Source organism: Gavia stellata, chromosome Z (assembly GCF_030936135.1).
Source record: "Gavia stellata isolate bGavSte3 chromosome Z, bGavSte3.hap2, whole genome shotgun sequence".
Classification (NCBI taxonomy): domain Eukaryota; kingdom Metazoa; phylum Chordata; class Aves; order Gaviiformes; family Gaviidae; genus Gavia; species Gavia stellata.
Window position 1 is genome coordinate 33860024 of NC_082637.1, and position 72089 is coordinate 33932112.

Below are 72089 nucleotides of genomic sequence, written 5' to 3' on the forward strand. Positions count from 1 at the left end.
TGTCTTTTTTTAAAATATGGTTCATTCTTGTAACAAGAAATAATGAAACACAGAACCTAAATTCTTTTGCTTACTAAAGCTAGACAGCTGGACTGACCAGACTTGCAAAGAAGTGACTTTCTGGATAACACAAAAATTAGTCCTGACATGAGCAGTAATATTAGGGTGAATAATAACAATCCCATAGCAAAAGAGTAACATATTTATTAAGTACTTATACAACATCTGCTTCTCCTTATAGAGTGTGACAAAGAAAGTTACCTAAAATAAGAAAGAGTAACCTTTTTGTAGTCAGATTTGTGTCAGTTTTTACAGCTGAGAGTTCTCATTCACTGACTCTAGAGGTGCTATAAGAACAGTCCTCAGAAAAATGAAAAGTCCTTTCCTAAACCAAAAAAGCTTTTCAGAGAGTGACAAGTACAAGAACTATTTAGCATGTCAGTGAATTTTAATAATACTTAACCATAATTACAGAAATGTGGTATTTAATTTTTAAAAAGACTGTATGTAAGTATGACTAATGCTAAATATTTTTCAAAGTTAATGTATAACTGTTCCAGAGAGGACTGTGCCAATGAAAAGTGTTATGCAAGAGCAGATGCTGAACTTCGAAAATTTCTAGCCAGCATCTGGTTGTGATCACTAACAGTTGTGCAGATTTGTGTGAAACAGTCAGCAGAGCAACCATAGAATCAGGTACTTGACATTTTATTTAAATTCCACAAAACTCTGAAACATCACCAGTCCCTACCTTATATCCATCATTATTAGTCTGCAAGTTTCACTTCTTGCTAATGAAGTCTCCTCATGCTAATGGAGACTTTCTTTCCTGGCACAGGGACTTTGAAGTATTTTTAATGGTGATTTTTTGATTGAATTTGCAACTTGTGCCACTGTGTCTTCATGTTTTTACTCTGCTCTGTGTGTGACAATTTCATCCCCATTGAGATGACCCACAATCACTAATTCAATACCTTAAAAGAGGTTAATTGAATAGGGAAGTCATTATAGTAATTATTCCAGAAGACACCAGCACTAAAGGGTTTTTCAGGTGAATTTAATTTCAGACATTGTATTATCACTCCATTCATAAAGCATTAAGGCTTCCTACCACCATGGTCAGAAATGTTTCAATTCTGCCTTTAGGCACATTTCTTAAACATGCATATAGATTATAACCGTAATATAGCAAGGGAAGCTAAGTAAAGTAGTGTACATTGTCACTGGAAGATAGCCGTTCAACACACTGTACCCAGTTAGATTTCGGGTTGTAAAAAAATACAGATCAAACAGACATATCTGGATCAAGACCTTCATTAGATTAGGATCATCCAGGATGACAGCACACCCCAGGAATGCTAGCAAGCACAGGAGACAGAAGTTCGAGTACTTTTTTCCTCTATTACAGTGAAAGTTGTTTTCAGAATGGAAGCTGGACACTTCCTTTTCAGTATCCTGCATAATTTCAGGCCTTGCTGGCTTCACACTGTGTGTGCTGTGTTCAGTTCCATCAACTGCCCACCAAGGAAGGAGGATTAAAGTCAGGGAAAAGAAGATACTCTGAGGTTAGGAGGCTTTTTTTACCTAACTCAAAAATCACATTATAGGGATGAGTCTTGGCCTTGTGGTCTATTTAGAATCATAGAATCATTTAGGTTGGAAAAGACCTTTAAGATCATCAAGTCCAACCATAAACCTGACGCTGCTAAGTCCACCACTAAACCATGTCCCTAAGCGCCTCATCCACACGTCTTTTAAATACCTTCAGGGATGGTGACTCAACCACCTCCCTCTATAGTTTGTTCCAGTGTCTGACAACCCTTTCACTGAACAAATTTTGCCTAATATCCAGTCTAAACCTCCCCTGGTGCAACTTGCAAGAATTTCCTCCTGTCCTACTGCTTGTCACTTGGGAGAAGAGATCAGCACCCACCTCTCTACAACCCCCTTTCAGGTTGAGAGTCATAAGCTCTCCCCTCAGCCTCCTCTTCTCCAGGCTAAATAACCCCAGTTCTCTCAACCGCTCCTCATAAGACTTGTGCTCTAGACCCCTCACCAGCTCCATTGCCCTTTGTTGGACATGCTTCAGCACCTCAATGTCTTTCTTGTAGCGAGGGGCCCAAAACCGAACACAGTATTCAAGGTGCGGCCTCACCAGTGCCAAGTACAAGGGGACAATCACTTCCCTAGTCCTGCTGGACACAGTGTTTCTCATACAAGACGGGATGCTTTTGGCCTTCTTGGCCACCTGGGCACACTGCTGGCTCATCTTCAGCCAACTGTCAACCAGCACCCCCAGGTCCTTTTCTGCCAGGCAGCTTTCCAGCCACTCTTCCCCAAGCCTGTAGTGTTGCATGGGGTTGTTGTGACTTAAGTGCAGCATTCGGCACTTGGCCTTGTTGGACCACATACAGTTGGCCTTGGCCCATCGATCCAGCCTGTCCAGATGCCTCTGAAAAGCCTGGCTACCTTCAAGCAGATCAACACACCCGCTCAGCTTAGCTTCATCTCCAAACTTACTGAGGGTGCACTTGATCCCTTCATCTAGATCATAGATAAAGATATTAAAGAAAACTGGCCCAGTACTGAGCTCTGGGGGACACAGTTTGTGACCGGACACCAACTGGATTTAACTCCATTCACCACAACCCTTTGGGCCTAGCCATCCAGCCAGTTTTTTACCCAGTGAAGAGTGCACCCATCCAAGCCAGGAGCAGTCAGTTTCTCCAGGAGAATACTGTGGGAAATAATGTCAAAGGCTTTACTAAAGTCCAGGTAGACTATATCCACAGCCTTTCCGTCATCCACTAAGCAGGTCACCTTGTCACAGAGGTAGATCAGGTTAGTCAGGCAGGACCTGCCTTTCCTAAACTCATGCTGACTGGGCCAGATCACCTGGTTATCCTAAATGTGCCACATGATGGCACTCAAGATTATCTGCTCCATAATATTCCTTGGCACTGAGGTCAGGCTGACCGGCTTGTAGTTTCCCGGATCCTCCTTCCAGCCCTTCTTGAAGATGGGCGTCACATTTGCTAACCTCCAGTCCACTGGGACCTCCCTGGTTAGCCAGGACTGTTAGTAGATGATGGCAAGTAGCCTGGTGAGCACTGCTGCCAGGTCCCTCAGGACCGTTGGATGGATCCCATCAGGTCCCCTAGACTTGTGGGTGTCTAAGTGGTATAGAAGGTTGCTAACCATTTCCCCTTGGATTGTGGGGGCTTCATTCTGCTTCCCATTCCTATCTTTCAGGTCAGGGGGCTGGGTACCCAGACAACAACTGATCTTACTATTAAAGACTGGGGCAAAGAAGGCATTAACTACCTCAGCCTTTTCCTCAGCCTTTGTCACTATGTTTCCCCCTACGTCCAGTAAAGGAGGAAGATTCTCTCCTTTTTTTGCTAACATATTTACAGAAACATTTTTTGTTGTCTTTTACTGCCATCACCAGGTTAAGTTCTAGTTGGACTTTGGCCCTTCTAATTTTCTCCCTGCAAAACCTCACAACATCCTTGTAGTCCTCCTGAGTTGCCTGCCCCTTCTTCCAAAGGTCAGGAACTCTCCTTTTTCCGGAGTTCCATCCAAAGCTCTCTTCAGCCAGGCCGGTCTTCTTCCCTGCTGGCTCGTCTTCTGGCACATGGGGACAGACTCCTCCTGTGCCTTTAAGATTACGTTCTTGAAGAATGTCCTGCACTTCTTCGCCCTTCAGGACTGCCTTCCAAGGAACTCTGTCCACCAGGCTCCTAAAGAGGCTGAAGTCAGCCCTCCAGAAGTCCAAGGTAGCAGTTCTGCTGACCCCCCCTCTTTACTTCTCTGAGAATTGAAAACTATCATTTCATTATCACTGTGCCTAAAATGGCCTCCCACCGTTGCATCCCTCACAAGGCCTTCTCTGTTCACAAATATAAGATCCAGCGGGGCGCCTTCCCTAGTTGGCTCACTCAGCATCTGTGTGAGGAAGTTATCTTCCACACACTCCAGGAACGTCCTGGACTGTTTCCTCTCTGCTGTATTGTACTTCCAGCAGACATGTGGTAAGTTGAAGTCCCTCACGAGAGCAAGGGCTAGCAATTGTGAGACTTCTCCCAAATGCTTGTAGAATATTTCATCTGTCTCCTCACCTATTTTTTTCATTTTCATAAGGAAGTCCCATAAAATACTCTGGATACTCTGGTTTTCTTTTCAGCTGCCATGTACTTCAAGCCCCGGAACCTAGGAGCAATACGTTACCATTAACGGTGGTTCAACATTACTTAAAAGTAACATCCAAAGAGTGCAGTAAGCAAAGAGAAGTGTTTGTGCAGCAGACTCTGGGCTCTGCTTCTGCATTATCCTAGGAACTCCTCCAGGCACCTTGGGCTGCTCGTGGCTGCCTGGAAAGGCTCACTACAGGAGGCCTTTGCTCTGGGCACGATCTAGCACTCATTTCTGACAACTTCTGTCTGCTGCTCCCCAAAAAAGCGTGTTTGAGGCTTAGTCTGCAGCCAGCTCCTGCCAAAGGAGGAACCCAATGTCTTTTGGCTGGTGCCAGGGAGGGATCTACGCATTGGCAAGGTCTGGTGTCACAAGCAGAATTGGGTTTGTGCTGCTGGGCATGAAGAAGGGGCTGCTGACTTCTGGACACAGCAGGCCCACGCTAAGCAGCAGTAGGGATGTGCCCCAGGGCATGACCATGGGACCCATACTGAGGATCAAGGACTGCAGAGGGGAGATGGGATCCACCTGCTGAAATAGGACAAGAGCACCTTTACAAAAAGACTGGCCAATGTGGTGAGGAGAGATTTAAACTGGTGAGACAAGGGAGGGGTTTTATGACTCAAAGTCAAATGAGAAAAGAGCAGATGGGTTGGTTGGTGAAGAGTGCAGGATGGTGGGAACAAGGGAGACCGCAGGGCAAAGGGACATCTGCCTCAACTGCACATACACAAATGCTTGCAGCCTGGGAAAAAACCCAGGAGGTACTAGAACTACATATGCAGCCAGAAAATAATGGCAAATTTGCATGGCAGATGTGGTGCGTCAGCTTGCACAACCAGAGTGAGCAATAGGTGGATACAAGCTCTTCAGGAAAGATGGGCTGTGAAGACAAAGGTAGGAGCTGCCCATGATATGAAGGGCCAGCTCAGATGTGTGCAGCTTATCTGTGGGAGAGACAGCAGACTGGCAGACAGCTTGTAAGTCAGGGCTGGAGGACAGGCCACTAGAAGTGTGATGCTGTGTCAGAAGGGTGCTATAGGCCATTCATCAGGGTGGCAAAGTGGACAAAGCTTTCCTTAAATGATTGTGTCACAAACACTTGCTCTCATGGGGGCTTTACCCTCCCTGGCATCTGGTTGGAGGGCAAAATAACAGGACACAAGCAGTCAAGATCTCTGGAGGGTATGGGGCATAACCTTGTGCACAGACACTGCATGCGTCAACCAGGGCTGATAAATGTTTGGATCTGTTATTCCCTCACAGGGAGGAACAGGCTGGAGATGTGACAATGAATGGTATCTTGGCTGTAGTGATCAGAGAGTTCAAGATCTTGAGTGGAGTGAGGAAAGAAAGTAGCAGAGCGCAGGGCTTCAGATGAGCAGATTTTGGCTTATTCAGAGATTTGGTGGACAGTAGATGGGCATCCATGGTAGACAACACTGAAAGGCAGTTGCTCAGGAAAGCTGGCAGACCTTTAAGGACAGCATCTCCAAGTGCCAGAACAGTCCACCATGGTACCCAGGGAGACAAGCAGACATACTGGAAGCTAGCTTGGCTGAGCAGGGAACTCATGACAGCACTCCAGTGCAAAAAGACAGCATACAGGAGCTGGAAGCAGGGACAGGCTAGAAAGAAGGAGTTTAGAAACACTACACTGGCATGCAGGATTGGTGCTAGGAAAACCAAAGTCCAACTAGGTTCAGAAATGGCATGGGAACATCAAGGGCACCAAGAGCTTCATTAGCAGTAAAGGACTGAACAGGAAATGCTGAGTGGGACAGGTGATTTAGTGACGGGAGACACAGATGAGGCTGATGTACTCTGTGCCTTCTTTCGTTCTTTTGCTCAGTCTTCACCAGCAAGGTCTCCCAAGCCTCCATGCTTAATTAGAAGTGTTCAAGGAGGGGAACGGCCAGCAGTGAAGGAGGTTGAGTTGGGGATTGATTGAGACAATTTGAAAACTCTGTTCAATGTGTTGAGCTGCAACTGAGGTCGTGCCTCTGTCATCTTAGAAAAGTCGAGACTCTGGACGATCTCCAACCACTGCAGGAAGGCAAATGTTACATGCACCTTCTACGAAGTTCAAAAGGAACAAATGCAGAAACTACAGACAGGAGTTGGCTTCACTTTGGTGCCAAGGAAAATCACAAAGTGATTTCTTTTGGAACATATTTCTGGACTCAGGAAGGAGAAGGTGATTGGAAACAGTCAACATGGATTTTTCTGACTTTTAATCTGACTGCCCCTGGTAATAAAATGACCGGATTTGTGGACACAGATGACATTTGCCTTGACTGTAGCAATGTCCTTGTATGCAGGTTAGGAGATCACAGTCTGGATGTGAGGATAAGCAGTAAACAACTAGTTGGAGGGTCAGGCTCAGAGGGCCACAGTTAACTGAATTGTACTCTGCCTGGAGGCTGGCAACAAGTGGTGTAGTGCAGGGTCTATCCTGTGACTTGTCTTACTCAATATCTCTATCAGTGACCTGGAGGAGAGGATGGACAGCAGACTCATTAAGTTTGCTGATGACACCAAGGGAGGAACCAGTCGTCACGCTTGAGTGCCAGGCTGCCTTCTGGGGACCTGGAGAGAGAGAAGGAAAGGGCCGCAGGTGACCCTGTGAAATTCAGCTAAGACAGAGGCTGAGCCCTGAAACCAGAGCCCTGCAGCAATGGCACTCTGGGTGTGATGGGGCCGGGGAGCAGTTCTGTGAAGATGGCCCTGGGCCTTGCTGGGCAGCAAGCTGAGCAGGAACCAACTGTTCCACAGCCAGCAGGGCCAGCAGCATCCAAGGTGGTGTGAGCTGAGGTACAGCATCAAGGGATCACCCTTTATCCAGTGCTTGCTATATCACATATAGGTAGGCTGTCCAGTTTTGGGCTTCTGATACAAGAAAAGTGTAGATAAACTGGTATGAAATCAGGAGAAGCCACCAAGAGGGTACTGAAGCCCTTGCCCTGTGAAGAGAGGCTGCAGTGCTGGGGCTGATTCCACTAGGAAAAGGGATGGCTTTGGGCGCACACAACAGCGTCCCCATCATTAAGGGGAGAGGATGGAAGACGTGCAGCTGGGCTCCTCATAATGGTGCATGATGGGAGGGTGAGAGGCAGTGACATAAGCTGGAACACGAGAGGCCCAGGCTGGAGGTAAGGAGAAGCTTTTTGCCCCAGCAGTGGGATAGAAGCCCAAGGAGGTTGGGCTGTCTCTGGCTTTGGAGGGTTTCATGCCCCAACTGGGTGAAGGCCTGAGCAGCCTGGTCTGAGTCCAGAACTATCTCTTCTCTGGGTTGGACCAGAGACCTTCTGAGTCTCTTCTAGCCTGAATTATGCTAAGATCTGAAGAGATCAGGCTATGACAACTGGTCAAATTTCTTTAACTGAAGTTGAAACTTCAATAGATATAAAATAGGAGAATAATTTTACAGCCTCAAAGATGTGTTTTTTCCAGGAGAACATGTCCGATAATCATCTAACAGAAAACAGCAATATTTGCTTATGAGCTTTCTAGTTGAGATTGTATTATCGATAGAAAAAAATCTGGAAATGTAATGCTGCAGGGATTTATTTTTTCTTTATCCTAATGCTTGAGCATGGATATATAGTGGATTTGTCCCGTTTCTATTTATCTCCTTATCAATAGGAAGTGACAGAACACATACTTTCCTCAGACAGGCTGTATTGCAGAGGCCAGAAGTGTATAAAATCTGATTAAACATGCACAATGACAGTATTCAGTCTTTTAGGGTACAACATGGTTGACTTGTTTTTCCAAATCTGAGGATGTTTTCGAGGCTATGAGGTCCCAGCTGCTGGATGACAAAGATAATGACAAAAGCTTTTCCCAAATGAGAGCCAGGAGCAGTGAGCAGTTACTGTACATGCATTTAATAACCTGACTCAAGGCTTTTAGCATTCTTATAAGAATTCCTAGGACTGTTATTGATATATCCTCTCTTTCACATCATTTGGAAGTAGTATTAGCAGACAGTCACAGCCTAACAGTTGTACAGTTCCGGAGGTCATATTTACAAAAGGTGTTTAGGTACCTAAACAAGCAGATAAATATCTAATGCGATTTTTCAACACGCTGCCATTTTAGGCACAGTCAAAGCACAGAAGTTAAGCACCTTAGCAGGTAAAATGTTCAAATAGCTTAGGAGTTAAACCTGGGAGGGAACATAAATACTGTTACACTGTGCTTTCTGTTGGCAAATTTCAGATACCCAAACACAAGAATGAAATCAAGTATCTGTGGGTAGATATAGTCTTATGAGATCCAAACGGAGTTTGGTGCCTCTCAGTGACTTCCCAGATAGCCAGTGCTCCAGATGACTTAATGCCTAACTACAAGTCTTGTGTATAATGTCTCTCAACGTTTTGTTCTAACATCTTTGCAATTGCCAACGTAATTCTTCCTGAGTCTGCTGTATTTGTGGTAGCTGCTTATAATTGGTTGCATACTTAGTGGCTAAGGAGAAAATCAGGCCCATCACCAATTTCACAGAGGCTGTTGCAATGTGAAAGACGATCCATGACAAGACTGAACATGGGTTTTTAAGCAATAGATTTAGACATAAATATTTAAATCCCATTTTGTTCAGGCTTTGAAACAGTTTAATTCTAAATGAATATATTCATATATATAAATATTTTTGTTAATTTTTAATTGTGGCTGCCAGTGCTAAAAAGAAAACAATAATAATAACTATATTAATTGATACTTTAGATTTGAATTTATAGTGTACATATAGGTGTCCTTTGCTCATTATGGCTGTGTCAGAAAAAACATAATGAAAGCAGGATTTCCTGAAACAATACTGATACCCCCAAGTTCATGGTCTGCTTCTGTGTTGCTGCCATTTCATAAAGTACTGTGTGAAGAAGTCATTTGTGGAATGGTGACACTCAGAATAGAGGACAGGTCTCTTCCCAGAGACCTTCCCACTCTGTTCTCCACTGGGATGCAAATTCCTCCAGGCGGCCACGGGCATGTACTATACACGTGGAGAATTGAGGTTTGTATATCTGCTCATCTTTCATTTTTAGTGCTTGTATCTCTGCAAGAGATAAATTGTTATGATTTTGCAGACTGGAGGAAGTTCAACCCTCAATTTATCTCATTCATACATGGTAGCTAAAGAGATTATACAGTGATTAAAAAGTGCTATAGTTCAATAGCACCCTATTTTTCAATATGGAGTGCCATGTATCCTACTTCTTATACCATATGCAAACTGATGTCAGATATTTGGAAAGTTAAAAGTTTTAGAAATAGCAGCAGTTCGTTAGAGAAAGGGAGCAAAACCACATAATGAACAGAGGATGGTCTTATCATTGAAATAGTTTATCCTGGAAACACCACTGACAAAATCAAAGGATCATTGCTGTGAGTAAATATGTCTTCCCATCATGCTGCCATGCATATAGCAGTAAACAAAAGATGGAACCTTTTTGCTTACTGTAGAAAATAGGCAAATATCAAAGACCAAATGTGGCCAAGAGAGATAGAAAATAGAAATAAGTTTATAAAGAGCATGATGGCTGTGTCTAAGACAGTTTTTATTTTGAAATGCCTTAGACTGGACCCAGAAATAAAATCCATTTGTTAACTAAGTGCCAAGATAAAAGAGCAGTATCAGCAGTGTTGTTATGTCCATTAAAAGTTATGTAAGAAGAAGCAAATGTATGTGTTCTGAGTGTAGAAAAGGGAACACAGATGAGAGGGTGGTGGACCAACTTGTCATTTACAAAATCATAAGGCAAGTTAAGAGAAAAATTGTCTTGGAGATATGTGTCCTTTACTACCTAAGCTACACAAAGATCCTGATTCAGAAAAACATTTAAGTTAGTGTTTCTTAAGTCAGCAAGTGCAACCCACAGAACATATTAATTATGACATATGCATACATTTAGAAACATGAAAATGGAACAAACTGTTTGCTGAGGATTAGTACACTAGTAAGTAGAGCACAGAGACTAAGGACATTAGGCAACTGGTGGATTTGCAGTGCCTTTTTTTCTTCACTTGTTTTGGCTTATGATTTATCTTCAGCAAAGCTCTTCTTAAGAAGGCCTTCAAATTTAATTAGTGTTCTACAAAATCATGGTGATAATCTATAGAAAACCAGTACCATTTAAGAGAATAATACTGTTGTATTCCTTAGGTTTGTTGAGTTAACCAATGTAATTAGACAGTTAAGACAATTTGGCACTACATTCTATAGGATTATTCAAACTACAGAGGGTTATATGTTAATGCTGGTCTTTCTCTCATCCACCAAGATATCTTAAATACATCTCAGCACTTGTTGAGAAATGAGAATAAAATAGAGCTAAACAAAAGTATGGTCTTTACTCCTTCCTTTAAACAAAAATATGATACTTGTAAGTCTTCATTGTTAGCACGATGTTGCTAGCTTTGAGAAATAGAAGCAAATTTTTAACTTATGTATTTTGCTTTAGATGTAACAAAGGTACATAATGATACATTAAAAAAAAGTATGGTACTGGAAAAGGTACATCACACATTACATATAAGGATTTTAAAATTTGTGTGGTTTAAATGCAAAAATAGGCTTCAATAGATGTCACCAGCATCTTAGAGCAATAGGTCTTTAAGAAACACATTGTACCATAAATGAAGAAATACTCAGTTGACAATGACCTTGACTAAATAGGGTGCTAGTGAGCTAACTGCATAAAATTTTCAGCACACACATACACATACATACACTTAGACATGTGTATATACAGCCAGCAGTAGGTCAATTTATAATTCCTGCACTGTAGCAACTCTGTGTTTTAATGTTCCCTGTGAATATCAATCTCTAGTATATGGTGTCTCCCTACATTTTTAAAATGTTGGAGAGCAGTTGCTGTAGAACAGCTATTGCTGTGTGAAATCACACCCCAGGTTTCAGACCACTCACTTCACAGAAGGAAACATTCTGTCATCATCTCACAGGTTCTTCTTGCTTCTAAGAAGAATTTCAAGGGAGGTAGCTTCATAATCCAGTAAAAGGGTCAAATCCATTCAAGTTCAAGAAATGGCAACATCTACTACAATAAGCTTTTCAGATCACTCATCTGAGGTTTCAAATGGGCAGCAAGAAAAAAAGGTCTGTATTTTCTTCACAGTGTTAAGGATTTGGAAAAAGGCTTTTAAAAATGGCTGAAAACAGTGCTTCCTTTCTAGGCAAGCTGTAATTGAGAAATAATGGGAACGTCATTAGAAAAACATTCCTGGAGGATGCTAGACTGTCACCTGGCCCAGTAAGATCTAGACAGATAAGGGTGAAGTATAAAGGTTATTTCATACTAGACCTCTGCCAAAGAACCCTCAAAATGAATTGCATCTTATTTGTGCATGGAAAGGACTCTTAGAAGAGCATTTTATTTTACTATTTTTTTCTGAAACAAAGATTCACCCAAGAGAATAGGGCATATAATCTGACCTAAGGGTAAACTGCTGTAGCACAAACCTTAAAATTACAGATGTTTTTAGAAATAGGTGAAATACAGAGTTATTGAAAGACACAAATTAATTTGGAGTAGTTTTCTCTATCTCTAAGGGTGGTAATTTAGTCTAATGGGAATTTAATAACGTATTAAACACATTACTAATCTGATGTTTTCTTACAGTAAATTAGAACTACTGGGATTATAAATCACTTTTTTAAAAGGAAAAGAAATCTCGACTTTCATTGAAAACCTTTTTTAGCTGACAAACAGCAGGTAGGAAGAAATCTTGTTGTCTTCAAATGAGTTTCAATCAATTTTTGTTTTCATGTCTTGTACATAAGTAAACACAGTTAATTAAGGCATCTTGCCTCACTGTCTGTCATACTGCAGCTGTAAAAGCTAGATTACTGCATTTAGTCATAGCCCTGAGCTAGGGCCAGCTCAATGCAGTACTGCTTCAGGAGGTAATTTAGACAATTTTTGGGAGGCATCTGTACAAGACAGTGTGCAGTATCTCTTGGAAGTTGTAAAAACAGTCCTCCCCTGGGCACTATAAAGTCCTATATACTTTTCATTCCCTTTTCCCCCCCACATTTTTTATGCTAAAAAAAGCCTGTGTAAGAGCCTTAAATCAAGCTGCTGTCAGTGGGTGGCAGCCCACTGAGACACTGGGGGAAGTGCTCCTGCCCACCTGGGTAAGATGTTAGGAAAGGCCACATTCTGTCGTTATATAAGCAAAAGAGATTATTCTTAACATGCATAAAGGTATATATGACACCTGCACAAATAAGAGTTGTATGTATGATAAAGAACTGATGTTTAGATTTCACCTGCAGGCATCATAATTTTTACTTTGAATAACAAATGTGTAACTTCATAAAAATTAGAAGTTTGGACAGGTTAGTATAGATGATACTTAGACCTTAATTCACTGCTCTGTGCAGCAAGTCAGCAGCCTGGATGATACTCCCATGAAATTTCTCATTATCACTCTAATACATAAACACATTAGACTAAGGTATTTGCAGACTAACAGCCTTTCATTAAAAATTTTTTTGTATTCCTTAGATTTTTCAATACTAATGGTTTAACTGTCACTTCTTTAATGCCTCGATTGCAAGTGCAAGTTTAGTAACTGAAGGAAGAGGCGTATTCATTAACGCATCGTTATTTTATCTTTTCTGGGCAAAATTTTAGTCAGACCGTTTCAGCATTTTTTATATTTTTTTGCACAGATACAGTCACACAAAATATACATAGGAGTATGTGATTGTTGAGAAATTGGTACGACATAGTTATAAATAAATTCTTTTTTTTCTTTCATGGGGGACATTTTTTGAAGAACTAGGTACATCTCTGCTCTGAGGGACTGACAACACGGTGTCTAAACCATTGAAAGCGCAAACACCTGAAGTGCACACTGGAAGTCTGGGAGTCTGAAGGCAACTTGTGAGATCTGTCTTTGATACTCATGTTCAAATAGAGAGACACAGTTCAGTTTAAAACTTAATATACCAAATATAATAACTGTTGATTCCCAAGCAACCTGTGGCCTGAAAGAATAAGACAGTGGCCAGCATGCTTGTAGCTTTTTGACTATAAGGCCATGTTCTAAATCTGTTTTGAACTTCACAGTTTGGACTAATTTTGTTGAAGCTACATCTGTAATGATGTAATTCACCTCAGGTAATGCTAATTCCTTAAGGAATGAGTTACAGATTTTTTAGGGCTGAAATATGTAAAAACTAGAGACAGAAGTAAACCTAAATAAGCTATCAGCTTTTGCTGGTTTTGGCTGGGATAGAGTTAACTTTCTTCATAGCAGCTACTATGGGGCTGTGTTTTGCATTTGTGCTGGAAACAGTGTTGATACACAGAGATGTTTTAGTTACTGCTGAGCAGGGCTTGCACAGAGTCAAGGCCTTCCCTGCTCCTCACACCACCCCACTGGTGAGTAGGCTGGGGGTGCACAAGAAGTTGGGAGAGGACACAGCCGGGACAGCTGACCCCAACTGACCAAAGGGATATTCCATACCATATGACGTCATGCTCAGCATATAAAGGTGGGGGAGGAAGAAGGAAAAGGGGGGACATTCGGAGTAATGGTGTTTGTCTTCCTGAGCAACCATTACGCGTGATGGAGCCCTGCTTTCCTGGAGATGGCTGAACACCTGCCTGCCGATGAGAAGTGGTGAATAAATTCCTTGTTTCACTTTGCTTCTTTGCGTGACTTTTGCTCTACCTCATAAACTGTCTTTATCTCAACCCACGAGTTTTCTCACTTCTACTCTTCTGATTCTGTCCCCCACCCCACCTGGGGGGAGTGAGTGAGCGGCTGTGTGGTGCTTAGTTGCCAGCTGGGACTGAACCACGACACAGCTTCTTTTATTTGACTGATTATATCTGCTTTAATAGAACTAACTATTAACTATTAACTAACTAACAAGCCACTTTCACATGAGGAACAAAAACTGTGAAAGGCCATTAAAATGAATTCTAATTACAACTCAAAAGAGGCAAACAGGAAGTGTGACAGTGACTCTGATCAGAATCCAGAACATCAAACATGCACTACTCTTTTTTTTTTTTTTACTTCATTTTGTCTCTCTGCAGGGGGCATCTAATGAACAGTCCCAAGTAAGATTCTATGATATGGGTAACTTTGTAGGACAAACAGTGCTGGGTTAATGTATTCTGGACACCAGGACATAAAATTCAGATATATCTTGATCTCTGTGAACTGATGACAATGAAGATAAAATTCTTGGATTACAGATATCAGTATCAGACTAGAAAAAGAATCATGCAGAGAAGATTTGGGAAGAGGACATTCACTTTATTAGCCATTCCTTTTAGGCTTAAAAGTATGAACTGAAAATGTATTTCTTGTATGGAATTTCTGTGTATGTTTGCAATGTGAGTTTTTGTAGTGCATCTACATATGAGGATTCTTAGGGCTCAAGCTTCTCTGAAACAGCTTATCCTCTTATAATTCTTACCTAAAGCCACTTTATGGATGATGAATGACAGCCTGACAAACATACACAAATGTAAGAAGAAATGTTTATCATCTACTGGAAAAATAATGGTTGGAACTGGCAGTCGCTGAGAACTCTCATTTACAACATAACAGGATTTGGGGGCACCCTGCTATGGAGAACAGTTTTAGATATCCCTGTTATTTGCTGATGGATGTCATGCTTTCTCCAGCTGTCAGGAACACAGCTGTTCTGTTTCCCTTTGAGTGATCAGTGCTGCTGATACCCTCCAGCTAGCATGTTCTTTGATAAGGTCCAATGGAGAGCTGCAAAAGAGCTGAACACTGGGCTTCTAACAGCAAAATGCAAAAACAAATTTCACAACAAATTGCATTTCACTGCTGCCTGATGTCACCCAATTAGAATGGGCTGAATTTGTTCTAGTACAGTGGCTAGGAAGGAATCATAATGGAACAGTTTTTCTTATGATTGTTAAAGCAATTTCAGAGAAAGGTTGATGTCTGTTAAAGAAGATGGTGTCCTAATATTCTGCGTAACTTATTAAAGCTGCCTAAAATAAAAGAATTAGATCCAAAGGGTCACATTTTGTAACTTCATTTTGCAATGTAGTTTCAATCCATCCAGGTCTGGACCTGATTACATCAGTAGCAAGGAAAATATTGACGACAAATTGTTAAGACAATCCCTATATTTTCCTCCTTAGTTATGTGGAGTCTTTTGTTTCTTTTCCTACTGCTTCAGAAATGCATGCTCAATTATTTAGTCATGCAGATGTAGATAAGTATGCAATGCTCAGAACAATTTCTGAAGTTCTAATTGGGTGGAAGTCATGAAGAAATTTTCTGTCAAGGGAAGTAGCTATTTAGGTGTGTAAAGGATATTTAAGAACTATGCAAACCATTAAAACAGTGGTAAAAGCATAGAAGCTACATATGTCATACCTGAAAAAAGTGTATGATGCTTACTCTGAAGATAGACACAATCTGAGGAAAAAACAAGGGTTCTCCTGACTCTTGAATCGGAATATATTCTATAAACAGTAAACTTAATGCTTCTTCAAATGCCTTTTCCCCAATGCTGAAGCTTTGTCGTGTTAGGGGTTTTGTGGGCCAAAAAGTTATATTGTATAATCCAGGGCCAATCTATTCATTTACAAGCAGCATATCTGTGTGACTATCTCTGTCTGAATATGATGCACTGAACTCTCTCAAAGTAGTTCTAATTCACATTTGTGTCAAGGAATTCAGAATCTTACTCCCTCAGAAGTAAGAAGTGTTTTCAATATTCATCATATATATGTTTCAGTAATAAAATTGATAAGCTCTATGTTGAAGTCATCCATCAGGCAGAAAGAAATTTTCTTCTCATTCCTAAATATTCCAAGTTTTCTGTGGTAAGGTTCCTTATATTAAAATAAACTCCCTAACCAAGATAAGTTGCACCTTATTTCAAAAAGCATTCTTCATTCTCTTTTTGCTCTCCTTATTTTAATATTCTAAAAATACTCACTGTTGGTTTACAAATCTGATTACTCCTACACTGACTGGGTTGAATAATTTTTTTCTTCTAAAAGACTCTCATTTAACCAGTTAAACAAAAAGCTGGAAAAATTATTTAAGTCAGTCTCTTTATCAGTCTAATAGGGAAATATCTTTTGAGGTTTCAAACACCTTTTTCAGATAAGGGTGACACCCATTTGATAAAAGGGTGTTTAAGGTTTTCAGAAGTTTGGGTTTTTTTGGTGTATATTTTTAATACTATTTCAGTCCATGGGATATCACTATGAACTTAGACTGAGTTCTCAAAAAATTCTAGATTTAACTTGGCTTCTGACTATAATATTGAAGACTTCTGTTGCTTCTGTCGGACCAGGATGCTGCCGTCCAAAGAAGTTAACAGTTGATGTATAGATGGCAAAAGTAGGTAGTTGCCAAAAGGCTGTGGAGCACTGTAGATAGTTTGTCTGTGAAGGGGTCTGGTTCAGGAACTAACCCAAAGCTCAAGAACTAAGATATAATGTCACAGTCTAAATACTTTTTTATTTCTTTTTTTTTTTACGTTTTTATTTTTTAAGACTACAGCATCAGCCACATACACAACCGCAAAGTGTATGAGGAGAGGGGACCAGGAAAAGGCAGCAGTGTGGAAGACAGTACAAGTGCAAAGGGAAGGAAGAAGTTTAGAAAACAGAACACTAAGATAAATAGTGTTGTATGTCTTCCAGAAGGGTAAGATAGAGCTTTTTGACACTCTCTGAACACAGGCTTTAAGATGCCTCTGCCCTGGTGTACCAAGGCATGTTATCTCCAGCCTCTTATGCAGTTTTCTCATACTAGGTGCAATTGCACATGCCAGAATCATACGTAAGCAAATATCATAGTCCCTGAAATATCCTCCTCCCTGTCAATGCCTCCCCATTATCTCTTCTCCTGCAGACACAGCCTTATAACATGCATGGTGCTGGGCTGGCAGGGCGGTAATGAATAGTGAGTGGTAAGAGAAGCTGATTCAAACCACCAGCAAGTCATCCAACAGTGCCAGAAACTGCACCTCTGGGAAGTCAGTCTTGCAGAGATGATGAGTGCATCTGCACTGTTTTGCAGTGTGACCCTTAGCAGTTATGAATCTATCCAGTAAGACAACATGTGAAAGTAGGACAAGACATTGAGACCTAAGTTAGTACAGTGTGAAATATGATCAATAAAGTCTCTAGCAATATAGTAAACTATTGAGCCAAAGTGACTTGGTGTGGGAGGCTGGGAACACAGCAGTGATAAACGTGGAAAGCACTTTATTGCATTACCTTCCTCAGTACAGTTGCTTGCAATTCCATCTTATCCCACTAACTCTTCAACAATTTTTCATCCTCTTTTTCAGAAATATATAAGACATTTAGCAAGGGAAATCTGAGAACATCAGTGCTAGCTAGGGTTTTTTTCCATGTTCTCGAATCACTTTGTGCTCATTATATGGTTAGTATAAGAAGCAGTATTCTTACTAGACTAGCTCTATTATATCTATAGGTTTAGTATTTCTAACAAGGCAAACAAAGATTTATGTTTTTAAAATCTCACAAATTATGTCTCATAAGATTTACATTGTATTCTAGACAAGAAAGATGCAGATAACCTTCCAGGCCTGAACTTTCCGAAGTCCTATGGAAATCATAGAATTACAGAATCATACAATGAATGATACAGGAATGCTGAAGAATAGAAGAATGTACAGGACCTGAGCAGGGTGCTCAGGTTGCTTGTTAAGTCAAGTTTTGAATATCTATAGAGATGGAAATTTCACAAAACCCCTGGTCAACTTCTTCCAATATTTGATTAACCTGTTCAAGTGTTTTTGGGAGGTGTTTGTTAAAAAAAAAAATCTTACTAAATTTTCTTATATTCCAACTTGTGTCTGCTGCCTCTTCTTGTCTCTTTGAATGTCTCTAAGAAGAGTTTGTCTTCATCTTCTCTAAATCCTGTCATTAGGTAGTTAGCAATAAAGTCTCCCCTGACTGAGCCTTCTCTTCTTAAAGCTGAACAAATCCCAGAGGACTTGCTCCATGATATTCTTGTGGATTGAGGTGAGGCTGACTTACCGTTCCCTATATCTTCTCTTTTGTGTTTTTTGAAGATGTGCATTTTTCTGTTACCTACTTCAACATGTGAAGGACACCATTTCCATTGGGAATTACAGACACAGATTTTGAGATTCTGCAGAACCTGTAACTTACTTACAATCTGTCCTCCCAGTCTAGACTTGGTTCCCTCATTAACGGTGTGGAAGAAGGTTGGATGAATAGGTACAACATGAGCAGGAGACTATTTAGGTGACTGTGGCCCATAAATGCTCTTTCCCTCCCCCCAGTAAAACTGTGTTAACATCTGCAGAGCATGTAACGATTGGGCCTGCTTACAAACTAGAAATACAGAGACGGTTGTTTAAACTCTTGTGCTGGAAACATCAGTAGATACGCAGTGCTATCAGTATTGTTAAATAGGAAGCAAGTTAATTTTTCCATAATACACGTATTTCACACAGACCTTCTGCTTTTTTGCTAATACTCAGCTTTTTTTTTTTTTTTTTTTTTTTTTTTTTAATATAATCAATCTTTTTCTTCCTGGTAACATTTATAGACATCTGCTCTCAATTTCCTTCATATTCTATGTAAACATCACATTAAATATTTATAGAATTCACAATTTGAGGCTGTGCTGCCAAAGGCATATAGATAAAAGAGCAAAACTCTTAATTTCTAACATAAACCATGATGAAATTGTTAAAGTTAGAAAGAAAGAAAGTAAGAAAGAAAGAAAGAAAGAAAGAAAATAAGAAAGAAAGAAGGAAAAAAACCCCTGTTCTCAAAGTATGGAAATTGAAAGAGAAGGTAGATATTTTTCCATCTACAAAACTAGAAACATTTGCAGGATTTTATTTTTAGTCTGCATACACAATTCATTTCACAGAGCAATATTCAAATTTATGTCTGCATCCATGGATATTTCACTAATAAAACTATGCAGATGAATAACAGTATGGCCATCATCAATGTACAGGAAATGGTATCAGATTGTAGAGGTCATGACATTAATAGGCTACTCACTATTCAACTGTATTCAACAAACTGTATGCAAGTGCTCTGCAACTTGCAACCCTGGAGTCTCACAGATCTCTTTAACCCGTGGAACAATGTATGTGTTTTGCAAAAGCCCAGCTGTTATTACAGAGTCACTGCATTCAGGCCACAGGACCAGAGTAAAAGTGGTGTTTCATATCAGTAACAGTCAACCAAGGAGCAGATCACTTGCACCCGGTGATATGGGGGATATGAAGGATCAGATCTGCTGTGTACTGGGACACCATATTGGCTGAGCACCATGACCGCCTTAATGAGGCTGTCTAGTCCTCAGAGTGCCAGGCTGTCAGGAAGAGATCTGGGTTTATTCTCTCATATGAGGCACAGATTTCTCTGTAGAAGTTCTGATAGCTGAAATTCAGTTTCTCTACATGTACTGAAATCTGTCTACCCACCTATTTATCTACCTGCCTATCTACCTTAATATGTATGGTGGGCCATCTGCCTGATTTTTGCATACACTAACAGAAGATGTGAAACACAATAAAGGTCATGTCACAGATTATGAAGTTTAATAAAGGCATTGCTTATCTAACCTGAGACAAATGTATAGACAGAATGTCCCAAGTAATAATTAAGCTATAAAGCTGAATGAAAGTTATTGGATATTACCATACATTCATATCCTTAGGGAGCTGTGTAATACAAGACAAAACGTCTAGTATTTCAAAGTGCAAACACTTCATGATAAACATTCCCCACAGAGATGCCTTACTGCTGTTACAAAGAGTCTTTATTATAGGAAGTTCTTTTGTACAAGGAGAAGATGAATTTAGCACTTTAGCATGTTAAACAGCAGCTTCATCAGAGCTGTATGGTTCACAAAAGATTAATCTATCCCCTCGGAATATTCATGAATCAATAAGAATGTTCCCTAAGTCCAAGCAATATTACTGCTGTCGACTAAATGAGGTGCTCTACACTCTGATGAACCAGAACTTACTCCTCAGAAATGACTTTTCTTGCAGTTGTTTATTTTTTTTTTGAAGGGAAGGGAGGAGTGGGGTCTCCATGTCTCATTTGTACTATGCTGTATCTGATAGTCTGTGTCGTGTTATTATTCTATCGAAACAAAGTCAGATATAATATTTGCTTCTGCTGGAAAGAAGATCAGAATAAAAACTAGGTGCCAGCTTCTGGAGGAGATCACTGCTAAGGCTAATCTTATGTACATTGTTTAATTACAGTGGCATACTGAAAAAAAGGGGGATTATAAATTCTGTCTCTCTGGTGTAGAGTTAGGCTGAGTAGTTTTATAAATTACTTATTCATTGATTCCCTACTTTTGTTCTCTAGAAGTCCAGTTTCCTAAAAATTGGCTTTATGCCTGCATGACTGAAAGTAATGTATCATATTAACTTTAGCACGTTAATACAATGAAAACTAATTAGAAATACAGCAAATACATGCTAATCCAGATAGCAGCATTTCATTAACAGAGCAAGATACTTCTGTTGTTTGTTGTCTTACGTTCATTTCAGCTGACATTTTTAATAAGTGTACTTCACTCAGCTTTCCCTTCAGAAATTTATTCTAGTCTGGGTGGAAGCACTGTGATTTATTCCACCTCTCCCTGACCAGATGAGGAATAAAAACAGGAGCAATGCATCAAAGGGTCTCCTCTCTTTATTCTCAGGGTAAGTCATGACTGCTTCACAATGGGATGAAAATTTCTACTGAACTTTATTGTTACAGCAACATTTCTCTAGTTACACTGCAATGCTCTTGGACTGTAAAATGAAAGATTTGTGAGGTCAGAAAAGATCATTATATTAAGAGAAAGGGATCTTGATTACAGAGCCACTTAATGTTGAACATCCGCTGGGGCTGTATTATTCCTTTCACATTGGTACTACGTGAAGGAGCACTAAGGGCCAAAGCTATGCTAAAGTGTTCCAGCAATTTAATTGTACCAGAGGTACTGTACTAGAATTTTTAAGAGTTTGGCAGGGACCAAGGCAACTCAATTACATGAACGGCTGAGAACCATGGGAAAAGGCAGGATGCAGTCAAGGGGAAAGGAGGTTTGCCTTCATTGCTACACCTCTGGTATCTGCAGAATGGTATAGAATATGTGGGAAAAGAGCTAGAAGTTTATGGTAGGTGAGTTTTCTGGGTAGTCATGGTAGTTCCCATCTGAATTTCAAAATACTCTGCAACAGCAACATAAAGTTCCTGGGAATGGATTCCAGATAAATGAGTGCTAATTGGAGAGGCCTTCTAGCAGGTATTCTACAGAGTTAACCATGGAATTGCCAAAGGACAACGTGAAAGGCAGCAGTTGTCTGATACCATCTGCAAAAATGCCCATCTTATCCAATCCATGTGCTGCTATTACAGAAGAGTTACAGATTTACAGAAATAAAGCAGTGAAAAACACTGAAATGGAAGTCTCTCCTTTCTGAATCCTGCCTGAAGTGGTTACCCCCTGCTCATGTAAGTGGAGGGGACAATCTGGGTATAAGTGTCTTGATTTGCTATTACTGAACTGCTAAAAGGGAAACGCAAGCTGAGCAGGAGGTGGAGCTGTTCTGAAGGCTTTCATTAGGTTTCCAGGGAAACCCATTTTTCAGTTATTTTCATGTTCAGCACATCTGGTTCATTTGGACTCTGGCTTTTTGAAAGTGATGAATGTGTCATGGGAAAAATGAATGGAAAAATAACTTAAGGAATTAATGGGATGGAAGGAACATAGAATTCTTTAAAAAATGTGCCTATGTTTTCCCTCTTCTTTTTCTCCCTCCCCTTCTTTTTTAAATAGAAACTTTTGGATAATATTTGTTCTGCATTTTGCAAGGCCTCAGGACAGTCAAGGAAGTCCAGCCCCTTAAATGAAATAATATATTTAAAAAACATGTATATCTGTATATTAGTGTTGCTAACAGAAATAATGATTGTTGACTCAAGTGGCTACCTCAAGAAGAAATATGGGCTGAAGGCAAATGGAAATTTGAACTATATAAGAATATACTTGTTTATATGTTAACATAAAATTTCCTATTATTCTTAAAATAGAAACTGTTTCATATTCAGGAGAAAAGCTACACTAAAAAATTTCTGATAATCTAGATATAAACATCTGAGAAATACAAGATCATTTTCTAGTCAAATGGTCTCATGTAAGGACTACATAGTTAAGCAAGGTTTGTATTACACAGATTTTGAAGTACCTAGTCTTTTTATTGTAAATACAAACTGAGTTCACTTGACCCAAATCCCACTGAAGTCAATGGGAATTTTCTATTCTACTACAACAGCTTTTGGCTCAGGTGCTTAATGACCTTGTTTCACAGCATAGTATTAAATGCTTTATGCAGTTCTGTTGCTCTGTGCGCAGAGCACTGCACAAGGCAAGGATACAAAAAAGACAGAATTTGAGACTGTTATTTTCCTGTTATGGAAAGTGATAAAATAGTTTATAACAAAGGAGGGCTGCTAAAGCCTACTATTATTTGATAAAAAGAAAACCTTCATAAAAAGCCTACGGCTATATTGACACCGCAGAGGTTTAGAACATTTTAATGGATGCTGAGCCCTCAAATGCATGTTTAGTCCCTGTTTTTGAAAATCCTGACCTGCATGCAGGTGACTATTTCTGACCTTTATTTCCATAGCGTGACATAGACAACACAGATCTGAAATACACAGATAGGATGCCGTCATGTCTAGGAATACCCCACTCATTGAGAAACCCCAAATCCTTAACATTAAGATTCCAGTTATAATCTGCTATTTATTCAAAACATGATGCAGAGTAAACAAAAGACTAAAGTTCCTATCCTAAAAGGTCTGCAATCTGTAACAGATATATCAGTCACAGGGATACAGGCCTGTGATAGATGTATGTCAAGCCTGCACAAAACTGTGCTGATATATCACATTTGAATTCTTTTTTGTTTTTTTTAGTTGAGAAACAATCATCCTTTAAGCAACAATCATTCAAAATGAAGGATGTCAAAAAATAATTCACATACTCCTATCATGATCATAGTATTTTCATAACAGTCAGATATTTAGTGCCACATAGGGTTACAGCAGTACACATTATTGATGTTGATTGAAGTGATGCAATAAAGCAAAAATAAAGTCTATGCCCTTTAAGCTTATGAACTTCTAAATTATCCTTTTCTTTCTCTTGTAATTTTTTTTAAATTTACTTTATAAACATGCTGTCATTCCTTGTCACACCCCTCTTTCCTCAATTTTTAGGTTTCTGATTTTGTTTAGTTGTTTTTCATGACTTGCAGGACCTTGATGAGTGTGAACTATGCCAGAAAATGCTGTAGAAAGAGTGAGAAAGAGATTATTCTATACAGTGTACTACCCCAAATTCTGAAATATATGCAAATGAATAAAAAAACTTGTAAGAGTAACATTTATTCAGGAAATGAAACCATGTCTTACTATGTCAAAATAAAAATGTTAATTTAGTACTCCTTCCTAAAATTAGCACAAAATTTGGTTGAGTGAAAGGTTTCTTATTCCTTATGCTTCACCTTTTTTCAACTGAGTACTATAACTATCAATCAACGCCTATTGTTCTTTTAATTATAATATGGTAATTACTCAAAAGGCTTAGTACTTCACTGATCTCACCCAAACATCAGTCAGAGTCTTTCTATTTCCTTAAATGAAAGTTACCTTGGACTCTTCCAATCCTCTCATTTTATTTACAGCTTGTGTAGCTCACTTTGTTGTTGTTGTTGTTGTTCAACAGGACCTAGGCTTCTTAAAAAAGACGTTGTTGTAGATTTGTACTACTAACCCACGAACAGCATAATGCTGTTAAAGAAATGTTTAAGGTGATAGCAAAAAGTTATTCAATGCATCAGAGAAGAAGGCCATCTAGGGAATCAGTAGCACTACTTGATGAAAATTTTGTAAAAGGTGTACTTGAGAATGATAATATAATAGAAAAGAAGTTCAGGGAGTTCTATCAGTCTTTTCTTCTGAAACTTTTGGAAAGATTTCTAAATTTGCCCCACTCTTTGGGGGGCAAATTATAGATGGGTTAGACCAAACAGAGGAGTTGGATGCTGGGATCAGATGGCATTCCCTTAAGAAACCAGAAGGAATTCAATCATGAAATTGTGAAGTTCCTGCCTAAGTTGTGCAACCTACATATGGCAAAGGCCACGTTGTCAGAGGATGCTAGATTGTCGAAATCACTTGCATCTGCCAGCAGAGCTCTAGAGAGCACCCTGGGAACTAGAGGCAAATGACTCTGACTTCAGCCCTTCAAAGGGTCTACAGTAAATAAAAAGGTCACTGAGTGCATGGGTGAATGCAGTCTGCTGGTAAAGAGTCAGCACAGTTTCTAAAAATGGAAAGGCTGCCACACTGACTTGCTGGAACTCTGGAAAGTTGTAAACCAACATGTGGCTAAAGACAACCCAGTGATCATAACACACTTGGATTTTTAAAACCTTTGATTTTTTGCTGCCAGACAAATGTTTTTAGAGCAACTGAATTGTTGCAAGATTGGAAGAATTCACCCTTTTATAGACTGAAAGCAGTTAAGGGATAAGACGCAAAGAAGACAATCTAGTGGTCACTGCTTAGGATGGAGAAAAGCCCCAGATGTCTTTCCCCAAGTGTTTGTAGTGGGAATAGTTTTACTCAATGTCTTTCAGTGACCTGTAAGTTTTTGGAGGTCATTAGAACTCAGCCCTCTTGGTAGCCAAATGCCATATTGCTGGTGAGAAATTACTCAAGGACCTCCAACATTGAGTGAGAAAGCAAAAAGGTGATAGACTTCAGTGTAGATACATGTAAAGTTTCCAGGGAAAAAATAATCAAAATTTTACTTACAGGATACTGAATCTGGAATGGCAGTTTTAACTCAGTAGGGATATCTTGGAATTATCATTGACAGCTCTCTGAAATCAATAATTCACTACATAGTGGCACTCAAAAAAGCCAAGAAAATCCTCATCACAATCAGAAGGTGTAGCAAGAAAAGGGTCCAGGGTGTCATTTTGATGTTATAAAAAGTCTTGGTGTGCTCTTATTGTGAACACTTTATGCAGTTGTCTTCTCTGCATCTCCATGAAAGTAAAGTGGAGTTAAAAAAGGTACAGAGCATTAAAATGAGAGAGAGAATAGAGCTTAATGAGGAGAGACTAAAAAGGCTGCAGCTCTTCCACTGAAGAGGTGAAGGCAGAGACTGGGTATGATTGAGACAAGAGGGTGAAGCATAAGGCAAATACAGCACTGTTATTTACTAAATACTAGAATGAGGGAGCAAGAGGAGAGGTATATCAGTTTGAAAGAGGAAGAGATTAATTTTAAACAGATTATTTACTTTTTTATAAAACCAGTAACGAACTTCAGGAATTTGTTACCACAAAAAGATATTGAGGTAAATAGCATCAGCAGGTTCGCAAAAGGATGAGACAAATTTAAGGCAAATTGGTAAATGGATATTAAAGAGAATAGGCAGGGACATATCATATAACATCTCTAATCCTGTGAGTGTAGATGCTGAGGAAGTATGTGAGGAATGGATGAGATTCATCCCAGGGTCCTGAGGCAATGTTGCTAAGCTGCTCTCCATCATATATGAAAAGTCGTGGCAGTCAAGTGAAGTCTCCAGTGACTGGAAAAAGGGGAACATCACATCTGTTTTTAAAAAAGGTAAAAAGGAGGGCCCTGGGAACTACTGACCAGTGACCCTCACCTTCATGTCATAGGAACTGGTTGGAAGGATGCATCCAAAGAGTTGCGGTCAACGCCTCAATGTCCAAGTGGAAACCAGAAATGAGTGCTGTCCTTCAAGGGTTCATACAGGGACCAGTGCTATTTAATATCTTCATGAATGAAATAGACAGTGGGAATGAGTGTTGCCTCAGCAACTTTGCGGATGACACCAAGCTAGTGGTGCAGTTGATACGCTAGAAGGAAGGGATGCCATCCAGAGGGACCTTGACAGGCTTGAGAAGTATGCCAGTGAGAAGTTTGTGAAGTTCAACAGGCCAAGTGCAAAGTGCTGCACCTAGTTCAGAGCAGGACCAGAGGAGGGCCACAAAAATGGTCAGAGGGCTGGAACACCTGTTATGAAGAAAGGCTGTTAGAGCTGGGGTTGTTCAGCCTGGAGAAGAGAAGGCTCCAGTGAGACCTTATTGTGGCCTTTCAGTACGTAAAGGGGGCTTATAAAAAAGATGGAGGGAGACTTTTTACCAAGACCTGTAGTGACAGCACAAGGAGCAACTGTTTTAAACTGAAATAGGGTAGGTTTAGATTGGACGTAAGGAAGATGTTTTTTACAATGAGGGCGGTGAGATGCTGGAACAGATTGCCCAAAGAAATTGTGGGTGCCCCATCCCTGGAAGTGTTCAATGCCAGGTGTGATGGTGTTTTGAGCAAACCCAGTCTAGTGAAAAAAGTCCCTAACCATGGCAGGGGAGGTGGACTAGATGATCTTCAGAGGTCCTTTCCAACTCAAACCATTGTATAATTCTATGATTCTGTGGTTCAATGATACTATGAATGGATGGAAGCATATTCTATTGTCACTACCAGAGAAAAAGTATTGGGCTGTTCATAGTTCTGTCTGAGTAGGGCATTTCTGATGCTCTTATGGAAACTAAGAAGTAAGAACAGACTGAGATAAAAAGCATGTCCAATAACAGACTTTTTTGTGGTTTAGTAGACAAATCACACTATAATGAAGAAAAAAAAAAAACAGGGAGAATTGGTACAAGAGACAGAGAAGGAATCAGATCTGTTTGTAACACATAATTTCATTCTTTGCTATTTTTGGCAAATAAGAAAAAATGAAGGAAACCTGAAATATTTTAGTACACAATATAAATTATTTAATTTTCTATAGGCATCATTAAAATCTTCTTTAACACTTTTATTCTCTCAATTTACATCAATTACAAAAAAAAAAAGGTATTTTGGTGATTGTTATTTTTCTTAATTTCCTTCAGCCAAGGGTAAACTTAATATAAAAGCCCTGTTCATTTTGTAGTTCTTTAATAATTTCCTGTGGAAAACGTATGAATACTTTTGATATGAAAGACAACTTTTTTTGGGATGCTCTTCTGCAGTAGCAAAGTTAGACATTTTTCTGACTGATTAAGCATACTTTCACAAAACTTCTCTAGAAGCAAAAGTTGTCTTAAAAAAAAGAAAGAAAACTGGTCTGAGTAAAAATAGAATTAGTCTATTAATTTGTATTATGAAAGCTATGAAATAAAGATAAAATAATATCCATAATAAATTTCTAAAGAGCTTTAGCTTCACTCATTTTTTAGAATCATTACATTTATATAGTGCTATACATGTGATAGTGAATAAAACATTAGGCCCAAATGAGACATTGACGGAATGCAATTTGATACTGAAATAGCCTAAAAAGAACATGCAAAATTCAAGAATTTTCAATAAGACGAGGATAAATTAGCAATGCAAACACAAAACATAGGGCTTGTGATTGGGCTTATGCTTACAAAGCTTGGGTTTTTAAAAATTCTTTTTATAAAGAAGTCACTTTGAATTTTATTTTCCAAATAATAACAATATGAGCATATTCCGCAACACTCCAGCTGGGCAAAGTGTCTTAACAGTAAAGTTAAGCCCACAGTTCCATATATATATTAATGGTAGCTAAATATAACTTTGTTGAAAGCAAAAAGCCAAACAGCATTTCTCCATGTGCCACTGAAATATGGAACTGTGAAGTAAACAACTCATTTAAACCATAGTGGTTTACCATTATCATCTACTATTCAGCAATAGTTTTGTTGTCAAGACTTTAAGTATATTTCAATATGTAGGAATGTAATATTGATAAAGGATCAGGTTACACTTTGGAGATCTTGCCTGTAGTGAAAAACAAGGGAAAATCTTTCAGACAAAACCCATTGATTCAGTTTTGAACTGGGGAATAATGTAGGGTTAAATATCATATAATATTTTTGTGGACTTTGCATGTCAACCGTGCACCTCAGAGAAACAGAAACCAAAAGGGTTTGACATTTAGACATAGTCCACATGACTCTCATTTCAGAGCACAAGGTTGCAGCATATGGATGTGTGTTGCTGGTTTATGCTGTCATGGTTGCTCACTTTTTATTCCTTCAAAATTTGTTTTCTGAATTCAGATTTCAGAAGACAGGAAATGGATGAGTATTGAGAAAACTACCGTACAATTATCAGTGGAGTGGAAAAATATATATACTTGCAGTGTAATGATATTTTTTTGTAAATTTATTCTTAAAAGAGAAAAAGCTAACTGCAGCTGAGCGTTTCACAATAAGTGATCTGCCTTTCAAGGAATTTCTTATGTTCCAATATTTTCTTTGTTACAAATAACAGAAGCATCAGTGATTCATAATATTTTTTTTTTAAATAGGAACTAAACAAAATATTGCCTGCATTGTAAATTTTTTTTTTTTAAAGGCTTAATTTAGCAAATACTTTTCTAGGAAAGAAAAAATAGAAAAAAAAAAAGAGATTTGGAGATTTTTGCCTGATTCCACCTAGCTTGACACTTTCTTGCTTTCCACTGTCATTTTATTTTTAGAATAGCATATTATCTGAGCATGAAGCACTAATTCATCACATCTCCTACAATTCTGATAAACTGAGTATCAGACACCTCTTTTACATATAAAACCGTGTATAAAGACCCTCTGTAATAAGAGAAAGGAAAATCTACTACTTCCATGACTACAGAACTTTTCTTTACTTCATGATTTGTAAGTTTGTTCTTCCAGATGAAAGGTGCAGAGGGAGAGCAGAAAGATTTTGAAGTAGTATTTGCCATCCATTTGCAATGTAGGAATGCTTCCTCTAACATGGCAAGTTTCACAATCCTCTGTGTGTCAGGGACTGATACTTTTCTCATTTAATTTCAGCCAGAGCACTCTAAAGCAAACTGTAGTCTCTTCATGTTATCACAATATTAAGTTTAAATGCATTATAAGAGCTGTAGATAATCATTTGCCATATAGATATTAGTTCCTACCTTTCCCCTCCCTCATCAAGAGAGAAATACAGAAGCTATATTTATAATGCCCTGAATCGTGAAGCTCACGCCTCCACCTGCCCTGGTGGAGATCACTATTGTGTAGCTGAGTTACTTGTGCCAAGCATTTGACCATTGTGCTTTCCAGTTGATGTCTATCATGGAGAATCTTAGTTAGAATAGTTTCTTAATCCTTATTGCTTTCCTCATTAGTGACTGTGTGAGTACATTAAATCTCATTTAAAAGTGGCTTGTGCTCCCTTCTGTAGCTTCTCTGCAGACAACAGCAAAGACTTGCGAGACTACTGTTTCCATACAACTTTTCTATACCTTGAGTAAGTACATGTAGGCTACTTCACAGAGAAGGAATTGAAACCTAGGGTAGGATGGCTTTTGGACTCTTTTCTCTGTAGGCTGATTAGAATTCACAAATGACAGAAATGAAGGTGAGAGGGAAGTTTTGTTACAGTTGGTTGGAGAAGCCTCAGTTAAGGTCATAAGACCTTTCATTTTTGTACTACCTAAAGCTTCTTCTAGAAGCAAATAGCCTAATAATACCTTAATACCAGTCCCAAATCAGAGCACCAACCTCTCTCTTCGTTCAAATATGTGACAAAAACCCAGCTGAATTCTTCCATTACATGATTTCAAGTTCCTGTATAGACAATTTAAAAGACAAATTCAGGCAATTTCGAAGAGATCTTATGGTTGTTTTTAGAATATTTTTCTGATATACAGCACTTTTATTTCTGCTTTTAGATGACTGTTAATCACAGAAATGTTACAGAGCGCTGACAGAAGCATGCCTTCTCTCACACAGCCACTGAATGGCTGCTCTACCGTAGCTGTGCTATAAAGGTGGGAATTTGTAGCAGTAGATCACAGCAAATAAAATAGGCAAATAAATACAGCCAGAGTCAAAATGTAAGCAATGGCCTTGCTACATGAAAAAAGCCAACTGACAGTAGCAAACATTAACACATTGCTGTAAATGTGAGTCACTGGACCATTCATCTTTGCTTTTAACTTTTGAAGATAAAGAAAAAACTGTTTTTAATTGTGTATGGTTTACAATTGACACCAGTTATTGACGATTTATTTTATGTCATCTTAAGCATACCTCTATTATGAATAATTTCTTCATTAGCAATACTTGCTGTTAAAAGCTAAACGAAAATCTCCACTGATTTCTCATTGTCGTGGTTTAGTCCCAGCTGGACTGATCACCACACAGCCACTCGCTCACTCCCCTTCCTCAGCTGGACACTCCCGAACCTCTTCCCCCGCCCCGAGCGGCGCAGGGGGACGGGGAATGGAGATTGCGGTCAGTTCATCACATGTTGTTTCTGCCGCTCCTTCCTCCTCACACTCTTCCCCTGCTCCAGTGTGAGGTCCCTCCCACAGGAGACAGTTCTCCATGAACTTCTCCAACGTGGGTCCTTCCCATGGGCTACAGTTCTTCACGAACTGCTCCAGCATGGGTCCTTTCCACGGGGTGCAGTCCTTCAGGAACAGACTGCTCCAGTGTGGGTCCCCCGTGGGGTCGCAAGTCCTGCCAGCAAACCTGCTCCAGCATGGGCTCCTCTCTCCATGGGTCTACAGGTCCTGCCAGGAGCCTGCTCCAGCATGGGCTTCCCACAGGATCACAGCCTCCTTTGGGCATCCACCTGCTCCTGCATGGGGTCCTCCAGGGGCTGCAGGTGGATATCTGCTCCACTGCAGACCTCCATGGACTGCAGGGGGACAGCCTGCCTCACCATGGTCTTCACCACGGGCTGCAGGGGAATCTCTTCTGTGGTGTCTGGAGCACCTCCTCCCCCTCCTTCTTCGCTTACCTTGGTGCCTGCAGAGTTGTTTCTCTCACATATTCTCACTCCTCTGTTCCCCAGCTGCTGTTTCCCAGTTTCCAACCCCCCCTTCTTAAATATGTTATCACAGAGGTGCTACCACTGTTGCTGATTAGCTCAGCCTTAGCCAGTGGCAGGTCCATCTTGGAGCCGGCTGGCATTGGCTCTATCAGGCATAGGGGAAGTTTCTAGCAGCTTCTCACAGAAGCCACCCCTGTAGCCCCCGCTGCTACCAAAACCCTGCCACGCAAACCCAATACACCCATATATGCATAAGCTTGCCTAGAATCAATTTTGTTGTCAGAGGCATGGAATTGGCAAGCAGTGCAGATAGGCAAAAGATCCACCCACAGACAAGAGCAGAGAGAAAAATATACAGATGTGCAAGAGTAAGATATTTTTTAACTAACAGACATTTGAAAGAAAAACAATAAGCTCCCCATAGCATTTTCATTGCCATGTATCACAGTACTTGTAATATGTTGCCAAGAAATCATTGATATTAAAGCTCATGACTAGATGCTGACAGTCAGCTACTCTATTAGATTTTAATGATAGAAAATACAGTCTACTACTTTAAAGATACATCTATTATGTTTTATGCATGGTCAGTTAGGCTATTTTCCTACGTAATTCAGCTAGAAATTTCAGATGATAACAGAAGTGCTGAAGTACTTATTGGGGGCAAATTTTAAGTTATGTGGTAATACAGAATGTCTCCTCAAATTTCATGCTGGCGGTAACCATAAAAGATGGAATATAAGCACCCAAGCTGTCCATTTTTCTTTAAGAAGAACATTTTCTTTTTGGCTTAAAGGCTCACTAAAATCAAATGTGATAACAGGCAAGAAGTCACTCTCAAGTCATATTACTCAACTCTTCTTCAAGGACTGAATATTTATTGATATACTTCAAAGAGTCAGACTATTATTCTCTTAATATTGCTGGAAAAAGGATGAGTGCGGAGATGAGATGGAAAGATAAAATAATTATTTTTAAAAAAGTCTATACAGGCTTAAGACTTCCAGCTAAACAGAATCCCCATAAACATTAGAATTCCTGACAGCTGCAAAAACAAGAATCTACAATGGCAGTAGCCAGTACTACACAACACTGAACCATGTAATTTATATCTTAGTGAAATTAAACATAGTATAATGGCTTAGCTTCCAGGCAACAATACTATTAAATTTGCTGTAGCAGATTATGACATCATCTGGAACCCCAGGATACACTTTCAAGCCAGCTATTATGCTTGTAATATGTACTGCTTTTCCTGTTAGTTTTTCATTTAATTCATTGCAAGGATTATATTCTTCAATGGCTGCACATGCCATCCAGCAGAATGGCTCTAGAATATCTGTGAGCCAAAGTAGTGTCACTTAGGGAACAGAAGTGATGTTATTGTAGGGGGAAAGCACACAGAGGTCAGTGAATGACTTGATAGCACTCAAACAGTATTTGTTATACTGATAATAAACCTTCTCCTAACTTTTCTTAGCCAAGATATCTCTTATTTCATATGTTAAGCATTTTGTCAACACATGCTTCTGAAATTTCTGTGCTTTTAAATTCCTACTGGTATAAAACTGCTTATTAGTTTCTATGGGAATTAGTAGGAAGGAACTAAGAGGTTAAGATGCAAGATAAATAAGGAGTTCTTGTGCATCAAGAATCTGGTGAGGACCCTAGATGGAAGTGAAAGCATCCTTGACAGCAGCACCACAGTCTCACCTTGGAGGCATTTCTGTGATCAGGATGCCGCCATTGATTACCTCAGCTGCTCGTTGGTCTGGGCTCTGCTTCTCTGATGATCTGCCAAAAGTAGTTCCACAACATGAATAATACCAAGATGGGTGGGGCAAACTTCTGTAAACTATATATCCTTGCAGTGTCATGAATGATTATGTCCCTGGAAACATTTATATACGTAGGTAACTGTACTCATCCAAGGAGTCAGTGAACATACACAGGGAGTAATGTTGAGTATGTACGCAGAAATTTGAGACGGATTCTCTTCTTATCTTAAGGGCAATATTCAGAAATGTCTAAAAAGAGCATCATCTAACTCCCTGAATTTGGCAGCACCATCCCTTGGTTTTCTTGCCATAAAGTGCAAAAATAGCATGCCAGAGAGAATTTATATGAAGTACCACAATGTTGTGAAGTTATATAACTCTCTACCTCTACAAACAACTGTATGTATGCCATATGTTTATGTGATCATACATATATAACTTGTAATATTTATGTGAATCACATAAAATTGGTTACAATTTCCCTTTATTTTTATGTTTAGAAGTTTAAACTAAACATTGAGCTGATTTATTTTTTATGCATTTATAAAAACTACTCACTGCTGGAATACACCAGTAGATACTAAACCTTAAGTACTGGGACTTTAAAAGCAGCAGAGTTTTATGTGTATTCTAGTAGAGCAGAATAGCGTAAAGGGAGTATGTTGGGACTTCTGATTCACACCTTACAGTAATAACAAAGTAAATAATTTAACAAATTTTGATCAGAAAGACCAATTTAGGTATTTCCTGAGTTCTTTACATTTTTGAGGTGAGACAGGAAAATTAATAAGGCGAATGTTACTATCTTTGAAAAATTACATTACAGTAATTTTTTTTAATTTGAACAGTTGTCCTCCATGTACCAAACCCAAGAACTAAAACAATAATTACTCTTCTGTATCCTTAATTTTATGTGATAAAAGGAGATATTGGTGCTTTAAAGAACAGCAAGTTGCAAGCATGTGGTGTAACTCAGCAGAAACAAAACAGCAGGTACAAGCAAGGCTTTCCTTTTTTAAAGTAAAGGCTATATTTCTACATCAATAATTTTTGTCTGTTGATTTCAGCAGCACTTACACGTGCCAGCTGCCACAACGTTTTTCTGAGACCACTGGTTTTTTGTGAAGTCTATCAGGGTTACAGGATAGAAAAACTCTGGAAAAATTTCTTCACTGACAGCTGCACTAGGAAGGATTGTGTTTCTTGATTTCTCGTGAAAACTAGGCATTTTAGCAAGGTTTGTTCTTTAAAGATTCACAATTCACTAATAAACTCTCTAGGTTTATGGTGTATATCTTTTGTCATAATCATCACTAAATTATTGAAAATGTCAGGTGGATACTCCACATCTGTTAGACCTGTGAATGTTGCTCATATATCAACTCTTGGTTTGACCTAGGTATAACGACAGAGGAAAAAACAAACTTTCTGGGTATAGCTTACAGGTAGGCTACCAGTTTTCCATGCAATTTCTGACTGGCTGAGCAGTTCCCTAGTAACAGATTAGTATTCATTTTAATGCCAGGAGTCTACAGACCTGGTCTTTATTGCCACTGAACAATTGTATCAAAAGTTACTCCCTTGTCCTTCCATGTCCTTGGCCAATCCCAATCCCTTTATTGGTTAATTAGTTAGCTAAATGTGGATATATTTTTCCTCCTCAGTGTTCGCCTGCCAGAAAAGTATTTCATCGAAATGTGCCCTCCCTTTCATCAGTGAATCAAAGGTGCCAGTCACTCTGTCAACAGTTTGCCTTTTGCACACATAGTATTGTGAAAATAAGAAACGTTCAAATTCAGCCATAGATTGATGGCAATTTGTAATCAAACTCACTAATGTGTCTGTGTGCTCTTTTCAAAGCTTCCTGTGACATAAACAAAATATTTTTCTAGGTAACAGTAGTAATAGAGATGTAAACTGATGTTTTCACATCCTTCCATGCCTGCAAATATATGTTATTAATCCATTGGCTTCTAATGAAAGTAATGAGTAAAAGTAAGTTCTCAACTACAGTTATCTTCGTTGGATATCCCATAGCCATGCTTTTGCATGTCAGACTCAACAAAGTGGAGGAATTAGAGTCCTTTCACTAGAAATAACCAGAAGATGTGCTCTAAGAAGGCACCTAATGCAAGAATAGAGGTGATCTGAAGTCAGTCCCCCTTCAGTGCCTACAGAGTCTTCAGTATCAGCTGTCTTCCTTTGCCAAACCAGTCCTATTGCCCTGCACCGAGTCAAAAGACATAAGCTAAATTGGCCTACTAGATTCAGAAGGGTAATTTGGTCACTCTCTTGAACTGCCTATTCCAAACTGCTCTTAGTGGTTCAAGCAACGCAAAGGGGCTGTATGTGTAGTCTCTGACCAAAGGTCAATGCAGTCCATGTTTCCTACAGCTCCAAAGAGTAGCGAGGTATTTAACAGCTCTTGCAGCTGCCACCATTATCTAAGTAACTGCAGCTGATGCATCCACTCTTGTTGTATGACTTCTTTCACCAGCTAAGTACAGTTTCTGCATAGGCAATGTTTGCAGATAGAAACAGTGCATGACTCAGAAGAGATGAATCTGTTGCAATCACAACAGGAAAACTTTCCATGAGATTTTTATCTCTCATCTGCTTAAAAATCAAAGTTAAATAGAAGCAATATAGACAAATCCAGGGATGAAACTGGAATTCGCCACTGTTCCATCCTTGTCATTTGTTCTTCCATGTTTCTGTGATAGTACCAAAGTCCTAGTTCCTAAAGCATATAATAAGAAATGAATAAACAAACGCAAACAACAATAATAATAGAAAAATCTTTGTAGCCTATTGTGTAAACACAGAACTAGTTATTGAAAAATGTGTTTAATAGAAGAGAAACAAACACATCTGCGAGAGACTGATGGGCAGCCGACTCTTCCTGTTATTGTCTGCAAAGTTGTTTTTAAGCAGGCTTATAAGAGAGGCATTACAGAGATCCAGATTAGACAGGTATAAACAGTGAAACCAATTGCCATAAGCAAAGGCCAAAAGATACGATCCCTTTACCCTAGACCGCTTCCTCTTCTACCTCCCTCACTGCAAGTGATACAACACACCACTGAGTAATTTTGCTAATTCTCTGATATTTTTCCTCTTATTCCATTTATTCTTTGATAGCCATTGGTATTGAAACTGATGTTTGCAAAAGTGAGTGAGTTGATTAATAGGTATTTTATACATCTGGTATTTCCTCATAAAAGACTAGTAAACTTATTTCAATTATCATACCACCAACAAGGATGCAATCTGTTCACAATGGCTGTTTACGAATGGCTGCTTTGGGTAATGGCTGTTTTCTTAGCATGGGAAATGAAATATAATATTATTAAACAGAGATATGCAGAATGGTGTGTCAACTTATCCATCTTCCTGATGTTTATAGGCTTAATTTTTTATAATGTTTATTTTATTTTATGGGACCAAACGTTAAAGTATCACTTATTTGAAAGGATCTAATTTTTTTTTGTTTTGATGTCCTTGAATATTAACATCCACAAATTCATATGCAAACAGTGCAGAAAACCTGTGGTAGGTACCTTATTAATTCTATTTAGACAAACATGTTATAATGAGAGAAATAATGAACCAAGGAGTTTATTTTTTTCAGGTGAGGTATGAAAGTTTTTACCCGCAAGGCTAAGGTTGTCCTGTTTGATGGTTTTGTTTTAACAAACCACCTGTAAAATATCTTAAAATAATGCTTGATAATCTCAAAACTGCCATGAAAATTCAGTGTATTTGGGAAAGCGGGAAGTGCATGTGTAAGACTATATAGGTGAAGGGGAAGACATGAATATTGTAAAGATTTTGCACATAAAAATAATTAAAAGTATATTAGATTAGTACCTCAAATCATGGCAGAAAGGACTGCAGTACAAATTCAGCCTCTCGGAATTCATTAAAGAACAACTATTTATTTTCGGACATCGGAACAATTTTCAAACCTACCCATCACACAATATCTTTTCAGGTTTCATTAATAATATTTTAAAAGCTAAATATATCAGAACACTTTTATCAATGACTTAGTGTTGTTCTGTTTCAGCTACTCAGATATTTAAGACTATTATATTTAGACTTGAATTTCTATTCAAGCTTAATTTGGAGGAAAATGAGAGAAAAGCATACTTCAAATCATAAATGGGTACTGAAAATATAAAGTCTTACAAAATTTTTAAGACCTTTAAAAATTAAAGTCTTAAACAGATGATATCTCAGAAGGAAGACAGACATAGTTTCCAACAGATATCATGTAGATGCTCCTGCTGAGTGAGTATTTCTTGCTGACTGCCAATACAGATGCCAGTACTGCTAAGCAAATTATTTAAGAGGGGATGCTTCCTTTATCTCCTTCCCTCACATCCAGAAGACATAGGTTGAGTTGTTTAATGTCTACCACCATGTATTTTCACCTGCTTAGTGTGTAAACCTTGCCTACAGGTACTGATATCTCCTTAGGTCAGTTGGCAGCTTTGACCTGCACTGTGAAGCAGTGATAGCTCTTTACAGTAAATGTGGCTGCAGTTCTGCAGCTGTTTAGATACTTTCTCCTTCCCGGTTGCATAATTGTTCTTGCATTACTTGGTTCTTGTTAGGCTTCAGCTTCTCACCAACAGCTTAATACAGAGCAATAGCTGAGGATTTTTCATAAAGGACTATAATTCTGGTTACCTAAGATGAAATAGTATGACGTAAACATTTTTTTCAAAAGCACTGAAATCACTACCTCTAAAATTAGGCCACTTTGAACATCCCACATCACTTTGAATTTTGCCTCTGAAAACCCTAGTTTTAGTTCCAGTCCTGCAAATGACTCCTTGTCATTGTAACATGGCAGTTTTATGAAGCCCCACTGACTTCACTAATGCTTACCTGAACTCCAGCTTCGGCTACAAAGGCTACCTAAAACGATGTATCTGCTTATTGGATAAGGCTGAGTCCTTTTGACTGTGGTTTTTGACATGAAATTAATGAGATTTTTAGTCTCTACTGTATGCCAAAGATGCTGGAAGGGCAAAGAAAGGAGGTAAATAGGACAATTTAAAAACAAGCATTGAATTGAATTCATTAAATTTATTGGGTGAAACAATTTAATGAAGAAAAATACTAATTAAATTATTAAAATCTAGATTGCAAGTAGTAATTAAAAAGACAGTTGCTATGCAACCAAAAGGATTTTTGTGCCGGAGTGCAAAAATATATTTGTTAAGTATGCTGGTATTTTGCTTTGACCTTTTCCAGTCACACATCTACATAGACTGTCTGTAAATGTATTTTTGAGAATGAAAACATTAAAGATACCTGCAGGATTAAGAAAAAAAATGGCTATTTGAATCAGTTAATGACTTTTATTATGTTTAAAAGGTTAAGGGTAAGGAATTCATGAGATAAAAATAAATACATATGTATAAATTTGTATATAATTTGTATGCTGATGTTTCATCAGCTCTAATGGATTAATTTCTATCCCAAACACAGGCCCTGATCCTATAAGACATGGGAATATTAATTTTCATAATGTAATGTATGACCTAACCCTGCCCTGACCTGAAGGTCTTAAATAACAATTAAATCCCTTACTTGTATTAGAAACCTAAGCAGCTGTTGTTCATAATAACTAGGGGTAACTTTTACTTACCCTGGAATACCTGGAGGAAACTTTTGTTTATCCTGGAATATCTAGACTAGGATACAGGCTAGAATTTCCATTGTTACATGTGAAGATCTCTGATGTGGTCATCTGATACTGATATATGGGAGAGAGGACACCAATATGCAAATAAACAGTGACACACAATGAATTTTGTTAGGGCACATATATATTTCTATGAAGAGGCATAAATTGTGCCCAACATATTTGTATGGGGCTCCCACATATTCCCCATAGTCAGAGAATATCAAAATCCCTTGGCCTGCTTTAGACTGTGTTGTGCAACTGCGAGGGACATCTGGTTTGCTGGACCTGAAGGTCTCTGCCCAGTGGTAAAGTCTTTTATTTCCTGAGGTTGATTACTGGCCATATGGCCAACCTGAATTTTCTTTAATTCCCATTAGTCCTGTGTTTAAATCACAAAGTATTAAACACTTTCTTTTCTCAGTAGCATTTCCTTCCCACTGATGTCATGACAGGAAAATAAAAGGAATCCCGAACTGGGTCTAACCAATTGGCGTCTTACCAGTTCTGAATCACCACCACAATGCTGCATCCAGAAGCAAAGGGCTTGCTTTCTGGTAAATCCTGCTCTCTGCACTGCTGCTTGCTTCCTATTCTTATTTCGAATTTCCAGTAAGAGAGGGAACAACAGTGATTCTTAAACAGAATGGAAGTTTTTCAGATATGAGGTCCTACAGACATTTAATTTGCCCTTTTTGTCCTATTTCTTATGACTTCTTTCATTTCCAGATATGTATATATTTAATTTATGTTTTCCAGCTAGCTGTTCCTCACACAACCACTCAGTATAGGCCCTAAAGCTGCTTCTCAGCTGGTGGAGCAGAGGAACTATGAGATCTAATCTCATCTAATCACCAAATTCTATCAATAAGATGGAGAGCTTCCTAAAAGGACTTCAGGGAGGTTCACTTGTCATTGGACACACCACTCTGTAATGAACTGTGAGCAGAAAGGCGTGTAAGCATCTGTGCACTGTTACCCTTTTATGGAAGGAATCTAGGTGGAAGTGCTATTAAAAGTAGGTTTCTTCTTTCTCCTTTCCAGAGATAAACACAGTTACAAGAATTTCATTGTTTAGTAGTACCTTGAAAAGATATCACCTTTGATTTAAAATTAGTCTCACTTGGGATCTTTTGAATGAAATGCAGAATTCATATTTACTAGATGATATGGAATTAATTTCCTAGATAACAGACTATGCTCTAAAAAATACTGTAGGTTCTCTCTATATATTAAATACTGTTAAGCATACAGCTCTATTGAAATAGATACAGAAAGTGTTTTAGGGGATCACTCACATGCCAGAGGAAATTTATCTGTTGGTGTCAAGAAAAGCGGCAGTAAATATTGTGTTTTTCAAGAAAGAAACTATGGTAGTGCACAAAGAAACCTCTGGGCTACGAAACAGTGAAATTATAAAATATGCATGTCTCTTATTCCAACAAGTAAAAAGTAAGAACTGACATATACACATCCTGAAGACCTCAAGATTCACAACTAAAGTTAAATATTATAAATATTCTTTACCTTTTAATTAAATGAGTTATTAATAAAGTAAGATTTATTGTCGTCAAATACAGAACTGCAAATTATTGCCAAAACACTAAAGTTAAATAATTATTTTTGAAAAGATACATTAAAAACGCTATTTGTTTTTTTCTCCAGACAATGTCACTACAGTGACTGAAGTGCAGGACCCGGCACTTGGCCGTGTTGAACCTCATACAGTTGGCCTCTGCCCACTGATCCAGCCTGTCCAGATCCCGCTGCAGGGCCTTCCTACCCTCAAGCAGATAAACACTCCTGCCCAACTTGGTGTCATCTGCAAACTTACTGAGGGAGCACTCAATCCCCTCATCCAGATCATCGATAAATATATTAAACAAGAGCAGCCCCAAAACTGAGCCCTGGGGAACACCACTTGTGACCGGCCGCCAACTGTATTTCACTCTATTCATCACAACTCTCTGGGCTTGGCCATCCAGCCAGTTCTTTACCCAGCGAACTGTTCACCTGTCTAAGCCACAAGCTGCCACTTTCTCCAGGAGAATACTATAGGAGACAGTGTCGAAAGCTTTACTAAAGTCCAGGTAGACAACATCCACAGCCTTCCCCTCATGCACTAGGCGGGTCACCTGGTCATAGAAGGAGATCAGGTTGGTCAAGCAGGACCTGCCTTTCATGAACCCGTGCTGTCTGGGCCTGATGCCTTGGTTGTCCTACATGTGCCCCGTGAGTGCCCTCAAGATGAACCTCTCCGTAATCTTTCCTGGCACTGAGGTCAGGCTGACAGGCCTGCAGTTCCCCGGATCCTCCTTCCAGCCCTTCTTGTAGATGGGCGTCACGTTGGCAAACCTCCAGTTGTCTAGGACCTCCCCTGTTAACCAGGACTGCTGATAAATGATGGAGAGTGGGTTGACAAACTCCTCTGCCAGCTCCCTCAGTACTCTTGGGTGGATCCCATCAGGCCCCATAGAGTTCTGGAGAGATGAAAGAGTTTGTTCCACTGCCCAGTGAGTTTTCAACTCCCTATAAACTTTCTGTTTTCATGGCCCCCAGGTCAGACTCAAATATAAATTACAGGAAAACTTCAGCATTAATGGAAAGATAAGCATTGGAATATAACATTATGTTTCAGAATTATTTGCAAGCTTAGAAACATAGTTGATTATTTTACATGAACATTTTATCCAACACACCACTGACAAGAAGAATCCACAATAGTTCACTATATTGTGTAAAAGAGATTTTGTTCTGACTGGAAACCTTCACTGTAAACTGACATAGTGAATAACTGCTAGATACAAATCATAAGAATCACATTATCAAGCTTTAATATTCTTGGTTTTGAGTAAACTAGTTGAATTATCCAGTAATAAAATGAGTTTCCTACCTCAACTTTGTGAATTCCAACTCCTGTTAGAAAAGAGAGAAAGAAAAATATTTTTAGAGAAGGAAGCAGAAAGGAAGACATTTGACTTTGCTCAGCAAATACTTCACAGAAAACAAGTCAACAACTTTGATAAGAAGACAAATTACATCAGGTAAAAAGTTCCCCTTTTATAAACAAAAAGTAAATAAATACTTAAATCTTTTCTGTATGTAGACTCCAGCTGTAAGAAGTATTTGCAATTTATTAAAACATTTTTGATGACACTTGAGTGTGTAAAGTGACGTATTCCCATAGGTGGGAATGAGAGCTAGGAGAATCCATGATCCAATTTGCAGATGAACAAAGAAATTAAAAAAAAATACATGAAAATTGCAGTTCAAAGATACTTCTAAAAAGTCAGTTGCCTGAAATTTTATCCCTGTCTTTAATACAACTAAACAATAAAACTAATAAACTTTTTTCAGTCAATATGTAGTTCTCTAAGTTTCCTTCACAGTCCTTTTGTCAGTCATCCTGATCTCCAGTTCTGAGTTGCTATGAGTTCTGGTATTACTTTGTACCCTATTGTACCCCACTGTACATTAGACACTTTCCAACCACTGTCAGAAGTCTGGAAAAGTAGGGAGCAAAGGTCAGGAAAGAGAAATTACAAAAGGTAATTTTTAATAAAATATGCATAGAGGTGAAATTAATTTACTACAAACCACAAACAATTTCAAAAGATTTCCAAAAAGATTTAAATTTGGTTAGCCCTTGTAAACTTCCTGAGCTATGTAGCATACAAACCACAATCTTGACCTTTTCCATAAGAAACTTATTATCTCACCTCTAGCTACTTCCTTGGAAGAGGAATGAGAAAAACTTGTAAGGCAAGGGCAAGTTCTGGACAGAACAAAAAAAAAAAATGCATGGAAAGTAGGATTTAAACTCTCCTGCCCTTTTTGATGGTCTCAGACACTATCAATACCAGAATAACCATATCCAATTGCATCTTTAAAACCTTCTAAATTAATTTGTCCACAAAATTACATTCATCTAGGATGTTATACTTTTCTAAAGATTAAGAGCTGATTTAACTGTTTTTATAATGTTTATTTTCAGATGATAAAACTTCAGCAACTGGAACACTTGATTTGACATGTTTTAGGAGGGATTTAGAATATACAGAAAAAGGAATTGCCTAATAGATGGCTGCAGCTGTAAGTAAATGACAAGATTCTCTACACAGGAGAAAAAAACATGTCATTGGGATTACAGTTATTTTAATTTTTTTTTATTTTTTCATCAATCAACAGCTTATACTTAAAAACTTCTTTAAGTCTGTATTTTGGACTGTAATCTGCAGCAGATGATCATAATTTTATTTTCTGTAAGACAGTGCCCTGAAGAAATATTCTTCAGTAGGTTCAGTCTTCTGCAGAAAGCCACTTCATATATACATTTACATAAACCAGATGAAGATTGTCTTCTTTCCTATTAACACCTCTGCAGGAGACCAATTTAAAAAAGAACACTTCCTTTGTATCCTCTCGCTGACTCAATCTAACTAGAGGTGCAATAATATTAGAAAAGTTCTCGAAAGCTCAAGAAAAGGAGCAAGTTTGTGGAATTAGAATTACGTATTTTTGATGAAACCTGAACTAATCTTGTCATCTTTACAACTTAATCTTGCCACTTTTATTCAAATTGTTGTTTAGACTCAATATCAAGTTTCCCCCCCAATAATAGCTCTCCAGAGTATTTTACTGAGTCTTTAGGATTTTTATTCATTTCCTTAACTTTTCTAGAAATATATCTCATAGCTTGAAAAAAATTCCTTTCTCATGAGCCTGAGAAGGTAGGCTTGATGTTGGAATAGCAGGGTGAACAACTAATGTAAAGTCCTGAAGAAGTCTTCACTAATTTCAGAGCAACTTTCTTTGCTGTGATCCTCCAGTTCTCTTTCAAATTCTAATTACAGGCTTCATAGTTCTTTCTTTTTATGGGTGGTAAGATTTTTTTTTTTTTACTTTGGATTTAGAATGTGTCACTTTATGGTCTTTTTTTGTCTTTATATCCTTAGCCAGTGGAAGTCAGTATTGCAAATGTAATTTGGTGAAAGATACCAGGCACATCATGCAGATTAACATTCAGTGCGGGGTCTGGATCATAATACAACACTTAGAAACAATTTAGGAGAAATTACAACTAAAAAAGGAAAGAGATCATCTTGTTTGATAGCATCCTATGTCCTGACCCCACTAATCCCTGTATAACAGAAGAATGACAGGGTTCCAAAATCATTGCTGGTAAGGCGAAAAAAGTCCTAAAAAACCCCTAAACTAAAATCAATACTACGCCCCCTGGTACGGTGGCCTATAACAAAGAAGTTATCAGTGGAGTGTTCTTGGCAGTGACACTGAACAGGTGTCATACTAGATACTATAGGAAGGTAGGATTGTTATCTATGTATCGTTACCCAGCAAGAATTACAGCAACTGAAATATCAAGTAGGGAGTCAAGCACCACAATTAAAAGTTTCTCCTGTTATGTAAGCATATCAAGCTACCATGAGTGAAAGAAACTCTTCTCAACAAGTCAGTGTTCTTTCCTCCCTCTGTTCTCTCTCCAGCACATATTTTAGTCTTGACTTAGCTTCATGTAGACCAGGCCTTACACCTTTTTTTTACGTAGTACCCTACTTCATGCTTGCTCAGGTCAGACAGAAAACCAAAGACAGAAAGGCACAGAAGTAAGGCTTAATTTCAACTGAATGCTTGTTTCTTTGAATTTCGCTTACACATAGTGGCTATCTCTTCTCCATTGTTGTGCCGCTCTAGCTGTTCACAGAACTTTTGTCCTGGTTCATTAAGCTGGTGAAATAACTTCAGAAGAAAACTTGCCTTTCCAAGCCTTTCCTTTTTGATATTGTACTTTCTCTGTTATTGGAATATTGGCTATCAGAGCTTCATTGCCTACAAGATTGGATTAAGATTCTGGAAATGTTTTTTTTTAAAAGGTTGAAATTATATGGGGCTTTAAGTTTGCTAGATAATGAGGACTTGGGTGATCTCATCTTGGATGCTGCCAGCCTTCAGTTCAATACTTGGATTACAAAACCAGCAAGCTTCTCTTGGTAATGCAGTTTGGATTTATGAAACAATGTAAATCCTGTGACTAACTAAGGAGCTATAAAAACCTTTGGACCACTGGTTCTGCACCATCACCTTGTGCTCAAAATTGACTCAAGGTCTATAGCCTCAGTTTGCTTTTCTGACTTCATGCCTTCATAGTATATATGTTCATGTGACTCTTAATTACCACAATTCCAGTGAAACTTCAATAAGTGGATGTCTTTAGCCATATTCATTCTACACAAGAAGTGAGTTCACTGGGATAACTATTCCATCATTGTTTCTCATAATGTAATGACAAATAGGTTCTACAAGTAATTGCAGTTACCTTTTGTTCCAATTTCTTCTCAGCTGATGCAACTCTTTCATTCTTAAATATATTTTTCATTATTTTTCTGTCTTTTTCACATTTATTCAGAAATATATTTCAGTGAGTTGGGGATAGGTTGGATTGCAGATTTTAAGATTTTATTCTGATTTTTTTGATGAGTTAAACAATTGAAACATTTTTGTATTACCCAACTCATCGTCCCCATCCATGGAGACAAATCAATATGATAATGCAGTGAGTTTAGGTCAAGGTTTATATAGTGTTTTTTCATCCAGATGGGAGTCATTAAAGAGGTAAAAGAATACAAGACATGGAATACATTGGGAGATTTTAAAATACAGTGCTAGAAATATACGTGTTACATGTTCTATGTTGCATGCTGTATGTTACACGTTTTTAGTTGGTCTTTCCTGCAATGGGCCATTTCAATCAAAGCTCCTAATGGACAGAAGAAATACCACAGAACAGATATTTGTACAATGTCAGCTTCATACTTGTGGTACTACACCAGCTGAACAGTATTATTTCATTCAAGTGGCTGATAGTCATGGTTGGTCCAGCCTATCCCTTATAAATCTGCTTTTGTCTACAGAAAACACTATTCTTGGTCACAACACCAATACTCTTGTCTAGTCTTACTGATTTCATGGGACCAGCATGGATATTTTCTGAGCTTGAGTGGCTGTTCATTGCATCACAGACAGCAATATTTCTTGCAATTAGTAATTCTGAAGAAAGTAATGCTTGTTTAGAATAAAATAGCTTTTTTCTTTTAAACTTCACCCTGAAAAAAATAATTGCTTTACATTTTCTATCTAATTTTTAAATACTGTTTACAAATACACATGTTAACACTATTAACACAAATAAATAAGGTTGAAAATAAGGCAATATTGCTGAGAACTTTAACATAAGGAACTAACAATCAGGATATGGTTAATTCATTTAAAATTAATAATTCCTGGTTGTTTTTTCTTTGTTTGGTTCAGGTTTTTTTGTTTTCTATTCAACTGTAAGAATTGCTGGAGAAGTTCAATTTGGCTAACATTTGGCTAACTAAAAAGGTTTCATGTGTAGTCTGACCACTTTATAATACAGGACACTTTTGTAATCAGTGACTAAAAAAAAAGTCAGCTAGAATCCCAATGGTTTTGGTAGTACCAACCTGCTGTTTTAATATTTAAAGTATCAGATATAAATAAATTCTACCTTTGGAGAACAGCCAGTATATGAATTATAATTTTTAGGTCGTTGCATGTTTTAAAGATTATTATCTTCCAACTAGAGTTAAAGCCTTTAACAGACCTTTTAGCTACCAGAGAAGCTATGCTGAGACATTTTTTGAATACCATATGTATGTGTATTTTGGCTGCAGAAAAACAAACAAGGAAAAAATCATAATGGAATTCTTCCAGTAGAGAAGTATAATGTTTAGCTATTGACAAGCCATTCAAACTTGAATTTTTTCAGGTATTTATGTCACTTTACTAAATTTAGTAAAACTATTCATTTCAGTTACACAGTTGCTGGGGTTTTGTGCTGAAAATGTTATGAAAATTTAACAGGTTGTGTTTCTAAAAGCAGTGTTTTAAATCTCAAGACAAACTTGCAAGAGACAAAACAGAGGGGTGTTGATTGACAGCTGGCTGAATATGAGCCAGCAGTGTGCCTGGGTGGCCAAGAAGGCCAACGGCATCCTGGCTTGATTCAGGAATAGTGTGGCCAGCAGGAGTAGGGAGGTGATCGTGCCCCTATACTCGGCACTGGTGAGACTGCACCTCGAATACTGTGTTCAGTTTTGGGCCCCTCACTCCAAGAAGGACATTGAGGTGCTGGAGCGTGTCCAGAGAAGGGCAACAAAGCTGGTGAGGAGTCTGGAGCACAAGTCTTATGAGGAGCAGTTGAGAGAACTGGGATTATTTAGCCTGGAGAAGAGGAGGCTGAGGGGAGACCTTATCGGTCTCTACAGCTACTTGAAAGGAATTTGTAGAGATGTGGGTGCTGGTCTCTTCTCCCAAGTCACAAGTGATAGGACAGCAATGAATGCTAATATAACTTAAAGTAAATAAGTTAAAATAAAGTTAAAATAAGCATTAGAAGTCCTTTACTGCTTATGCTGTTCACTGTCTTCAGCAGCAAATGAACCCATAATAAAGGACAGAGTAATGATATCTGAAGTTTTGTTTTTTTTTTTAAAACAGGAATCTTTCCACAAACTTGGATTTTGCTTGCATCAAATCTTTGCAAAAATCAGTACAAAGTTTCATTTTAAGAAAATTTTATTTTTAAAAAAATTAAAACTTCTTGTCATAACTCCAGATGCATTTAATATGATTTTTGTAATAATACAGACTTATAACTGAGTTGCACAAACTACCATAAAGAAGATATGAGGTAGTCAGTTACATTTGTAAAAATCAGTCATCCAAAATCAGGTCAACACAAATTTATGAAGAAGAGCCTTATAAAAGGCCTTTAAAAAGCCTGTAATAGGAAAATAGAGAGGAGGTATAGAGGAAAAGATTACAGTTTGATACTCCTTAAATGAAAAGAGTAAAATTATGCTGATATTGTATGATATGTTTTAAGACTCTCTCAAAAAAAAAAAAAAATCCTGCTTATCAGCTGGAGTTAGTATTCTAATGATCAGACTTACTACTTGTATGTTCTATTTACATTTACCTAGGATCTAAATAAATAACAGCACGTTGTCAAGTTAGCTTGAATTGGTTGTTAATGAAAGCTCTTGCCCCTCCTATTAAAAATTTCCTCTGCACTCACCTTATGTTACTGCAATGCAGTATTTTATTATAATTTTAGAATGTAGCTGCATATGGCTTTGCAATAGTAAGCAGAAATTACCTTCAATGCTGGTTTATTTCTCACAAAACAAGCATCTAGTCCACATATTGCTACGTACCAGACAGCTGAAACAACAGCTTTTGCACTGGAATATCTCAAAAAATGAGAAGGCAAAATATCAAAAAGAGAAAAATGGCCTTGCTGTCATAGTGTAACAGTAAGTTGAAAACATGTTTACACATATAAAAAGACATCTGAGATGTGCATCATTGGAGAAATAAAATATTACCATTTTATCTTAATTTCCTTCACTTTTTCAACAGCATAATGTTGTTGGTATCCCTTAGAGGGATTCATACAACTCAGTATATTTAATAAAAACATAACTAAGAAAAATTCTCTGTGGTTTATGAAAGTAATTATCACCTATTGTGTGTTCATGATGGAAAGAAAAGGTTAATATAAAGTTGTTGCTTAATATGTGGTCTTGCTTAAAAGAGGGTGAAATTATAATTTAGAAAAGCCATCGTAACTCACAGAAAGACAGAAACTTAGTATCTAAAAAAATTTGGAATCTTCCTTATGCATTGTAGAAAGTTTTGAGATCTATATCACGCATCCATTTGTACCTTGCTCAGTTACAAATATATATATTAAAAAGAAAACAGCAAAAGGTCATGTATTACTTTTCAGTTGTCTGGACTGTAACCCTGGCTTTTGCACAAGAAAGCAAAAAAATGTTAATGAATGAATTCTAAAGAGAGCTTGAAATATATGTGCATCATATATACACAACTCAGAAAAAGTAGAATGGGCACATTCTCTTTCTCCATCCTCGTCAACATATACTTTGGCATTTAACACTTGCTAGACATGTTTAAATTCTGGATGGAATTATGGATCACAGCTGAAATTTTGACTGAAGATTTTGCTGAAAAATCTGTATTATTCGCTATCTTCCATGAGTGACTGAAGTGCAGTGTGTGAATGGATCATTTTGCACATGATATTAAGAGTTATCAAAAGTTTCACATGGAAAGTTCTTTGAGCTCCCTGACAAGCCAGTACCACAGGGTACTCAGATATATGAGTGACTGTATAACTCAGAGTTACATTCTTTGCTGGATGATGCAGATATTGATGACTTCCTATGACACAAGTCTCCTAAAAGCAAGAGGACTTCTTCAGTCTGTCCAGAGGAATGGCAGGCAAAACTGCTTTCTGTGGAAAGAAAAGGACTTCTACACTTACCATCAGGCAAGTTTCATTACTTTCAGTAGTATGACCTGGCCCTTTGATGCTTGGTAAGAATACCTAGAAGTCTCACTGAAATACCGATTTTTATTTTAAACATTGAAGTAAAAAAAAAAAAAATTAAAAAATAAGTAGGAAAAAAGTGTACCAAACACAGATATGGGACAATCAAGTTGCCTTCTGGAATGGAAGCACCATTGCATTAATTTCCTTTGGCAAGATACTAAAGAGAGTAATTTTCAGTTTTTTCACAGAAAAGAAGTTGCTTTATATCTTACACAGGAAAAAACAGTGCCATTGGTATTTTGGCTTTTTTCCTTACAGATGGTAAGTCTAATGAATTCTGAGTAATACAAACTTTTTTTTACCTGAAAGTGAGGAAAATAATAATTTAATGAGAAGTCTAATTCTATATATTCTAATTATTAAGTAGAAATAAATTTGAATTTAAATTAATACACCATCTAGAAGAAGTTGAATTCATTATCGCTCTAATTTACTTGAAATCAAAAGTTTTGTAGTTTATGAAGCAGGCTGTAGTAATTAGAGTTAACTAGAGAGCAGAAGAGTAATTTTGCTCTATTTAATATATTAATGCAATATGCTTTTTAAAAACCGTTTTTGATGGAATTTGTACACTACCAGGTTTTTATGAGCATTTTATATTGCTTCACTACATAACCATAGATTAGAAAGTAAAGTGAATGTAATGCTAGTGTTTAAGTAAAGACATAATAAACACTTTGCATAAAATGTAAACATAACTGCAAAGGCACCACTTAATTTTAAGTAATAGATAAATAATAAGTATGGTATGTCAGATCTCTATGTATCTCTTTCTTCCTTACTAAGCAATGTGTATTTTCGAACATATACTTCATCTTAAAGCATCTAAAATTTCATAGCAAACTACAGGCCCAAATTTTTTATTTAAGCACAAATGAATTTATATTCTGGCTAATTTTTTCTTAGACGTTGTTATGAAAAGTACCATTAAAACATGTGCATAACGTTTTGCAGAAGAGTTAGAAAGTAGCACAGAACTTTTTTGCTTTGATTCTGAGTGTTACTCGATTCCTCAAGTCCTGGTGAACAAAGGGGACTGTAATTTTACATGTGTTTTCAGGGAGATACAGATTTATTAAACAGAGTGATGATCCCCTTATGTATCTCAGCTGGAGAAGGACAACCTTCCAAACTTGAAAGTGTCATTTCAGGATGTCTTTCTGTTCTATATCCCCGCATTTTATTGCTTTGAATTGTGACTTATAATGCTTAGGCACATATTGAAAATGCAGAAGGGGGTATGGCGAAGCAATGTCAGAATTTAACACTGAGCCAAAACACATTTAGATGTTTGTTTGGGCTCCTCTCATTGTTATTCATAATTTTGATGTTCCTGAAAATTGTTCTGAGAGAGGTAAACTAAAACTGGAAGGGCTGAAGAGTTTATTCTATAAAATAGTTTCCATTTCATCTACGCAGAATTTCTTGCTTACATGAGTACACATGATTTTAGAATTTTAAGTGAGCAATGGGGAAATTACTACATAGACAAAACCAGCAGCAATGACAACAAGCTTATTGCATGCCTCCTCTTTTTGAGCTGGTGTGTGTTTCATCTATGGTACTTAAAGTTACTGTTATACTAAGAAGTACTGCTAAGGAACAACAAGATGACCTTGCTACTACTTGATGCTGACACTAGTGTCTGTCAGTAGTATTTAAAATTTTAATTTCTTTACTTTTTTCCATACTTGTATGAGAAATTACTTCATTTTAAGAAAGATAAATGCTTCTTCCTGGACAGCTGTTAGCATGGAAAGTTTATCTTAATGAGTGTTGTAACTAATTCATAATGGAAGGGACTCTAATGTGAGAAATATAAAGCAGATTTCTGTGACAGAACAACTTTCTCTTATGATTTTCAGGATTTCAGGAGTAAGACTTAGTCTCTTTGGCTGAATCTTTTGTGTCATCAAAATTCAGGCTAGAAATAACACAGTTGCATTTCCTTCAGAAGAATAAATCTTGGCTCTGATGTACATAATAAAATACTATTTTACAATAAATTTCCTGAAAAACATGAACATTTACATCAAAAGATGTTCAATCTATTCAGCTTACCATTTTGAAACATATGGTTTTTTAATGTCTTTGAAGACCATGAAATTTTTCAGTTTGAGATCTTACAAAAAAGTTGCATATAATCATTCTTTAGAAGTGCAGAACAGAATGTAAACCATGATCAACTTTGGCAGTAGCTGTGGTTATTATGTCGTAATATGGTGTCATACCTTTTGTAAGGTATTTTAAGTATTACTACTAGAGAACGACTTGTCAAGGTGCCACCAAAACAAAAATCCATCATAATTTTTCAGCAAATAGAGCATAAAGATTCTCTTTAAAAATTCTATTTGTGGTGATAGTTTTGTACAAGGAAAGAAAGCTTTTAAAAGTCCTTTAACTATTTTAGAGATAGCAATACCATTTCACTGAGGGCTATGTATTAGAGTAGGTATTTTTTTCTTACCATCTTGTAAAACTGTAAAGAACACATCTTGGAAAAAATAGTAAGAATTAAAACACTGTTTAGTACTTATTAATAGTTTTTTTCCTTCATACACTTGTGTAAAATATAAACTCAATGCCCTCTACTCCAAAAGAGAATTAAACAAAAGAGGAGAGGAAGCACAGAAGTGTAGTCAAAGAATATAGGAATATATTCTTTGGGTGGGAATGAAATAAAATGTATTATGAAAGAAAGAAATGGAGAATTGGAAACGTGAATTTCCGAAGGTTTGTGTAAGTAGTATATAGTGCTCTGTTTTTACCCTGCAAATACAGACATGTTTTTTAAATATTTGCCTATGGACTGGTGATAGGTATCAAGGATAGAAATAATATAAGAAAAACATATCTAGTTTTGTATATTTTGATTAAAAATTGTCTCCAAATGGATCACAGAAATGCATAACTGGAGAAAAAATGGTCAAGATCAACACTCTGCAAGACTTGTCTCTCTTTTTAAATCCAGATAAGTTTTTAAAGTTCTTAAAGTCTAGTCTAGAAGTGAAGAAAAAAACATGTAGAAATATTTTCCAGTCTTTACATTGTGTGTTGGTATGACATAATATCACACATCAATAATAAAAATACTACCTAATGAAAAAGACATTTTAACCAAACACTTGATCTATTAAAATAAAGGGGAAGCTTTCTTCAGTGAATGCAACGTTCGTTTGATTAAGTACATAAACACTCACAAACTACTTGCATTTTATGAGTTTGCCCATGTTCCTGCATCTCTCACTTTTGACACTGTGATACTTTTAATTGCAACTGGAAAGGATAAATCAGCTCATAGGCTGAAGTGATAGCACAGGCTTTAGTGAGCACAGCCAAAGCATTCTTCCTAGACACTCCGTGTGCAGATCAAAAAGAAACTGTAAAAACTGCCACATAAGGTGTCCCATGTTTAACAGTATTACAAGTAATCAGATTAGAAAATATGTCTCTCTCTAAAAGTTTTTGATTCACTTCAAAAGAATTTGGATAGTATCCTAAGGGGAAAAAAAAATATTTTTCATATTTTTCATATTTGCGATTTGCTACTCATTTTCTTTCAAAGTCATGACACCAGGGTCGATGCATTCTTATTTTTGATCATCCATAACAAGCAGGGTGAGGATTTCAGAGGAAGTATATTTTATCTTAAACCTAGATGTATTATGGATACTTAAAAGCATGCTACAGATGTTTCATGGCTTCTTGAAGTTCAGGAAATGGCACTAGACAGTTGAAGTTTTGAAATAAATAAAAAAGTCAGAAAATTTGGTAAAGAATTTAAGATGGTGTTAAAATACTTGGGATTATTTTAAAAAGTGTGAGGTAAACCAGAATATCGCAGAGAAATCCTTTTGCCCTTCAATGACTCTTCAGCTTGGGGCATTCAAGTCTAAGCTCCATTGAAGTAAATGGGTATTTTGCCATTGAATTTGCTGAGGTCATGTTTTCACTACAAGACTAAGAGCTGCAATGTTAAGAAAGTGTCTTATAATATTAATAATATCTTAGTGACATGATGTGTCTCTGAGATTATTGAGGTACTTCATATAATACTGAAATCTTGCTGATGGGGAGATATTGGTGAAGTCTGGATGTGCTTCTGGTTGTCATGTCCTTCCTTCCTCCCTCCCCTTTTTTTTCAATTTTTAAGTAAAAAGATACTTTGCGCATTTAGATAAACTAATCACTTAACTGTTGAATTTCAGAAAGGTTACTGTTATTTTGCATACTAATGAAAAACTAGTTTTATAAAATTTTTTGAGAGGGGCGATTTTTCTGCTTTTATTGTTTAGCCCTCTTTCTGGTCATTAGCCTTTTAGCAAAGTTCAGCACAACATTTGAACCTCTGAGGAGGCTCTTGCATCAGAATTAATCATGTGATATTTTAACATTTAAAAAGTAAGCTTTTTCCTTTTCTTTTCCTTTCTGAGAGAACCTTATAGGATGATTTTACATATCTTAACTAAAGGCACAAGACTAAAGGAAAAATCATGTGACACAGCTGCAGCTTTGGAAGGACTGCTGAATAATCAACATGTTTTTTTTTTTCTTTTCTTTGGCTAGTGTTTCTGCCTGTCTATAAATAAGGATAGAAAACAGACCTTGGGAGATACAGTGCTTTTTATCCAGAAGAGTGAAAGTTTACAATTTACTTCAGTTTAACAACTAATACATACAAACTCTTGTCTGTTCTCAAGGGGTATTAGAATAATTCCTGCACATGTAAACTATTGTACGGGGTGATCTGCGAACATGAAGACTGAAAAGGCTGGCTCTGCCCCAAAGCCTTTACAATCGTATAAGACAATATAGGCGGCCAGATAGAGGCCTCATAAAAATCAGACTGACAATACTGATAAGAACTGTCATACAGAAATTATACGACATTAACTTCTGCCTGCTTCTTTTTGGACAGAGTAAAAACAGAAAGTTTTCTATCACTGTATTAGTTTTCATATTAGTAATATTGCATTTTGCATCCTGCTAATTATTATTACTTTCATATTGCAAATGATGCTTACCAGGAACAATTTATTCACTGTGGAAACAGAGGCAATACTGTGACAAATGGTGACAACCAAAAGATAGTTTATATAGGCATTAACATAAAAGCTAGGACAAGGAATTAAAGACAATATTGCCTTATCAAACCCAGAAAGGTAATTTATCTAGGCTGTAATTATTCCACTTAGAATTTGGCTAGATTATTGAAGTTAATTCTCCTGTTCTTTAAAATGTCCAGCAAAATTAATAGGGTAATTAACTGTCACAAAACTTCTCCAGAAAAAATGTAACAAAGCAAAAATCTCTTATAGCAAGTTTGGGACATATTCGGGTTGTCCTGGACCTAATGGTTCAGAATCAGCTGGTATGCTGATTCATAAATATCCTTCACAGCAGCTACAACTTCAAATGTTCCTTCAGCTTCTCATAAGCAAACTGCCTTGCACTGACAATGATCTAGTGGAACTGATTTATTTCATTCACATTACACAATAAATTTTCTTCTCCCCTTTTTTTTCAAATGAGAATTAAATTTCAGAATGCAGGAAAGGGAAACAGAACATAATCTACACATTTTTCTTCATATTCATTTTTTCATATGAACCCCATAAGTAAGATGTTTATAAAATTTGATGACATTTATTCAAAGAAATTATGGTGGGCTTTTTGGAATGAATAATTCAAGTTCTATAATTCAATCCTATAATAACATTGTTTATATATAAAAGGATTGTCTTAGTATATCATACATTAACAATCCCCAAGTTTAGGGGTTTATTAGCACTGAGCAAGAGATACATTTTTCCTAATAAAAGGTAAGCTCTGTTTCTAGCTTTATCCTACAAAGATTGAAGCAGGCCATTTTATCTACCTGTGCATAAAGTATCACACTGAACCATGGCACAGGAGTCATCACAGACTATATTTATTTCTCTTATTTATGCACTTAGACAACTTAATGATGAGCATAGCAAATATAAAGTGTCTATGTGTTTGTATTTTTTTTTAATTTTGTGTCTGTAATAAATTGTTTCAAAGAAAAATGGAAATCAAACCTCCAAGAACTGTTGTAATTGTAACTTCGAATCTGTGAAACCTACAGTGAAGTTGAACTGACATTTGATTTCTAAAAGGCTACATAAAATGTAGCCAATCTTTCGAAAACTCCCTTCAGTAAAACTGATTTCCACTTCCAGAAGCACTTCTTTGCTTTTTAAGACAATGTAATCTTGGATATTTTTATTTCTCCTACTCTACAAAGGCCAATTTAAATCATGGGGAATTTTGATCTAGTCTCATATTGTTTTGGATCTTCCTTCTGTATCATGTTCCTTCTGCCTCATGTTGACACCTTTTCTCCAGTTAAAGATTCTTGAGAAGAGTGAATTAACAGATCCCTAGGGACAGAGACTGCTTTTAAGTTGCTTGTTTCTGGTGTTATCTAGGTAGGGAGAGAAAAATCTCAGTATTTTTTTACTTAGGATATCATGTGATCTGTTTAATCTAGACTGTATATAGATTGCCAAATTTACTTTAGGCTGCATATAGACTCTTAGACTCATACATGCTTTATTCCTGGCTCCCCTTTTGTTTAATTCATGGAACCTGCCAGAATACACACTGTTTATCTCCCACGCTGAACACCCATTTCTTAAATTACTGTGCAGACACACATGTGTCTCACTTGGATATGCAGTGGAATACCTTTGTACAGATCACTAGAACTCATATATTAGGAAGTCTATAATCCATAAATTTGGATCTCCCAGCTTACACTTAGCTGTTGGCTTGAAATTTGTGCTTAAGTTTCCAATGCTTAAGGTCACAACACTCCAAATCAAAAACCAAGACTTCCTCTGCAATGTACCAGATGAAATAGTAGTCTTTGAAGGCTTCCAAGGTAATTTTTGTTAAGTTTTAGAGTGGGACAAAAAAAGAAGAAGAAGAAAAAAAATCTTCCATTAGGTTCTCATAAAAAATGTAAAAGAAGAATAGTGTATAAAATCAACATTCTACTCATATCAAAGTAGCCTATAGTGTATACTGTAGTTAAGAACTCATGGGTAAATAAACTAGGTTTATTTACTGAATAGTAAAAAACAGTAAAAAAACCCCATTTGAGCAAACCATGGAAACAGAGAATTTCATGTTAGATAACTTGCACCAATGAGAAGCAACTTAGCTCTTCCCTGGGTACTGCCAAAGGACACTGTATTTGCTGTCATGTGTATCCATCCTGCAGTATAGAAGCACCCTTGTCTTTATATAATTTTCAAGGAATGGAATGTGTGAAAAATTAAATGTGGCCATGTTATTGGGATTAATATGGAAGCTATGACCATAGCATGTGAACAAAAAATACACAACTCTTGGGAAAGAGGAGGTCACTGTGTTGAAATGCTGGAAGAACTGGGTTTGTTTATCTGTTTAAATAAAATCAATGATATGAAAATGAGAAAATTCCCTTCTACAAGAGGTACGGAAAACTTTTTCTTAGTCCTACACCCTGACTATTGTCAGGACTAGTCCCACTTTCAATACTACTTTTTGTTTGAAGGGTTGTGGAGATAGTGGCATTTGCATTATTAAAATAATCTCAATGTGGTAATTTTCATTATAGTTATAGTATACTTTCCACCAAAATAAAAACAGGACTATACAATTCCAGTACATTTAAATTACTATGAAATAACAAGTTACCATTATTTTTATAGCACTGAATTTGCATTTAGGATTTAGTGTGTTCTTGAAATTTTGAAGGAGTAAATTCAACTCTGCATTTTCAGTAAATGGTAGCAGAAAGACAAAAGGATACTATAAAGGAAATGCAGAGAAAACAATCAGCGTGAGAATCTGTAGCTAATGTAAGACTGACCTGTTTTAATTTTATTTTAGCCATCTCGCAATGACATCATACTAATGTGAAAAAAAGGCCTCATACTATAAAACATGCCAAATTTTGCAAGGACAATGCCTTGTATGATGAATGTGTCCACTATATGGTATGCATGATGAATTTTCAAGCTTATCTACTAATATACTCAAGATGCATGTGTGGGAGAGTGGTAGAGAAGGGTTTTTTTGTTTGGGGTTGGTTTTTCTTTTTTCCCCACTTGTTTTTTTTTTCTGAGTCAGATCTCTGAATTTTCTTTATTCTATGCTAATTACTGTCAAATGCCAATATATATTTATATTTGCAGTTATGTCTTTCCAAAGAATCCCCAGTTGCCAAAACATGTGCGTGTCCCACATTAGACAAAAAACTGGTGAAATCTCTACAGCACAAAAATGAAGAAACTAATTTGGTACAAAAAAGGTTACTGTGTGTTTCAAAATGGGGAAGAAAATCAGATACTAAAATTTCATTTAAAGAACAGAAAAATCCCTAGTTTAAGGCATTAAAACTTTCATAATCCACCTGGGATGAGATAAAGATGATCCTGAACACTACTGAATGCTCTTTTAGAGGCTAAGTGAGCTGGCCCACAGCAGCAGACCACAGCTGTAGTGGTCACAGCAGTGACTGAAGAAGGACAGATGTACAGAATATTTTGAGTGCTAAGGAATACCACCCTATCATTAAGATAACTGGATTGACTTTTTTTTATTAATAAAAAAATAATGCAAATGCAGAAAATCAGAATATTTGTTTCATACTTACAAAATTCTCCCCTGTTTGGGAATTTCAGAAACATCTCATCCAAAGGAACTCAAACTATGCTACTGCATGTCTGCAGTTTCCTAATCCTTAGGCTCAATATAGACCAGCCAGATTATGTGGCAATAAGAGCAATCAGAGGACTGAATTTCCTTAAGCCATTAGGAACTTCATTCCCTCTAATAAACATTCAGCTGACAGCACTATTGTGATAGTGTTTATTCTGGTCTGCCTCTGAAACTGTACATCATGAGTAGATGATGGAGTTCACTCTCATGATTTAGTGTGTGAGACAGAAAAGAGATGGCTCTCCATTTCAGGACCTGCATTCAAAAGAGAAACTGCTTGCAGTTCCTCCAGTCCTTAACAGATTTTTACAGCAAACGATAATGGAGAATTTCGTGAGTGACAGCTCTAAATGATTTAGAAGAGTCCCAAATCCATATACTGCTTCTAGTGAAGTCTGTTATTATCCAACAGACAGAAGTGAAAAGACTTTCCTTAAAGTAGTCTTAAATGGCCAGAGTAACTTTTGGAAAGTGAGAATGAGACACCAAAGATCAAATATTTATTCCCACTGATTTTACTATAAGAAATGCCTGTAATAAAGATAGCTAAAAGCTGCACTCTGAAAACATAGAGGAAATAAACTCAGCAGGGCCTTTTTCTTCACTAAATAGAGTGATCATCTTATGAGGACACTTCCTTTTCTCTGAAATGTGGAATACTTACACTGATAACCCCCCACACCCAACCTTACAAGAGATAGAGTGTTGTTCATTTTGCGTCTGTCAAAGGCATGCAAAAAGTTTGGCAAAGTCTGCCAACTCAGGCAAGAACCATCTCTTAAAGAAAATGTAAAGAAAAGAATTACAGAGAATGATTGCAATAGTGGGATACTGTTAATAACTGTTCATGTAAACTGAAGATAAAAATATGGTTGCACTTCAGTGTTTAAAATGCAGTCAGTCTACATAGCTCTTATTTGCTCTACAGAAAAAGGTAATAAAGATGGAGGAAAGGAGAAGCAGACATAATTTTGAATTTTCTAACTGAGGAACTCTTGTCTTTGACTTTCAAATGTGATGAGCTTTGACAGAATCTGTGCGCTTCATCCCACCTGCTGTTTCTTGGATTCATGCCTTAATTCATGTCAGCTGCCTCACTGACTTTTTATCAAGGTGTTCAAATATACAGTGCCTTCATTAACTACCCAAGTTTTCTGTCTCATTATGAGAGACAGAAAAGCCCACAGCAGTCATTACTTCTGAGCTCCTGTACTTCCGTGGATGAGGGTGACAATTGATTTATTACTATTTTAATAGATACTTGGCCTGTGAGTCAATACAAATGTTTCACTCAGTTGTGGCAGAGGGCAAATGATCCAATTTTGTGAACACAATGGACTAATACAGGTGCTCTAGTTTTTCCTGATTTCCTGAGAGAGTTGTTACAATTTTCTGTTGCTTGACATTTACTAATATTACTAGTTAAGAAATACCTCGTATTTCAAGTTTAAGTTAGTATCAATGAAAAAACCTAGTAGCTTAACATCACTCTGTTATTCCTTAAGTACTATTCAGTTAAATTTACAACCAAATGAAAGGAAACAAAATCATACAACTTACATGTGCATATACATTTCCAGGTTTTTTTTATTTTTTAAGCAAGAAGATGTTAAACTTCAAGATTCAAGAGTATTTTTCACTTTTCAAATTCCTTCTGTTCAAACCACTCAACATGATTTTAAGAATTTTATAGGTTAAACCATACATGTTAAATAAAAATTTAAAAGTATAATGTGCCATTTTTCCAAAAAGATTACATAGACCAGGAGTAAGCAACTTTCTGAAAGAACATGAACTCTCATGGACCAAGGTGAGGTTGACTGGCCTGTAGTTCCCCAGATACTTCTGCTTGCTGTCCTGGAGACAGGATGGACCTTTGCTTTCTTCCAGTTCTCTGCCAGGTCCAGCAGTTCATCTCCCCTTGCTGGTTCCTTGGCTATCTGTGTCAAGAAGCTATTGGCAATGCACTTCATAATCTAGGAGGTTTCTTTGTGCCCTGCTGTGTTGTCCCTCCAGCATACATTGGGGTGGGTCAATTCTCCCAAGAAGACAAGGACCTACAAGTGTGAGGCTTCTTCCAGTTGTCCGAAGAAGGCCTCATCTACTTGTTCTTCCTCATAAAGACAGTTTGTAGCAGACACCCATCACAATGTTTCCCGCTTTAGTCTGCACGCTAATTTGGTTGGCCCATCACCCAACCAAAGAAAGAGTTGCATAAATCCTGCAGCTCTGCTACATGAAGGGCAATTCTACCTTCTTACCTTCCTGGTCTGTCCTGCCTAAAGAGCCTGCATCTATCCATGGAAGCACTCCAGCTGTTGCTTGTGAAGTCCTTAGTGTTTACATCAGCCATCAGTGCTTTGCTTGCCAACTTGTTCCATTAGATTGTTAGCCATTCTCTCCCTCCCTTCTTGTTCATAGTTTAATGCTCTCTTCTTGAGGTTGCCCAGACAGATTACAAGGACCTTTTCCCTGCTTGGTCAGGTGGATCCTTTCACTTCAAAGCAATCCTCAAAAAGGGTCACATGGTCATAAAAATTAAAACTCTTTTGTCAACACCAAATGTGCAACCAGCTTTTGAACTCCAAGATCCATTCACTCCTCCCCAAGCCTTCCCATTCACGAGCAAGACCAAGGAGAAACCACCAGGCACCAAGTCCTTCATCCTCATTCCCCAATGTGTGGTCACTCCTTATGAGCTCCTAATCTCCTGGCCATATTGCTAATGCCCACATGGAGAAGAAATGTGGAATAGTAGCCTGTCCAACTGACAAGCTGGACAAACCTTGTCAGCCTATCCATAATGTCCTGGACCAAAAACCTCAGCATGCAGCAAATGTTCCCTGCCAGCAGGCTGAGTCAGCAGAGCAACCTCCATCCCTACAGCTAGGAGTGTCCCACAACCATTTTTTGCCCTATCCTGCCAGTGCTGCCACAGGACCCAGGCACAGGCAGCTCAGAGGCTTTGCTGGCAGAAGTCCCTGCCCTTGACTGTGCTGGGACCTCGAACCTGCTCTGAAGGTTATAAATGCAGGTAGAGCAGTAACAGTCATCCTGGTGCCAGAGTTCACAAGCTCCCAGCCTTTACCAGCCTGTTTGTCTCCATTTCCCAGCCTGACAAGAACAGGTGCTGCCTGACCCTTCTTGGTGCAGCTGGAGATTCAGGCTCTTGTAGTGCAGTGTCTTGAGAGACGTTAGGTCCATCTCCTTTTTGTTATCCCTGATGCTGTGTAGTCCCCTGATCTCTTCCCACAGCTCCTTTACTCATGTTGCAGACCCTCTACCAGTGCATGCCTCCTGCACGTGCTGAGGCCATTGCCTGTGGTTGCAGCAGTTACTGCAGCCACTGACCTGCAGAGCTACACCCTCCAGTGGGAGCTCATGCTAGGTAAAGGCTTCTGATTTGCCTGTGGGCTGCCAAGGACCCTGCTCCATGGCGCATGCCCTCTGTTGCTGAGCACACAAAGTCTGTCCTCAGAAGAATTTCTGCATCCACTTCTGCACAAAATGCTGCCTCTGGGGGCTGCCTCTGTTAGCTGAAGTATTAAGCAGCTTAAGTTATAGTAGAATTCAGTGTTATGAAGCTACAGGATGTTGATTAAAGATGCTCCAAAACTTTCAAAATCTAACCTTACATAACTGATGTGATTGGAAACATACTTGGATTCATGGACAAATCACTTGGGCTAGAAAACACGTCTTGAATTTTTCCTTGATTCATAGAAGGACAGTCTCACAGAATATCGTATTTACCTCTGCATTCAATTGTTATGTTAGAAAACGCATTTTATTTGCCTTTCTGGTAAATCTGAAAATGTGTAGTGATAAAACCCAGAAAATTAAACTAACGATAAATTAACATACTCTGTTTCAATTCCAGAACAACATAGGCATCAAAGGTATTAATAATCAGTCTCTTTGAATCTTTAAACTTGTGACTGAAGAAAGCAGAAACAAAGACTGCCTGGAAAATGTGGTTTTGAGGAAAATCAGAAGACAAAAATGAAGTCTCAGAGTAGTCACTGCAATGGTTCACGTAGTCAAGACAACAAAAGCCTTACAATGAATACAGAGTCATTTTCTTCCCACAGTGGTCTGCTGCTGAAATGAAACTTTAGCCAATCAACAGATTAGTAAGATTTTCTGAAGGTAAATATATAAAACCAGAAAGTGAATTAAATATTGAAAGAGCTATAAAACCATAGAGGGGAAAACATTCAAATGGTAAACTAATTGTGACAAATACATTGCCAGCAGGTCAAAAACTTTGAGGAAAGGAGCTAAAATATTCACTATGAATGAATATAAACATATTTGCAACAAACAATAGATTCTCAGACAGATACGTATATGCTGTCAGGGACATTCATCAACAATTGCTGTCTAGTACACTGTGCCTAATAGTAACCCGACACATCAATACACCCTTGCTGTTGTCTACAAATCCTGTTTTTCTATAAAGATCTATCACTATGTTGAAGAAATTCAGTGAGAGATAAAAAAATTACAACTTACATGAATCCAGAATGAGTCAAGAAATTCTCACAATTTGTCTGATAACATTTTGCCTATGCAACTTCAGAAGAGGAAAGATACAGATTTTGTCGAATACTTGGGGTGTTACTCAGCTCTTGGAAAAAAATATTAATTTGCAATGAATGGAAGAACATAGATGCAAACAACTCAACATGCAAATAGCAAGAATGCATATGAAATCTGCCTGTAGCAGCCTTACTTTATGTTGATACTTCTTTGGAATACGCTCCATATTTGTCCTATATAATTAAAAAACCCAAAACCAACACACCATCAAAGACAGAGGCATGTTTATCAGAAGTAATGTGACTCTACCTATTCTGGTTTGCATTTCCTTTATTAAAAGAGAGAACGGAGCTCACATTCTGCAAAGAATGGAAGACACAGTAGAGTAAAAAAAATTGGTTCTTTCAGAGTCTTTTTATCAAAAATGCTATAAAAAAACCTATGCAGAACAATTAGTTGTAAATAAAAATGTGACCAGATTGTGTTAGAAGAACAGATGATGCAACTGACTTTTAATTTCTGGGGTCTTAAATTTAGTATCCTAAATCATAAGTATAGATGAGTTATTTATTCAGATTCTAGCATTCATCTGTTTTGCCCAAAGTTCATCTGGAGCTATTTAAACCTAAGTGTTGAGATGAGGTATGAGAGTCTGACATTAATAATCACATGCGATTATTTATGTGACACTACCTAACCCTTGAAATCCTGGTCTTAATTTGGTATTTTAGTCAGTTTTCAAATTGCTTTAAAACTTCAGTCCTGGGTATATAACTTTTATGTTTTGGATGCTGTGGTATTGCCAGATTAAAGAAATCACTCCTCCAGACTACAAAGCCTCCAGCTTTCTGTTGAAGATATGTTTAAAGATGACATAGGATACATCTGATACCAATACACTGAGTTTTGTTTAAAGCCTAAAATACTGCCATAATAGAGCCATTTTGAGTTTCTGTTATGTATTGTTTACTTTAATTTGCAGTACGCTTGCACCATATTAAGTAGGAGCAAACTAAATGTTTTTAGCAAGGCAACAGCTAGAATTGTATCATTACTGCCAAATAACACATTTTCAAACTCTTTTAAGCCAAAATTTACTGAATTTAATTGTGATACTGAATGTTTATACATATTTCCACTAAAGCTTTATTGGCATATTTATGACATAGGATATCTGGCACTTGTTTTCACTGATCTTACTGTTAGAAACCCCTATTAAGGCATCTCTGTTGAGAAATGATTGTAGTAACTGAGATAAAATGTGAAGACACTGTTTTGAAAATATTCTATTGCATTTGCAGATTCTGCATATTGTTCTTTTCTGAGATTTGCAACTGAAAAACAGAGTTTATAGTCTAGCCCAGAGCCTGTAAATCACATTAACATTCAGGGAAAAATATCTTCTTTTTCAAATCTAGAAAACAGCACTTTTGAACTGATTACTTAATTACTTCATCCACCCACAAATGAAGATACTACTCTTCAGTACAGCTGGTCACAAATGTAATGCAAACCAGCCCTTCCCACGGAACTCCAAGATAAGAGCTGTGTGTTCACTGAATGTCTCCCCAGCATATCAATGAAATAAAATTTTGCACTACAAGAAGTAACACATTTATACATACAACACTTTCTGTTAATATATTTTTTTCAAATTCAATGGAAAAACCTTTTCACAAACTGCAGTATTAGGAACATTTACCTTTATCAAATTTAAACTTGAATTCCATAAGAAATAAACTTGAAAAATAGACCTCCTCTACAGCAAAGTAACACTGTTTAAATGAATGATTAGAGTCAGAGGGACTGAATGTTATGCAGAAGCAAGACACTACTAAGCAAACTGATTCAAAGGAGCAAAACACTCCTGCTTTGCAAAGAAACAAAAATACTTCCTGGCGCCTCCTGAGTCCCTTCTGAGAAAGCAATGCTCTTACCTCTGATCTGGCAAAACAAAATACTAGGCATCACATTTCCTTTGAGAAGTTGTTGACCTCCGTGTAGGCCAGCTCCTTATAATAATGGTGTAAACATAGCAGGGTTAAGCTCCTCTGAAATGCAAAATCCCTTCTCACCCTCTGAAGGCTCTGGGTAAATACCAAAGCAACAAATGCAGGCAAAGTGCTGCATCAAGCAGATAAACAAATAGCAGCCGAAAACTAACGTTAGTGCATTAGCCTAACAGGAAACAAATGTGTAGAAGTTTAGTTAAAGATTTATTGTTATCAATAATAGCAGACAGTCCTGATTATATATACATCAATAAAGTGGCTGTTATTTTTCCTTTGACAGCACCTTCCTGTATATTAAATACAGAAAGCACATATAAAAATCAAAGATGAAATAATGAATAAATAATTTAAATAAAGTTTTCAATGGAGTAGAATTGTTTACACAATCTATCACAACTCTCCCATTGACTGCAAAGGGAGGAGCTACTATAGCAAGTACCATGCCTTCTCACAGATTGCTTAACATGCATTCATTAACACAATCTTCAGTCTTACTCTCTTAGTAATTGTTTGAAGGAGTATCATGCAGGCAGCCCATTAGTCATGGGAAAAGGGACAATATTGCATATTTTCTTTTTTTTCATATTAATTAAAAAACCCAAATAATTGGATTCAAAATGACGTGTATATCGAATAGAAAAAAAATAGTTCATACACCAAAACTGATAAGAACTTAGGCAACATTTTCTTTTTGAGATGGATTTTAGAACCTATATACATGGCTATAAAAGGTATTTTAAACAGAGACATGGGTGAGAATTCACTAGAGACTGGTGATTACAGACTAAGACTGAAATCTTCTGGGATACGTGTTTTACTTGATGTGAAGAGAAAGGGGGGGGAGGAGAATCCTCCAAAGCAGAACAAAAAAAAAAAAATCTAAAAGAAGTCTGAATTAAGAAACAATGCAAATATGAACTCAGAGTCCAAAAGACAGGTGTCTTCTCTGTGATACTTCAGAGAAGAAGAAAACTTTCTGCAAAACATTTCTAAAAATGATGCTCTAAAGCAAATAAAACAAAACAGTTTGCTTTTAGCTACTAACTTCAGTGGGACTCATGACTTTTGAATGACAAGTTATTACTTTAGATACTGTAATTGGATCAATTTTGACACCTATTAAAAAAATATCCTCTTAAATCCTGAAATTGTAATAAACTTTGTTGTGGATCCAATGCTTCATTCTACGTGAATCTAGGGTTCTCAGTACCTAAAGAAAAAATACCCCCACCTCAAAACAAAGAAACAACAAAATTGCATGTCATCATTATTTCAGTCATTTACTCTAAACCTCAAGAATAGTATTTCAGATAGCAAATTGACACTTACTTGCCAAATGATAATTACTTCCTAGGATTTTTTGGAAGTGAAAAACTATGCAGCTAGTTGCAACTTTTAATTTTCACAAATTAGAAATTAAAAACCATCAATTTTTCTTTGCAGAAAAGTCAAGAGATACCAAAGATAGTCTAGGATTACCTCAAAGGCAATTGCCAATATTATATTCTAGACTTTTTATTCAGGTCTGGATTAATGAAAGGTTACTGGTACATAGACAGTAGAATGCCTTTTTCTGTTGCACTAAAAATAGGAATTCTCAGCCAACCATATGATTTGCCAGTTTTTTGCTAATTTTGTCATAAATTGATTATTCCTGTAAATAAATTGAGTATATGACTTTGATTTAGTTTTAAAAGTATTAAAAACATGTAAAATTATTAGAAATTGCCTGCAGAAACTCTGATGCAAGTACTGAAGTGCTACTTTACTACTGCAACTACTACTTCTTTTTACAGATGTGTGTTTTTTTGAACACTAAGAAACAGCAGGCAAGGGAATTCCACAAATCTGAGTATGCCAGACAATTCTTTGCTGAATACCAAATGCTACACCTACACCTAACCATGGGAAAAGACTGCCTGACTCTCTGAACTATGCCTTTGGGGCAATAGAGAACCTCTCTCTGGCACCTCCTCATACAGATCCTACTTAAGGAAAGTGTCTCTTACCAGCAGAACATTTATGATCATGTTTTGGTACATATTTGGCATGAGTCTTGCTGTGTAGCAGACTTACAAACGTATCTAATGATGGTGTTGAATATTTTTGGAAAACAGTGTGCCTTAGTTTTAGAGATTATTGATTAAAAGTGTATTCACCTTTGCAGAAAAAACAAAGCATTAGGAAAAACAGTGTGGCCATGGCTGGCCAACTCATGTGAACTAATTTATTTGTTATAGAAGTGGTAGAAGTTTTCACTGATAAGCGAACTCGACACTGTACTTCTTTGTGCTGAGGAACTGTGGGTGCTATTTGCTCATATTCTGAAAAGAAGAGAAAGAAAAGGAGGGAGGAAGAAGAAATGAAGGGAGGATGAAAGGGAGGCAGGCAGGAAGTCGGGAAAGGAAGGAAGGAAGACTAGTGATCACAAAACTTACTATAATGCACATACATAAAGGGAATGAATTAAACTGAGACAGACTTGACTTTGTATTCTCAATAGCTAATCAATATGCTAGAAGAATATGTACTTTTAATACAAAAATTGAAAAGAAAAAGATATCCTCCAGAATAATCTGTTAGATTTTATATCTGACCCGGCATCATTAATTGTTTTTTTCCCTTGGTTCTTTTCCTCTATCTTCTGCTCCTACCCCTTTTATTTCTGTTGAGAAAATTTGTATCTTACTCAGCTTTCACCTTTTGTCCCTACACCACTTTCACTCTCATCCAGGCTGTTGTTCTCTTCTTCTCCTTCTCTACCTGAATAAAGCTCCTAACTCTTTTCCTGTTCCAACACATGTACTGCATATCATTGAGAGGAACATCTCAGGTCACTGAATAACCTGTAATAGCAGGGTCCTGCTATTACAGTCAACTATGCTATATAAAACCTCTCATAAAAATATCACTGTCTGTATTACAATCCATTAGATTATTACTTCTATAGAATGCTGTTCTTAAACCACTGATGGTTAAAACCTTCACAGTTTCCAGCTTATACATTCTCAGTGGAAGACTCATGTTTATGTACTTGTGCACTAGTAACTTCTGCTTTTCCTCTAAACCCAACATTTATACAGAAACTACTGATCCTTTTTTTCCAGCAAAGCTGAAGGACTTAAGCTCTTTGAGAATCTTTCCTTCAATAAACAGTTTTCCTGCTCCTTTTAAAATAATGTTTCAACAGTTCTTTCTCTAAGACTACAAGTTTGCCCATAGTTCTAGCTGAACTTCCTATCAGCACCCAACAAAATTCCAATACTCCCCTACCCCTTCCAGTGTACTTTGTATTTGCCTGTTCTTTAGCTGCAACAATCATGTTATGATGTTTAACTAATAAGGATGTCTTCTATCATTTCTAGTTGATGGGGCTCTAAAAGGAAATTCCTGCACTTTTCTTCCCCATGGCTTGTCCAGTATATTATTATTAGGCTGCCTTTTTTTGAATGAGATCATGAGTCTACTCTATACCTGGCCTAGAACACTATATCAATCAAGATTTCTGTGCAATTCATATCAGTTTAACTGTTTAATCATAACGAACCCTGTTATGTCATGGCAACCTCTAACATGGAGGTGTTCGGGCTTCTCAAGGGAGTATTTCTATTATTATCAACCTGATCTCCTTCAACAACCAGGTGACCCACCTAAGTGGATGAGGGAAAAGCTGTGGATGTTGTCTACCTGGACTTTAGTAAAGCTTTCGACACTGTCTCCTATAGTATTCTCCTGGAGAAGCTCGCGACTTGTGACTTAGACAGGTGAACAGTTCGCTGGGTAAAAAACTGGCTGGACGGCCAAGCCCAGAGAGTTGTGGTGAATGGAGTGAAACCCAGTTGATGGCCGGTCACAAGCGGAGTCCCCCAGGGCTCAGTTTTGGGGCCAGTCTTGTTTAATATATTTATCGATGATCTGGATGAGGGGATCGAGTGCTCCCTCAGTAAGTTTGCAGATGACACCAAGTTGGGCAGGAGCGTTGATCTGCTTGAGGGTAGGAAAGCTCTGCAGCGGGATCTGGACAGATTGGATCAATGGGCCGAGACCAGTTGGATGAGGTTCAACAAGGCCAAGTGCCGGGTCCTGCTCTTTGGCCACAACAACCCCATGCAACACTACAGGCTTGGGAACGAGTAGCTGGAAAGCTGCCTGTCAGAAAAGCACCTGGGGGTGTTGATTGGCAGCCGGCTGAATATAAGCCAGCAGTGTGCCCAGGTGGCCAAGAAGGCCAACATCATCCTGGCCTGTATCAGAAATAGTGTGGCCAGGAGGAGTACAGAACTGATTGTTCCCCTGTACTTTGCGCTGGTGAGGCTGGACATCGAATACTGTGTTCAGTTTTGGGCCCCTCACTACGAGAAGGACATGGAGGTGCTGGAGTGTGTCCAGAGAAGGGCAACAAAGTTGGTGAGAGGTCTGGAGCACAAGTCTTATGAGGAGCAGCTGAGGGAACTGGGGTTGTTTAGCCTGGAGAAGAGGAGGCTGAGGGGAGACCTCATTGGTCTCTACAATTACCTGAAAGGGGGCTGCAGAGGGGTGGGGGTTGGTATCTTATTCCAAGTGACTAGCGACAGGACAAGAGCAAATGGCCTCAGGTTGCACCAGGGGAGGTTTAGACTGGATATTAGGAAAAATTTCTTTACTGAGAGAGTGGTGAAGCACTGGAATAAGCTGCCCAGGGAGGTGGTGGAGTCACCCTCACCTGAGGTGTTGAAGGAACATGTGGACGAGGTATTATAGGACATGGTTTAGTGGGCATGGCAGTGTTGGGTTGATGGTTGGCCTTGATGATCTTCCAGGTCTTTTCCAACCTTAGTGATTCTGTGATTATTGTTTTCTTAAAAAAAAAAAACAAACAAAAAACCCAGCATATTTTGCTCAAGCCTCAATGTTAAAAATGTCTGCACCTCCCTCCTGTCTCAACCTCCGGCCACCAGGAACAAAAAGAGCCCCCAAAAGAAAGCACTTGTATACAGCCTGAGGCAGACACATACAACAGTAAAAAAACCCTTATCTGAAGGTTAAAGTCTGGAAAACAGTTGAGCAGAAACATGGTACAGTAATACAAGTGTAACAACAGGCATCAAGATATTGTAGTATTACACAGAAGTAATCACTCACATATGGCTTTAGACCTCACAGTTTCCTAAAACAAGCTCTGTTTAAGTTGCAAAGAAGATACTTGCAAGTTTGGTACTTAAGTCTGACTCACTTAGCAAGACAGAATGCACTGTTTACAGTTTATTAGTATCTGTTTCTTACAATTTAAAATGAACAAACAAGTGCATGACTTCACATTTTGATGACTTTATGCTTGCTAAGTCAGTGGAAAGGACTTTATGTTAGAATTTGTCAGCGAGTAATCATCAAAACATGATCAAAAATGGAAGTATGAATGGCACTGTGGAAGTACAGGGGACACTACACCTCTGTGTGGTGTGGGGACCCCATTGCTCTCTTGGGAGTTTTGTTGCTCCTAGGAGGCTTTTATCTGGAATTGTGTGGAGAAAGTGTTGAGGATCAGCAAGCCCTTGTGCTGTTAGCCCTTTCTGATCATGCGCGTGGGCACCAGTGATACTCTTGTGTTGACCCTTAGCATGGTAAGAGTGACTGCAGGGTTCTAAGAGTGACATAAAGGCATATCACACACAGGCACAGGCGCTATGTCCTTGATTTTTTTCAGTGAAGAGGATGCACCTCAAGTGCACTTATACAAATGCACGTGACTTGGGAGACAGGGAGAATTAGAAGCCTGTGCACAGCTGTAGACCTATGACTTCCCTCAGATTACAGAGCTGTGATAAAGATAGCTCACATGACTGGAGCGTGGTGATGGTTGGAAGAGCGCATTCTAGGAGGGACAGGCAGGAAAGGTGAAGAGGACAGGTGGTGTACTAGCCTAGAGAAAGAGCTAAATGCTGGGAACGTGTGATGGGTGGTGAATCCATTGAGAACTTATGGGTAAGGATCAGAGGACAAATGATGGTGACAGATATCATAATGGGTGTCTGCTACAGGTCAGCAGATCAAGAAGAGTACATAAATGAAACCTCTTGAGACAACTAAAGGAAGTTGTGTAAAACCACAGGCCTTTGTATCATAGGAGACTTTAACTACCCTACAATCTGTGAGAAGGGGCATAGTGGCAGGCACAAGTAATACAGACAATTCCGAGCTGACTACACAATTCACTCTTCTGGACCTGTTGTCTACAATCCCATTGGTCCAAAGGCCCCTGTTAAGCTCAACCTTGAGCCTTCAGTTCCTGCCTGAGCTAATGCCGCAGGTATACCACTGCCAGCTCTTTCTCTAACTCTGCCTCCTGGACAGGCCTTGAACCCATGCGTTAGAGGTGTTTCCAGGCCTGCCTCTGTCACTTGCTTCTTCCTGGGCTCCCTGGATGGGTCCTGGACCTGGTTCATCCCTTGCCTGAGGCTGTCAAGGACGAACTGCCATCACCACCCTGCTCAGTTCACCCTGCGGGGGGCGATGTGGGCTGTGGCCCAAAGGGAGGGCCCTGTTTGGCTTGGGGCCACCTCCAACTGCTGGCTTATCCTCTGCTGAGGGCAGCCCTGATCTTATGGTCCACTGGATAGTTGATGGCTCCTGTCATTTATGAACAAAGTGGATGTGGCTAAAAAGATGAAGAGATGCTAGAGTTTCATATCCTGAGTAAGCTGGAACTAGTCAGCATACACACAAGAAAAGGCTGGGAAGCCTGGGTTTATTCAGCGTGGGGAAGAGAAGACTTTTGTGGGAGATCTTATTGCTATCCACAAGTACCTGTTGGGAAGGTGTAGAGAAGACAGAGTCAGTCTCTTCTCCAAGATGCACAAAGATAGAGCAAATGAGCAGAATTTGCAACATGGGATGTTTTGGTAAGATGTTAGGAATTTTTTTTTACCATCCGTGTAGTTGAATACTGGAAAAAGTAGCACAGAGCAGTTGTGGAGTCTCCATTCTCAGAGATACTCTACCAACTGACCCTGAGCTGGGCCTGACATGGCCTGATATATCCAGACCAGCTTTGAGTAGGGGGCTGATCAGATGGTCTCCAGAGATCCTTCCCAAAATACATCATTCTATGATTCTCTGATAACACATATTGAAATTAAACAGTAATTTCTGAATGTCATTATGTCAGAAAACGATGTACTATCAAAGTTTAATCAAATAAACCTTTCCAAAGTTTAGTGCTGCCTTATCATTTGAGACTTTTAACTAGAAACTGTACAGTTTAGTCTAGTTTTAATGTTTTTGCTCACAATGTTACTTTTCGTACATTAAAAGCTGCAAGTATATATTGTAGAATAAGATAATGGCTATTTCCCTTTGGAACTAAATTAAAGCACCTTATACTGTATTTATACTAAAGATGATTTAGACCAAGATAAGCACTGTTCAATGAAATTGAAGCATTTTATTACAAAGTTCAATTATATTGCTATTAGAGTTAAAAGAGATGCATTCAAGACAAATCCTTAATGTCTTGTTTATTTAGTGTTCAGCAACCATTTCAGTGCATGTCAAGCAATGGTTTTAGGATATGTCAAGATGCTAACATAAAAGTTACTACAAACACTACTCTCATTTGTATGTAGGGAAAAGTGAGTCTTCTTTATGTGGATCATGTCATAATAAATTGCATGAATCTTCCCTTTCTAACCCAGTCCTTAGAAGAACTGATCATTACATGACAACTGTCTGCAGTAACTAGGTAAGCAATCGGGTAGA